The 72,089-nt window shown below is 35.2% G+C and overlaps 2 protein-coding genes, 1 long non-coding RNA gene and 1 pseudogene across 5 annotated transcripts in view; 1 reads left to right on the top strand and 3 right to left on the bottom strand.

Moving 5' to 3' along the window:
* The window catches only part of LOC120067025 (transmembrane protein, putative (DUF1218)), a 23,657-nt gene extending 16,796 nt beyond the window's left edge, over positions 1-6,861 (top strand). Inside the window, exons 2-3 of the mRNA XM_039018396.2 lie at positions 973-1,175; positions 6,239-6,861. Coding sequence (XP_038874324.1) covers positions 973-1,175; positions 6,239-6,575 — 540 coding nt within the window. The 3' untranslated portion in view covers positions 6,576-6,861. The remainder of the gene's footprint in view (positions 1-972; positions 1,176-6,238) is intronic.
* A 3,306-nt stretch (positions 6,862-10,167) lies between these two features.
* LOC120067026 (cell division cycle 20.2, cofactor of APC complex-like) lies at positions 10,168-21,204 on the bottom strand (annotated as a pseudogene). The gene is made up of 6 exons (XR_016525309.1): positions 21,109-21,204; positions 20,917-20,924; positions 20,651-20,813; positions 20,420-20,535; positions 11,136-11,277; positions 10,168-11,049 (listed from the first exon to the last, which is right to left on the bottom strand). The product of XR_016525309.1 is annotated as a cell division cycle 20.2, cofactor of APC complex-like (transcript).
* Positions 21,205-23,936: 2,732 nt separating this feature from the next.
* Positions 23,937-28,102, bottom strand: LOC120067933 (glycosyl hydrolase 5 family protein-like). 2 transcript variants are annotated; one of them, XM_090307925.1, is made up of 4 exons: positions 27,409-28,102; positions 27,077-27,123; positions 25,503-26,103; positions 23,937-24,429 (listed from the first exon to the last, which is right to left on the bottom strand). In XM_090307925.1, the coding sequence occupies exons 1-4, from the start codon at positions 27,983-27,985 to the stop codon at positions 23,990-23,992; spliced, it is 1,665 nt and encodes a 554-aa protein (XP_090164051.1). In that variant the 5' UTR covers positions 27,986-28,102; the 3' UTR covers positions 23,937-23,989. The 2 variants fall into 2 exon arrangements, with proteins under 2 accessions (XP_090164051.1, XP_038875504.1); XM_039019576.2 differs by lacking the exon at positions 27,077-27,123 and having other exon boundaries at positions 27,413-28,082.
* Positions 28,103-32,531: 4,429 nt separating this feature from the next.
* LOC120068272 (uncharacterized) lies at positions 32,532-33,042 on the bottom strand. The gene is made up of 2 exons (XR_005479140.2): positions 32,911-33,042; positions 32,532-32,813 (listed from the first exon to the last, which is right to left on the bottom strand). It is a non-coding gene; the product is annotated as an uncharacterized LOC120068272 (long non-coding RNA).
* Between the last annotated feature and the right edge of the window lie 39,047 nt (positions 33,043-72,089).

The following is a 72,089-nucleotide window of genomic DNA, read 5'->3' as shown; positions in this document are numbered from 1 at the left end:
AGTAACTCTATCCAAGGCCAATCTCTAATTCCTTGAATCCAATAAATTTAATAAATCCAAACAAATGAATTGTCTCCTCAAATTAAACCAATTTGGCCTCAAAATCCAAAAATTAAAAGGGAACTGATGGACTAGAATTAGCATTTTGGTTTTACTGGTCAATTCAAAGAATTTCTTTTCTTTTTTTGGATGGAAATTGACATTTAGCATCTAAGAGATTGAATGAATTGTTCAAGCATTGACCTTAGCTTGATCACTTTGAAGTTTGAAGTTGTCGAAGTTAAAGCTTCTTCTTTTTGGAATTCTCTTTCCAATCAATTTGCAGAATATTCTAAGACTTATGCTCAACCGGGAATATATTTATTTCTCCAATTTAATTAGCTTTTATTGTCCTATGTATTGCTCTAAGTGTACTTGGCAAGTTCTTGTTTTGATTCATATTCTTGTATTTTGAGTATTAGCCTCTTTTCATTTATTCAATGGAAAGTCTCGTTCCTTCAAGAAAAAAATAACCAAATTAAAACCAATAATTAATTTCAAGCAACAATGCCATTTTAATCCACCTTAATCCAAATTACTTAACTAAGATGAAATTCAAAGGAGGGCTTTAGTTGACGGAAATTAACACATCTGAAAAGCATGACATTATGTATAATTAAAAGAACACTGGGATTATTTTAACCATAGCGATCATTTCTTCAATTCATGATTTTTTTCCTTTTTAGTTCTTAGGATACCAGGTTGATTGGATCAGGAACCTGTTATTATTATGATTTTTGCAGTTTCCTTATCCTAAAAGATTATTATACAATTTCAGTTAACCGTTGTATAAACTGCAGTCTAATCTTTGAATTGATTATTTAGATGGTGCAATTATGTATTGTTTTGGTATTATTTGTTCTTAGTTTGTAAATTTGTTTCCTGAATCTATGAAGAGGAGTAACAAAACTTTGATTCCAATTTTTCTAACAGGGTTCTCAGGTTCAGTTTATCTCTACATCTGAGTGTGCATATCCTCGAAGTCCAGCAATGGGTCTTGGTTTAACTGCTGCAATTTCTCTATTGATTGCACAACTAATTGTAAATGTTTCTAGTGGTTGCATTTGTTGCAAAAGAAGTCCTAATCCTTCCAATCCTAATTGGAAAATAGCACTCCTGAGCTTCGTTATTTCATGGTAGGTGGTCTCTGGACCATTCTAATTGAATTCTCCTTCCATCTTATTTTTACATTTACATATCTTTCTAACTGGAGAAACGATCATTATTTTTGTCAAATGCCATTCCTTGAGTTGTGAATTTGAGCTAATACTAGGCCTCACTTTTGAAATAGTTGGAAATGTTGGTGCTTTTTATCTGTGATTCATATTCTTATTTCTCTCTCTTTCTTTTCTTTGGTGGGAGACTAAGAAGCATGGACATGTTAGTTTGACTACATTTTCATATCCAACACAATCGGGTTTGAACACTCTAACACTTGTTGGACATGCATTAGGCACTTGTTAGACATGTTAGAAACTAGTTGTATAAAGTCAATATAAGTCCAACATTTGCTAGACCATGTATCAAAAACTTGTTAAGTACACTAAATAGATAAGGATAATAAATGTTGGGATTATGTTGGCTTTCTACAAAAACAAAAAATTTTGAGAGTCAAATACATCAAACTCTTTATCAAGCAATAAGCTAGGCTCATGGAAAAAGGAAGTGGGGGAGAGCATGAAAACAACGTGTAGGATACTTTGAGAGATCCTATCTCTTGTAGTTCTTAACTAAAAGCAACATAATCAAGATGGCCAAACCAACTTTCCCCATCAATCTAAATGCTCTCCATTGGTATTCATCTAACTTAGTTCTTACGATATCTTGTTTCTCCATCCACCCTAAACATGTAAGAGGAGCTTTTACTTTCTACTAAGTTAAAGACATGTACTAATTGAAGGGATTGAATCCCGTGCAAAAGCGTTTAATCGTCTTTTGTCCAATTTTGTTACAGGAATATTTTACAGAACAAAGGTTCAAAATAGTGTTAAACATGCTTTTATAGGATTATTAAGGGAGAAGACTAACAAACCATTGAAAACCTCTTCTTCAAATCTTCTCCCGATTTTGAGTGCAGACAACACAATAAAAAGAAACACGTTCTTGATACTCCGAGCAAAACACGACCACTGGTCTTCTTTGCTATTCTCTTTGGAACAAGGGGGCTTATGAGAGCTTTCTAGGTTTTTAAGGAAAGGAAATAAATCATAGAGAACTTTTCTTTGTTCTAATTTTTTGAGAGAATTTCACTAGTCAGCTAAGTGGTCTAGTTTTCTTCCTATGATCCCTTTTCTATATCCATAGGAGAGGATCACAGATGGGGTTTATGTGAGAGGAGAGAACTCCCTCTTCACTCCCACTACTCCACTCCCCTGTAACTGTAGGGAGTTAATTAATTAAATTAGTTAAAATTAATTAAATTAATTGTTAATTAAATCTAAGTTTAATTAATATATTTATTAAATATCTTATATTTAATTTAATATATATTTGAATCATATTCTAATATATATATCTCTCATAATCTATGGTATTAATATGAATCTCATTCATATTAATTTTAACCTAGAATCCAATTTATATTAATTAATATTTGAATCTAATTCAAGTTAACTTTATATTGTAGTGTATCTATATACATTAAATTAAATGTATCATGTACAATAAATTTTCTTAAACCATAATTTGAACATTTCAAATTTTTAACACTTAAATCCTTGTTTAAACCCGTTTGTGAGCTAGCAGATGGGCCTAATGGATCTACAGGTATAAGCTCCAATGATACATGATCAATTAATTAAACTTTTTGATTAAATTAGTCACCATTCATTAACTATGAGACACTCCACTAAAGATCCATAACTACACTCTTATGAACTGTAGTATATTTATGTATCAATTGATTTAACCATTTTATGTAAGTATTCATAGGTTGTTTGTAATTACAACTTGGTCGAATTACCATTTTATTCCTATAATTACATCTTGCATCTTAAGTACCACTGATCTTCTAATAAACAATTTTGTTTTATGGTCCAATCATAAACAAAGTTCCTCTCAAGCCAGTAAGAGGGTGAGACCTTATTGTTCATGTCCTGGAGTCGGCACTTAAGGGAACAACTTATTTACTTTCCATAAATTGAGGAGTGAATTCGGTCTTGTGAAGCTATGTTCTCAGCTCCTCACTTAGTATCGTCCCTAAAATGGTAGACATATTGAGTTGGTAGCTAAGACCACTCTCACCCATACAAATCAAAGAATGACCCTCATGAGTAGGAGTTCATAACTCTCTCAGGATTAAGATTGAGTTATATGGTTGTCGATTGAAATATTAATCTCTTTAGGCAACGGTGTTACAAAGAAAGATTATATATTTTGTGGTCCGGCCTTATACAGACTCACTGTATAGGATACTCTCATTTACATGTCACCACATGAACGATTTGGATCAAATCATTTGTAAAGCTTACAACATTTGCAACATTTACAAAATGGGCCATAACCATAGTGTTGTTAGGATAAGCTACCCAATCTGATCCATATACTATAGACTTTTTAAGTTATTCCTTGAACACGATCCACTTGTATGTCAGCCACATACCGTTTAAGTTATATTAAATAACCTCGAATCTTAGTTTATTGTATTTGAGTTATGAAAATAATAAACAAACTTTATTTATTTCAAATAAATAATACATTATTCATTCAATAATTTGATTACACATTTACACACTAATATAATACATTATTCATTCAGCAAAAATAATAATTTGTCTACGAGGTTTAGGACATAAATCCCAACACTAATATACTTGCCATAACAGTAACATAAGATTGCCCAACTTAGTTCATGATATATATGAACCTATAGCTTTTTTTTTTCTTTAACAATGAAGCCTTCCTCAAGCCTCCAGTTATTTAGGCCTTCTTGTGGCATAACATTGTTATTTGTGCTCACCATCCTACAATATTTAGTCTTAAAAATGATCAGGATTCACAAGAATTGCTTTATCATTCATTCACGATGATTAATAACTTTAATTTTATTATTTTGTTTCATTAAAATTGACTATGTTCATTATATTTTCTATTATAGTCATCCAGTTACTATAATATAATTTGTAATTTATTTTTTTACTTTAAACTTGTGAGTTTGACTAAAGTTTCATGGAAGTTGATGATAATTTTATGAGTTTACGCTTTTACATTTCTATTTCTTTTTCATGCTTCTTATTTTATGTGACTTGTCTTTTAAACTTTAAAGGGATCAAAGACCATTTGTGTTTTTCTTTATTCTGATGGCTATAGATTTTAAAATTTGAAACTATTCATAGATCATCATCATTAATTTTTTTAGGAGGGTGGTTGAATTTCAAAATACCTTTCCACTTGATAGTCAAACAGGAATCGGGGTGTGTCTGATCAAATTTGATAAGTATTTTTCCTGTTCTGTGCCAGATGCTCTAATGCTCCCCCCCATCTCGAGTAATCTCTGAAGTTCATTATGCACTTCACCGGTAGGGCATACTCATCTCCCTATTGGATTTACTTGTTGGAAGTTGCTGATTTTTTTTTACTAGCGGTAGTTTAACTAATTAGTTATCTGGGCTGTGCTGTATATTGTATGGTATGAGTTTGACAGTTAGCTAACAGGTGAGTGGTTTGTAGACTTGTGTTTGAGGAAGGGAATTAGATTTGGGATACTGTGAAGACAGCTCGTTTATGGAGAGATCAGACCCCTTTAAGAGCCTGAAATTGTATTCAATATCACAGAAATAATAATGGATTTTTAATCATTAGTCACCAATTTTCTTCTCCTAATAAATTTGTTCTCTCCTCAGCTTTCCTTGTTTTATGGTCAACTCTAATTTGAAAATGCGAGGTATTGATATACTGATCAAGTTGGAATACAAATGTACGAAAGTTAGAGCCTTAGAGAGATGATCTCAACTTCACTCTGAAAGTCATTTCCCATTGACTAATCTCCACCCCTCCCCCCTCTAGTATCAAATTCTCATCTTTTTTTCTCAAATTTTCTGTCAAAATCTGGCCTCACAGTTGCTCCTAATATTTTGAAAGAACTTCACTGGTTTTATCCCTCTAAGGTTACTCTTCAGTTGTTGTTGGGCCAGATTATTGTTCAAGTGGTTCATTCCCATAACTCCAAGCTCTTGATGGGTAATGCTGTTGGAGTTCATGTTTTCATTTATATGGAAGGATCTAAATCTGCGGTATGATGGCTTCTTTATTTTGGAGTACTGAGTAATATTTTCAGTAATTTTGGCCCTGGTCTGTCCACCCCTTTTCCAAACAAAATCCATGCTGTTTGATGCCACTTTGGCTCGCTATCCATTATATAAAGAAGCTAAAATTCTTTGACGTTAACTACTGAAAGCATTTATTTGGTAATTATACTTGGAAAAGAATTTCAGTAGGATAAGAAGAAAAGCTTTTAAGTCCTTGTGTTTAAGAAGGGTTAGAAAGAATCATTGTAGGAGCAAAACCAAATCTTTGAAGACCTTAGGTAAGCGTATTTTTTTGTTATTGCTTCTTAGAGTAAATGCTATAAAGCCTTTGTATAGTTACAGTCATAGCTATATTTCCATTTATTAGTAAGTCTTTTCTTTTATGTTCTCTAGCCCAACTCTTCTCCATGTTTCATTTTATGAAATAGTTTCTTATTAAGAAAACAAATGCACTAAGATTGCTGTAATCTTTCTTAAGACTTAGAATAGAATAAAACTGGAACCAAGTTATAACCACAAGGGTTTTCAATTTTTAACTTTTCCATATGGGGTTTGGACCTTGAACCTAGGAGGGTATGTCCGAACTTCCTGTACTTGGTTCACGACCGCGGGAGGCCGCACTTCCCTTGGAATGGGTATATTGTTCAGTGGTCATCCTATTATTTTGAAGGGGAGGTAATGTTGCACCTCAGTTTGTTGAGGGATGCCATTGATGAAGTCCGGCATAGCCATTGCCAGAAATAAACATATTTTACTTTAGCTATTTTGCTCTTTTTCTCCTCTCTATCCTCGCCCAAGTCAGAACATGCTGCGAATGATGTTTCTGTATGCTATAGAATATCTTTAAATTTATTACACGGTCCTACACATTTTGAGTAATTTAAGTTCATAATTTTGTATGTTGTACTCCATTACTTCATGTCTTAGTGTCATAATCCGTGCTGCATTCTCAGGTTCAGTTTCGTTATCGCCTTCTTGTTATTGCTGACTGGTGCTGCCCTTAACGATCAGCATGGTGGAGGGACCATGTACTTCGGTAACTATTACTATTACTGTTACGTCGTGAAACCTGGAGTCTTTGCTGGAGGCGCCGTTCTGTCACTTGCAAGTGTTTTATTAGCAATAGTCTATTACCTCACTTTAAATTTGGCAAAAAACAATAGCCCTTTGTGGGGGAATCCTGTTCCAGCTCAAGGGATTGCTTTGGGGCAGCCTCAGTTTCCACCACAAAATACTCAGCAACCCGTTTTTGTTCATGAAGACACGTATGCTCGACGACAGTATGCTTGATGCATAACCGATATTGAAGCAAACTTTCGTGAGATGGTGAACTTGTGAAGACCATAACGTACTTAGAAACTGGACTTTAGAAGGATATGGAAATTTGTTGTTCCTCAGCATTTGGCTGTGTTTGTTGTAGTTTTGTTTCTGTGTTCAAGTAGGTGAGGTGAGAGAGGTTGTATAGGAAGATTATCAAACAAAACATGTAGTATTAATATTTATGTGAAAAGGAATGTATTTTGAACTGAATGTTACGACGAGAAAAATATTTATTAAAAAAGTTTTTATATTTAAACTATTTTTATAAAAGTTGTTTAAAATACATTTTGAAAGTATTTCAAAAACTATTTTGAGTGAACACTTCATTTTTTTTATGATGACTTATTTTCAAATTTAAATGTTTGAAAAGTTTAACCAAATACATCCTTACTGTAGGTCTCAAGAGTTAACAATTTCCTCAACTATAATTTCTCACTCATTATTACACTCCTTATATCAAATACTCCCTTAGTTTCTCCTGCATGCAGTCTCCAATGTTGTACACCTGTTAGTTTCTAAAATGCAAAATCATAATAGGAAAGTTTAGTGTAAATTTTTTTTAGTACTTGCATGTTGATTTAAAATTTTAGGATAATTGTAGGGGTAACGCTTTTAGTATCTCACTAATAGACTATAATGTTGATAGATCAACTCTTATTAGTGATATGGTTTATCATTGGTCTATCATTGATATACTTTTATCAATGATATGATTTATCATAGATAGACTCATAACGTTGGATCTAAGTTTTACTATATATGCAATTTTTTTTGCATTGTGTTATATCTACTAATACTTTAGGTCAAATTGCTATATTTGCAAGGTTAAATTATATAAAACGCCCTAAATTTTGCACTTTGGTTAAGAAATACACCTAAACTATAAAAAATTTCAAAAATATCTTTATCCCTCTTCTTCAAGCCAGTGGTGATCTCACTTTCGAAAGAGAAACTTTCAAAAAGAGTTAATGTCCTTACCGTTAGATTTAGATGGAAACGTTAAAATTTTGTTTAAAAAATATCCCTAAATTTTCAAAAGTTTCAAAATTTCTTTAATTTCAAAAAAATTAAAAAATACCTTCATAATTAATATATATAAAAAAAAACGGTTAATATCTAGTCGAAAAAATAACTTTAAAATAAAAATTTTAAACCAAGTTATACATATATCCTCATTTTTTTTTCATATAGACACTTTCATTTTTCTCTTAATTTTTCAATTATTAACTTGCATCAATTTTTCCAGCAACCAAAATTTTATGTCAAAACATAAAATCCTATAAATTCTCACAAAACTCTAAAATCAAAATCTCCCCTTAAAACATACCAAAACGATAAATAGTCAAATAAAAAAATGTATCTAACTATTAACACACATTCAACTACTGCCTTACAACTTTCTTAAAACATTAAGTCCTAGAAACCCTTGATGCTTCATCTATTCTCTTTCTTCTTATTATTGTCCATATACCTTAATTGAAGTGTACAGTTTTATTTATTTACTTATTTTAAATAAACAAATATCAAAACGATTAACAAGAAGGAGAATAATGGGAGAAAAAAAAAGATGAAAACTAGAAAAATAAGAAGGTATTAACGATTTGTTCATATAACAGTAAGTGTGTGCGTTTTTTAAAATTTTTTTTTAAAATTTAAGAGTATTTTTTAAACATTTAAAAGTTCAATGATATTTTTGACATAAAACACTAACGAATTCCATCTAAAACAAATGGTAAGGATAATTTTGAACTCATCTTGGAAGTATAAGGGTATTTTTGAACAACCTGAAAAATGATTTGTCTACCAACCAAGTTGTCTTGTTGTACATTAAGTTCTAGATTTGATATGGATGACTTAGAGCCCGTTTGGATTGACTTGAGAAAAAAATGTATTTAAAAAAACTCATTTTTATTCAAACACTTTTGACAAAAATTGTTGAAAGTACTTTTCAAAAGTTATTTAAGTGGTTGCTAAACATTCTATTTTTTCTAAAATGACTTATTTTTTTAAATTAAACACTTGAAAATATATTTCAAACACACTCTTAGCATTTCTTCATTCATTCTCATCCAATCAAAGAATATATATATATATATATATATATATATTATTGGATGAGTTACTTTCTTGATCTGGATTGATTGTGAGATAAAAAAAAATCTTTCTTATTGATTTTTTCAATTGGATGAAAATTATTAACCCTGGTTTTAGTTATAATTTAAATATCTTCTCTTCTAGCCCTTTTTAGAGAAACTCATATTCACTTCTTTTTTAAGAAAAATATTTGGGTACATCTTGAGTTGCACAAATTTTTATGTAGTCCATCCAAGTGTCCAATCTCAAGTTAGCAAGTGATAGTTTTTTTAAAAAATATATTTTTAATATTTTACCTTTGTTATTGAAATGCATGAACATGGATGCAGGAGCTACGCTCACAGTGTTACTCCTTTTTAATACTTCTAATTTCAACCTTTTTTTTTTCTTATATTTAAACGATCACTTACATAGTTCTTCTCATGAAGATAATAAAGTACAACAAGATGGTTGTATCAACCTAAATTCAAATCTTCCTACTTCTTTCAGAAAAGAAAAAGAAAAGAAAAGAAAAGAGAATAAAGAAATTCAGGTCTTCCCTACCTGTATTTAATGTATACTTATCGAATGCGATTAATGTGCAAAGGGCTCTTCACTGTAAGATTTTGGGCAGGCTTAGCCTTAGCCACTTTAGGAGTCCCAAAAGCTATAAAGCACAAAGACGGATACAACTATACGATATGGATAGGATTGGATATGACGATTCATCAATTTCTAAAAAACTAAGATATGAATTCTAAAAAACTAAAATATGAATACGTTGAAGGATACGTTATTTTTTATATATTATTTTAATATATATTTCTAAAAAATGAAGATACTGAGACATTAAAGGTACATTTTCTCTTGTTTAAAAAAATAGATTGTCGAGTTTTAGATTGAAAAAGATTAAGTGAGTTGTTTATATTTTTTTCTTTAAAAAAAAATAAGCGTAAAAATAAATATATCAAATTGATCGTCAGATACGTATATGAAAAGTATTTGGAAATATCGGTATCTGATACGTGTCTGATACGGATTCTTTGTCTCACCTGAAGTATCTGTGCTTCATAGCCCAAAAACATGCCATAATCTCAATGTTCCATCTGTCGTTGCTGATGCCACAGTGTACCTCTAGACTTTGTTAGAAACATCACCAACATAAACCTGTCAAAAACCATCCATTGACAAATGTAATTTGCCAATTTATACTAGGTACTAAATCAAAGGACAACCTCAGTTATACTATACATATCTATTATAGCACACTCCCCTTCCGACTTGTGAACTTAAAATTTAGCATAAAACAAATAACTATCCATATTTCTTTGCGTTAAAAGCTAAGGGAAACCGTCAAAAAATTTTTAGGTTAATTTTAACTACTACTAAATCAAAAAACAAGCTTAGTTATGATACACATATTCCTCCTAACTTGTGAGCTTGAAAATATCGGTACTTCTTAGTGTTAAAAGCTATTAGAAACAGTCCATCAGCAAACTTATAGGTTAATTTTAACTACTACCAAATTCAAAAGGAAGCTCAGTTATGTATGATGTACATTATTCATGAAATGACACACTCCTTCCAACTAGTGAGCTTGGAAATATAAAATAAGTAACTATTGGTACTTATTACAAGGGTTAAAAAAGCCAATCAAAGGCAGTCCAAGAAACTTATAAGTCAATTTTAACTACTACTACCAAATCCACATATTCATCAAAATGACACACTCCTTCCAACTTGTGAGCTTTTGAGCTTGGAATTAGTATAAAACTATATCAACATTTATTTTATATAATATAATATATATATATATATATATATATATCCAACTTCACCATTGAAGAGTATTTCCAAAGAGTGAACTGGTTTTGGGCATATCCATGGGAGCTGAGCAGCTCTCTCTCATTTTTATTCCATAGAAGAGCACAAACTTGAGAACCAGTATCAACAGAATCCAAACATGCAGCACCAGTGTGGGTGTTCCAAAACTTTATGGAGCGATCGCCATTGCCTCCACCGGTTGCAAGTAAGTTGCCTTGGAATGGAGACCATGCAAGGGCCTTGACTGCAGAAGTATGATCCCCGAGCCTGTGAAGCCATTGGGTTGCTGAGTTCGAAGATGCCATTGATTTGTCCCAGATGTGGATGACATTGTCGTTCCCGCCGCTTGCTAATTGTCGTCCAGATAATGACCATTTAAAAGCCCACAGACTTCTTGATCATGACCTCTGTAAGGTTCCACTATGTGATCTCTAATTCTCACATCATTGTTAATGATCTTCCCATCCATTCCTCCAGTGGTGAGAATGTGATTGTTCCACGCCAGTGAACTCACTCGCATCCTATGCCCACCTCTCAAAGTTCTTAGCTGCATTACATCACTCAAAACAGTTCTGATCATCCCCTTTTACATGTATATTAACTTAGTTTAGACAGAAGACTAAGAAACCAAACCTGTCGATTCGCAAACGAATCCCACAACTGTACTTCAGAATTATTCAACCGAACAGCAATGATCTGTCCATCAGATGCTCAATCTACACTTGTTACTGGACCAACTTCATCATCAACCGTTACAAGTTCAGAAGTAAGCCATCATTTGCATTCCACAAATACATAGTGTTGATACCAAAAATTGCACTAATGATAAATTTGTATTTGAAAGAGAATAATTGGATCTCCTGTAAATAAAAAAGGTGAGTAAAACTAACACCGATGTGGTGTTGAGCCAAATCCACTCCGATACTCAAGTTAGAATTGGGTTTGAATTTGAGTTAACTGGTAAAAATTAGTATGAGTTGAAAGACATACCTCTCTTTGATGACTCCTGAATTATATAGTCGTCCAATCAATAACTAAACTTAGCTTGCTCCTTCGGCTTCCAAGCTATCACCAATCATTAATTATTTCGTTTTTCATCTGAATCATCATTGCTTGGGCCGCTACATATCTCAACCTTTAAGGAGCTTGACTCTTGGGTAGAACCATGAACACTTGATTCTCCAATTATCAAATGCAATGTCATTATATCTCTTTAATCAATTGCTTCAATAAATAATTAGGTTATATAAAATAGAAAATGGGTAAATGACTAGTCTTTAAATTAACCATCCTAAAAGAGATTTCCATATATTTTCTTTTGAAAGACTAATGCATGACTAAAATTCCATGCAAAATTCCTTACTTTAAATGGGGTGGCCGTTAAAAATATATGGACTATGAGGTGGACTGTCCATATAAAAATATATTTATTATTATTATTTTGAGTTGGCCTCATTTAGAGGCCAGCTGGGCCTAAAGCCCAACTGCCAGCCCACTTGGGCTGGTCGTTAAATGAAATGGAGGAGGAAACGGTCAGGCCTCCCCCTACTTCCTTGCCAGCCGGGCTGTAACCAGCCCCCTGGGGGCTGGCCCTACCGCTTGAGGGGGTGGGCAACCTGGCTACCTCCCCCTCCCTCATTTTTTTTTTAATTTCTTATATATATATATTTCTCATTTATGCATATACCATTCTATATGCACAAGATACAATATTGCCTTAACCAAAAGCTATTTGAAAGTCTATTAACTTAGTTTCCACATTTGGGTTGCCTGTTGAGCTTGACTGACTTTCCTTAGCTCACCTTCTTAACTCAACTGCCTTTGCCCAAACCTTGGATTTAATATGTTATCTGGATTCAATTTCACCCTCCATAGTTGCCCCTCTCTCGAGCTGGGCGACTCAAATCCTCTAGTTGGAGCCTAGCTCAAGACTTATTTCTCAAACTTTCCTGGCGTCCATGCCTTAGCTTGGCTTGGGTGAGAAGTCTCGTTTTTCGTTCCAGAATCCTTTATAAAAAGGGTTAACTTGGCCACCAAACTCACCACACTACAATCTTCATCTTCAATCCCTCATTCTTCAAGGTAACTTACTGCTTGACCTATATTTCCTTTTTCTATCCATGGAAAATGCCCTAGTCTTAGTTCCTAGAATTGATGTGTCAACCAATTCTGATGATTTCGACTTTGTTCCTAATTAAAGGGTTCCAAATCGTACTTGGAGGGAGCGTGGGTTCCAAAGTGAGGACTTAACTTTTCACGCTCTTTCTTCGGGTCCATTAACCGTAGACGCCTTAAATTCCCCTAGGATCAGATTTCGAATTCCCGATTCGGTTCGCATGAGAGTTCCTTCCCTAGGTGAAGATCCATCTAATCCACCCCTAGGGAAGTGGCTTTCTAACAACTATGTTTACTTTTGGAGTCAGACATCCCCTTCACCCTTTTATTTAACCATTCTTAACCTATGTAAACGTAGCACCCTTCCAATTATTTCCAAATTCTTACTTCGTGCTATTAGGGTGTTATTTCCTCAGGCTCCAACTAGGTAACTCCAACCTATTACAATGGAGGAATTTATGTCCATTCATACTCTTAAGAAAATAAAGTCCTTGAATTTTTATTATGTCACTATCCGTAAGGAGAACTATATTGTCTCTTGTCCAACCACCATGAAGGGTGGGAACAAACAATGGTTTTTCGTCAGCGATGACTGGCTCACCTCAAATTGCAGAGAGCCTTCTTTACCAGTCCCAACCGAGTTTCGGACTTTTAGTAAGTTTTCGACACGTTCGCTCGATCGGGACCTATTTTTATAATTTATTCTAAAAACTTTTTTTTTGTGCAGTTGACTACAAGCCTACCTTGACTTGTGTGGTTATTACGTTTCGAGATTCAACTCTTTCGACTGATAGCTTGCTTCGCTACGATCCCAACCTGGTTCAGCAAGAGTTCTTAGATAGCTTTGAACTCGACCCATCTACCCACATAGGTTTGACTAATGTTTTTTTTTTTTAAAAAAAAAATAATTGTAGAGAATTAATTTGAAACTTATTCTTCTTTTCTTCCTTTTTAGGAATGGCCCATCGCAAGAGCTTGCGTCAAAGGATAAGTGATGGATCGGGGGCCAACGCGCATGCCACTTGATTTCACCTTACAAACCCCCTTTCCATGCCTTGCATGGGTGAGCTGAAAGGGTCTGATCTTGCGTAGAATCTCCCTGATGAGCCACCTTCCCAATGTCCATGCATTCGTACCTCACCATGCCATAACCTTTCTACCCCTACTGTGATAGTCCCAACTCCTTCAATTACTGAAGGTTTACCTCATCCCCTTCACACCCTTTTGACTTCAACAGGCCATACGAGTCCGACGGTGATGAGATTTCCTTCCTAACCTGGGCTATGGCCTAATGGACTAGAGGGAGCGAGAAAGTACCGACCCAATGGCATGTTGATCCTAGGTTGGGTATTACACAGGCCCAACAACATCTTCGTTTGGTAAGTAATTTTGTTGGATCATATCTTTGTCTCTTCCATGCGCCTGTCTATCTGCTCTCATCTTTCTCATTTTTACACGCATCCTATGAAATGATGATGCCTTGCCAAAAATTAAGCAACGAAGTAGAGTTTCATAGGCTAAATCATGCGAAGTTGCGTGAAGAGGTGGAAACCCTCAAAAGGAATTCTATTTCCCGTAGGGAGTTTTACCGAGTTTCTGCTTTGTATGTCGAGGCATCCACTCGGCTTGCCTGTTCTCAAGCATCCTTAGCCACACTTCAAGCTTAGCATGACGCTTCAGTCAACGAGCTGAAGGAGACGCTATCCGAAGTTAAAGCTGAGTTGTAAGAGGCCTAGACCAAGATTTCAAATGCTAAATACTTGGTCAAGAGTTTTCAAAAAACGGAGGGATACAGCCAGATGGAGGATAACTGTCTTCAATGTGAGGTTATGCTGGCTATGGGCATCGTTAAGGCAAAATATCCTATCGTTGATGATGATCTCATTCAATTTGAAATTGAGGCCTAGCGTAATGATGAGACCCGAGGGATCAATAGTGTGGGTATCTTCGCCAGCCAAGCCTTACCAACTACCCCTCAGCCTGCCTTCGATGCTCTTCTCTAAGACGTTTTTGATTTTCTTGATTCGAGGAGTCTCGCGGAGCTTGGTGATATCGGTCACATAGATGAATAGATTTTCTAACACCATTTTCGCTAGCTTTCGGGGGTAGAAGTCGTGGTGCCGGTTGAAATTGGAAACCCTTCCCCTATGGTCGAGAAATTCGAGTTAGCTGAGAATGATGAGGCGCTTTGTCTAAATCTAAACCTATTGGAAGAACATCAAAAGAGGGCAAATCTAAGGGTGGCGGAATATAAGAACCGGGTGGCACGATACTATAATTCCTGTGTGCGCAAACGAAGCTTTAGAGTGGGAGACCTAATCCTTAGGTGAGTCATGCCTAACACTAAAGATCCTGGCAATAGAGCTTTGGGACCAAATTGAGAGGGTCCTTACCAAGTAGGCAAAGTTGTTCGACCTGGAACAAACAGCTTGACTGACCTAAGTAGGAAAAGCTTACCCCACCCATGGAATGCCGAATACCTGAAAATTTATTTTTAATAGTTTTTTTTCTTTATGTTTTCATGATAAACGAATTTGTACTTCCCACATTCGCTTCAAAATTCCAGCAAAAGATTTATAATTTCTTTAAGACTCGTCACTTTTGAGATTGACGATGAGCATTTTGAATCTTAGAATTTACTCAAGCAACAACATCCTTTCTTTTATGGTGGGCACTTTGGAGGGCAGTGCACCGCAGCCAAAGTTTTGCAAAGTGGATTCTTTTGGCCTACATATTTCAAGGATGCGGCTGACTACGTAATGAAATGTGATCGGTGCCAACGCACAGGTAACATTTCATGGAAGAACGCAATGCCAATGAACACTATCTTGGAGTTGGAATTATTCGATGTATGGGGGATTAATGTTATGGGACCATTCCTTCATTCGCATGGCAAGCATTACATTTTATTGGTCGTCGATTATGTCTCCAAGTGGGTAGAGGCAATAGCATGCGCCATAAGTGATGCGGCAGTAGTCTCCTAGTTCCTGAAGAAAAATATTTTCACTCGTTATGGCACTCCTCGTGCCATCATAAGTGATGAAGGATTCCACTTTGTCAATCATAATATCAAAGAGTTGATGCGTAAGTACAACATCCTCCACAAAGTGGCCACCACATACCATCCACAAACGAATGGTTAGGCTGAAGTGTCCAATCATAAAATTAAGTTGATACTTGAGAAGGTAGTAAAGCCTTCACAAAAAGATTGGGCAACGAAGCTTGACAATGCATTGTGGGCATACTGGACCGCATTTAAAACACCAATAGGTATGTTCCCCTATGCGTTGGTATTTGACAAGGCGTGTCATTTGCCTTTGGAGCTGGAGTGTAAGGTACTGTGGGCGGTCAAGAAGTTGAATTTTGATTTGAAGAAAGCAGGAGACGCACGGAAAATACAACTGGTCGAGTTAGAAGAATGAAGGATCAACGCATATGAGAATGCGAAGATTTATATGGAGTGCACCAAGCGCTGACATGACAAACGTATAAGCGCTAGAAACCTCCAAGTTGGGCAAAAGGTCTTACTATTCAATTCATGACTGCGACTCTTCCCGGGAAAATTAAAATCATGCTGGTCCGGTCCCTTTATCATTAAAGGAATATTTCCACATGGTGCGGTGGAGCTGATCACTAAGGATGGCAGCCGGACATTTAAGGTTAATGGACAACGAGTTAAAGCATATTGCGAAGGTGATTTCCAGCCAGAAAAAGTCTCCGTGAAGCTGAAAAACTTGGACTACCCCCCTATATGGTTCTTGAACTCTTATTCCTTTGTCACTTTTACTAGTATTTAGCTATCTGAATCTTACTTACTTTTACTTTTTTTTTAAAAAAAAAAAACTTGTTGTTTTGTTTTAAATCATTTGACCCTCTCTTTATCTGTTTACAACGATTAAGGCACAGGATTGCGGAGATGTTTCGAGAAGAAGCAAATGATCTCACTCCATCACTGCAATCCATAGAACATAGATCACCGCAAGGATGGATGCGTCAATACATAATGCGGGCGACAGTGCAAACTTTGGGGGTGTACACTTCCTTATCTTTATTTCAAATTTTACACTATCACATCGCATGTTAGTTTTAAAAGTCTTATTACCGCATCCTCTTTAATTACCGCAATCATTTGACATTATTAAATTTAGTAGTTTACCGCATTCTGTTTTTTGCCAAGTATGATTTCAATGATGACAAATATGCTTCTATTTCCTTCGTATATACTAGAGTCAACTTAGTCTTAAGATAGTCACCTCATGAAATATTTCTAGAAGTTAGGGGTTTGCTAGCTTTCTTTCAAACTCTCTTTACAACGCATTCTAGAACATCGCAGGACTTATTTTAATCTTTTGGCAATGAGGACATTGCCGCATTTTAAATTTGGGGGTGAGGTATTTATTTTCGACTTTTCTATTTTTTTTATAAAAAAAAAAAATAAATATTGAGAATAACGACTCCACTGTCAACACAATGGGAAATCCATGTTGATAAGAGTTAAGTTGTGAAAGGCACTTACCCGTAGTTGGATGTCCGCATGACACACGTGGAGGCAAGCCAAAATGAAAGTAAGTCACTAGGATCAACGCATAAATAAATGACCGCAACTCCACTGCCAAATAGGTATGACTTTAGTCTGAGAAAGAGTGCATTGCTCGTAGTTGGATGTCCGCATGACACACGTAGGGGCAAGCCAAAACGAAGGCAAGACACTTGGATTAGCGCAAGATTAGAAAAAAATATATCAATGAAGAAAATTTTTGTGCAAGGATAAAATCATTTAACACCCTGATAGAAATTTTTCTTTTTGAAATAAATCATGCGATGTTCCAAAATTTAGTAAAGTCCTTTTGAAAGTTAAGCTTGCAGTTCCTAGGTCTTAGAAATATTTTAAGAAGAGACTTGAATAAGACTTAAGGAAATTCAGGTATATAGGATTTGAATGATGTATTCTTGAGAAGTCTAGGAAAAGAACTATGCGGTCGACTTGCTAAAGGAATCTTTAGCTGATGCTTGAGGACAAACATTGTTTAAATTTGGGGGTGTGATAACGGGCAGAAATGCACGTTATCATAGTGCTAAGTTCTTAAACAATGTTAGATTGCATTGATGAAATATGTTAACTTGTGTCCATTAAGCATCGTTTTCATGATATTGCGGTTGCATGCGTTCAACGCATCAGAACAGTTGATTTTTGTATTTTTGTGCAGAATATGTGTTAACGCAATGCAAAGATTGCGATCATAGAAATTCATTGGTCGAGTGCAACTTCACCGCAAGGCTTTGCATTGATCGTGCTTGCAAATATTCGCCCAAGAAGGATCGCCGCAACTTGGTCAGCGCAACATGGTGGGCGCATCTGGGTAAAAGGCCAATTAAGAGCGATGAGACAGAAAGATGATGACAGTCGAATCCAAATTAAGTTAACAGCCAATAACGGTCACAAAGTACATTCAGCTTTATCGATGATAATTATTCGGCACATCAGTCAGGAATTAAAGCTGTCCCATATGTACAACCAGGAGAGAGAAGTCGCCTTTCACCATGGATGCTCTATAAATACCAAGGGCATTCATCAGAGAAGGGGTTAACAAGTTGATTAGTTCACGATTTTAGCAGTTAAAAATTTCATAATTCAGTTTGCACATCTTTAGTTTTCTTTCATTTTTAAGGCGAATGCAAGGGAAGAAGTTGTACCGGCCCTGCGGAAGCGGGAACATCTTTAGATTAGAATAGAGATTTCAGTGTAAAAAGCCTCGGTCAGCAAGGAATTGCTACCAAACTCTTTACCTTTACTTTCCATTGTCATTTTATACTCAACTCATCTATAAAAATGGAATTCCCTTCTCTATATTTGTTCACTCTCTGTTATTCACGCATGAGTAGCTAAATCAGTTGAATGGGTTGAGAAGCAGCTAGTACAACTAGGGAATCTTCATTCTTTGCGATTATCTTGTTTATGTATGCTTCATTCATCCATTAGAGATACTTGGGAGGGTAGTTTAAGGATAGGATCTAGACTTGGGAAGGTTAGGTTAGAATCTAGACTCGGAAGAGCCAGATTAGAACGCATAAACAAGAGATAGGCGCTTAGGAATGAACCCTATTTGTTATCAACGCATCGCATGCATCCTAGAGGTAGGATATGATTGTATGCGGTCACCTTGTTTTTATGCATTTTGCATCATCGCATAGGACAAGAGTAGAGACTTAGGGATGAGCTATATGGACATTTTGCATTCAACATATGCGTCTGAGATTTAGGCGCATCGCATTTACATTGGAAAATAACTTGTTGTGCATGGTTGTAACATGATCGCATAGTCTGACACATTCCCAAGTAACGCTAACTAAAGATCTTCTCAACCCGTTCACCGCATACTCATTACATCTATCAACGCAACTGTCTTTTCTCAACTCCTCTGCAATTGTTTATTCTTTTTCATCAACGTAAACAACAAACCCAACACCTTATTTATTTATCCGGTTACCGCAAAGTCTTTATAAAAATTACCAACGCAATCTATTTTCACAAGTCCCTGTGTTCGACCTTGGACTTACCAGGAAACTCAGAGGAATTTACACTTGGATTCCACTGGGGAAACTTGAGTGCACAACGCAATTCCATCAACGCATATCATCCATATTTCCATTTCATAAAACCAAGCATCAGGTGACGACATCAACTGTTGATTGGAAGATTCTCTCTATTCACATTGTTGCTGATGGTTCGAACACAGAATATGGTGGTAAGGCTAAAGGATCTTGTCATTCTCCCCACAGACGACATCAACTGTTGATACCGAAAATTGCACCAATAATAAATTTTTATTTGGAGAAGAATAATTGGATATCCTGCAAAAAAAGGTGAGTAAAGCTAACACTAGTGTGGTGTTGAACCAAAATCCACTCCGACGCTCAAGTTAGAATCGGGTTTGAATTTGAGTCGTAAAAATTAGTATGAGTTAAAAGGAATACCTCTCTTTGATGACCCCCTGAATTATATAGCTCATTCAATCAATAACTGAACTTAACTTGTCCTTCCAAGCTATCACCAATCATTAATTAGTCCGTTTTTCATCTAAATCATCATTGCTTGGGCCGCTACATATCTCAACCTTTAAGGAGCTAGACTCTTGGGTAGAACCATGACGCTTGATTCTCCAATTATAAAATTCATTGCCATTATATCTCTTTAATCAATTACTTCAATAAATAATTTGATTATATAAAACGGAAAATAGCTAATGACTAGTCTTTAAATTAACTATGAGATTTCCATGCATTTTCTCTTGAAAGACTAATGATGCATGGCTAAAATTCCATGCAAAATTCCTTATTTCAATTGGGCTAGCCCAATTGAGGGTAAAAATGGGCTATGACGTGGTTGCCCATATAAAAATATATTTATTATATTATTATTATTTTTTGAGCTGGCCTCATGGGCCTAAGGCCCAACTGCCAGCCCACTTGGGCTGGACGTTAAATGGAATGAGGGAGGAAATTGGCAGGCCTCCCCCATTTACTTGCTAGCCGGACTTTTATAGCTGCCAGCCCTCTAGGGCTGGCCTTGCCGCTTGAGGGAGGTGGGCAGCCCGACTGCCTCCCCCTCCCTCATTTCATTTTTTTATTTCATTTTTTTTTATTTCTTTATATATATATATATATATATTATATCTCTTATTTATGCCTATATCATTTGAAAGTCTATTAGCTTGACTTTCATATTTGGATTGCCCGTCAAGCTTGGTTGGCTATCCTAGTTCACCTTATTAACTCAATTGGCTATCTGGGTTCAATTTCACCTTCCACACACAGTAATACCGAGAGCAATAGCAAGCACATTACCACTGCCCCAATCCAACAAGTTCAAGTAGTAATCATCAACAAGATCAGGAGCATCCAAAGTCCTTTTAGAGGTCTGCATTATAAAATAACTCATGCATCAGAAAATAAACCCAATTGATGATTTCTTCAGACAAATTTAACCATATTCTCATTGAGGCAATTTATCAAACACTTAGCACGCAACCAACCTGAGGGATATGGCGAAGGGGCTTGACAGGTTTATCACGAGAAACGGAAGCGTAGGACTCCTTAGGTATCAACTTAACTGGTGCAGGAGGTTTGTTCTTGAACACAAGGATTCTTGTTCGATTCAAGTTTAATGATTCAGCCAATCGCTTTCGATAAGCCTCCCTAGACGGAGAACTAAGAGAAGGATTTTCTTATCTTTCCTCCCCCATCAGTCACTGTGTAATGCGCCTAATCGAAATCCATAGCCGATCGATTCGGAATAAACCTATCCAACTGTAATCAAAACAAAGAATTAACAGTACAGTACAGAAAACGGTTAAGAAAGAAACCTAAATTCAAATTTAATATCGAAAAACAAAGATAACTCATCAATTCAGAAAAGTCGATTCAGCAAAATGATATAAAAAGAACAGGATATCTTCATGTAATGAATGTCTTAGAACAAAGGAATACTTACATTTTCCTTGGACTGTTTTCTCTGGAGATGCTGTTCTTGTAGGGGAAAGCGCGAGGGATTAGCTTTGGAGGAAGAGCTCAAAGATCCTGTATACATAACGTTAAATTTTCAAGAGAAAAAAATGACAATAATACAGAAACCGAACAGATCGATATAGTGCTGCAAGAAATCCCAAAGGCTTGAATAAAAGAAGAAATTCGTAAAATTGAATATCATCAAACCAAAAATATCAAAAGATCCAAACCAAACTCAGAGTGCAGTGACGAAATTCGAGAGCGAGAGTGACTTGAATTGCTAGAAAAACAGACACTGCAGTTTTCAATTTTGGAAAAAAATAGAATCATATAGAATTTGACCGTTGAAATAATCCTATTGACCAAAATACCCTTCCATCTCACTACTCCCTAGTGTAAATTGAAAGGGGTATAAATGAAAATATGGTCGCGGAATTTGCCTTCTAAGAGAGAGCCGTTGTAATAGGCGTATTATCAAAGGAAATTATGCCTCATATCCATTTTAGATTTGGGTTTATAAAAGGAAAATTGTAATGGGTAGAAAAAAATATAAGTATATTTGTAAATGTAGCAATAACTTTTTAAATTTATAAATATTACAAAAAAATTTAAACTTAGTTCTCGATTTTTTTTATTACTACGATCTTATTTTTATTTGTGTGTCAGTAAGTATAACTGATATATTTTATATTTCGATACAACAGTCAGATAATATACTTTATATTTAGTATATCAATCAATTTATATATTTTATTTAAAGAATATCATTTTTACAACTAATATATCATGAATTTAATTGTGTTATGGTCGATGTTATTTTTTGATTATGGTAAATATTTTTTTTTTATTTTTGTCTCGTTTTGATATAGAGTTATTTTCATTCGATTAGTTAAAATCTAAAATTGATGGTATATGTTAATTGTATTAATTTGTCAAATGATATACCAAATATAAATTATATTAATTAATCTATTTTATCTTCAAATGTTTGATATGATTTAATCGGTATCTAAGTTATATTTAATTTGGCACATCAATGTATAACAAATATTTTGTATTTTACATATTAATTGATTAATATACTTGATTTAGAGAGAAATAAACATATCCATGATATTGTTGATATACCAAATACGAAGTATATAATTTAGAATGATACTCCAAGTATAACATATTGACATTTCACAATTGTATAGTAGTGCTAAAACAAAATGAATTGCAAGTAAATTATTAGTATATCATTAGTCTATCATAATGAGCTCAAAATGCAATAGATATTAAGTGTTTGGTGCATTCGTAGTTTATCAACAATCATTCAAATTTTATTTAAACTGTAACATAGATCTATCAATAGTATACCAATATTTATTAAAAATTCATTTTATATACATTTTTAGTATATCAATGGTATCATTCATGATTTAAATCAATTTTAAGTATTGTAATGGAATCAATAGTATAACAATACTCAAGTCAAACTTCAATTTCAAATATATATATATTATTTGTGCATTAGTAGTCATAGTTAGACACTTATTCAAAATTCACTTAAAGTATAAATTAGTTTGCCAATATTGTATCAATGCTCATAAAACACTAATTTGATGTATATCATTAATGTATTAATAAAGTATATCAACATTTCTTCAAATAAAAATTTTAAATATAACATCGTCGTATTAGTATTATATCAACATTAAATCGAAATTCATTTAAAATATAAAATTTTGTGTATCATTAGTATATAAATATTTCTTAAAAATACATTTGTCCAATTATATCCATAATATATCAACATATGTTTAAAATTCAATTTCTATGTGTAACATTGGTGTACCAATAATTCATCAATATTCATTCAAAATGTTTACTAAAATAAAAAATTGAACCATAATAAACTGATTATAATGTACTTGAAAAATAATATTCTATAATAGATGAATAAAGATTGAAATTAAGTCCACAAATAATAGTAAATGATAAGCACATCTGGACTAATAAATATGGTTTTTTTTAATACATTGATGAATAAGGTTTAGGTTAAAAATCACATTTAGTTCCTATATTTTCATATAAGTAACAATTTAGTCCCTAGATTTTGGTTTGTAATGATTTGGTCCCTATACTTTCAATTCTATAACAACTAGTCCCTAAATTTTACTATTTAACAATCTAGTTCTTGAATTTTAAAATTTGTAACGATTTAGTCTCTATTGTAGAAATTAATTGTAAGGTTTAATGAGATCTCATGCATAAATTAATTGTTACACTAATTAGAGAATTAATATTTTTATAAAATACAATATTTATATCATAAAATACTAAAAATTGACATCTAATTTTGATTATTTTTTTTAATGTTCGGGAATAAATTGTTACAATTTAGAAAATACAATGACTAAATTGTTACATACTAAAGTTCGGATACTAAATTGTTACGAAATTGAAAATACAAGAACTAAATCTTTACAGGAACTAAATTGTTATGAAATTGAAAATACAGAACTAAATCGTTACAAACCAAAGTTTAAGGACTAAATTATTACTTTCATAAAAGTCTAGGGACCAAAAGTATTTTTTGACCCATAAAGTTTATGGATGATAAATTTAGCATATCCATTGTATAACTTAAATATAACGCATCCCTCTAAATCTTAGGATAAAAATGTAAATCCTTTTAAATCTTAGGATAAAAACATAAAGAATATAAAAGTGTATCCAACTTAGATCTAGGTCAGGAGAGATTAGTATACTTGGAAGAGAGAAGAAAAAAAGCCCCAATTTTGACACAAAGTAGAACTCATTGAACAATAATTGAGTCTAAATGATTTCTTTCTTATTTCATCATTTTCTCTCCATGTAAAAAATTACCAAGTATTTGTAACAACAAGTTCAAACCATTGAGCTTGAGTATCTTGCAAACAATTAGAATCATTACCAACACAAACACAACTCCCCATCACAATCCTAGTTGAATTTGAGCTCTCTTTCTCTAAACACAAACCATTATTCCCTTGTTTTGTTAGTGTTGCCAAATGAAGCTTAGAGTCTGAAATGGCTGTCCAAACACTTTGCTCACCAAAACAATCACTTGAAAGTGATGGTGGAAGCCCATTTCCATTGGCTTTTAGACAAAAATTAGTGGCTTCCAACATTATTGGAGTCCCATCTCCTTCATGACTCCAATGGCTTGCATTGGAACAGTTGTTGAGATAAATTTGCTTATCCATCATGTCTTTTACTTGGACACATTGCCCACTTTGTGGATGGTACATTACATAAGTGTTTGAGGAATTGGAATTTGGATCTGCCATGTGCATAAAGTTTAAGTTACCAATAAAGGGAAAAAATGAAGAAAAAGGGGGAAAAAAAGGACTATTATACATATAGTTTTCAATTTTCATACTAATAATTTTTAAAATTATAGATGTAATTTGTCATAAAAGGGTCTATACAAAATGTATCCTTGTGGAATTGGAATAATACTTTAACCTAATTTCTATTTCAACCACCTTCAAACCATAAAATTGAGCTTAATGTTGTTAATTTCTAATATAAATTTGATTCAGGGAAGAAATAACTTTTATCTCAATTCAAACAAAAAAAAATTTTTTTGTTTGGATATCATGTTAAATCACACGACTAAATCTACACGTATGCATTAATTTGTAAACCATCAAAGATTGACTTAATGCTCAATAAAAGTCATGGGTGATTTAATTTAATTAGAAAAAAAAAAATTAGAGAGAATGAGTTTGATCTACGATGGCCAATCAACCTATGATTTAATATCGTATGAATGTTTTATAGGATAGAGTGAGTTGTTTCAGAGATAATCAAAATATACATAAGTAGGTCAAATACTCATAAATATCTAAAAGAAAAAAGTATCAACTTGTAGAGAAGAGGCTGTCATAAATGGTAGGTTTTTTTTAATACAAATGGCACATATTTTAATTTAAGATTGTCCCGTGTCCATATTTATGTAGCGAAGTTTCTATCATCAAGTTTCATTGTCAAGAAATGGAATTGATTTGAGATTGAAGAAACTTTTAAAATAATTATTAGTAACTGAAATTTTAAACAAATTATATGTAAAATTAAGTAAATAAGTGTTCGGTAAATTTCAAATCTAAATAACAAAAAATATTGTAGAATACAGATAAATAGGAATTTTAATAGTTAGCTATAAGAGGTATGAAGCTTCTTTAGGAAGTTTATCCTAAAAGCTACTCTAGGCAGATTTTAGAAATCAATGAAATTGAAAAAGCAATTGGGAATTTTTAAAAATAGAAAAATAAAGAAAATTATTTACACAAAATAATAAAATTTTAATCTTTGTTTTAAAGGTGAACCGTCAAACAGTACTCGAAGTCATACCTTGTAACATGGTTTGCAAGAGCTGAAACATTTGAGAAAAATGAGGGTTTCTAACATCCGTCCAATTATAGTTCAAAACTCCAAACACTTCTTCTGGTTCGATCTTGCCCTGTCTATAATAATAACTCCCTTGCCAAGCCCATAATGCCCAATCCAAATCTTTCTTAGCAAGATGAGCCCTAAAGCAACTCAAAAACCTATCATCAGCCTCATTAACTCCCCTTTGATCAAACCCAAACTCACTCACAAACAAAGGAACTGCCTCAGCTCCTTCCATCACAAACTCAGCTCTCTCCACAAACCCATTGATGATCTTTGAGCATATTTTGTTGAGAGGATTATTAATGAACTTTGATTGGGATTCTCCACTGAAGGAATATAAGTGTACTTCAAAAACTAGCTTGTTATGTAGGTTGTTTAGTGGCAAGGGGTTTTGTCTTTGGCATCTTAGGTCGTTGTCGAAGTTTAGACCTGAAATGATTATGAGGATGTTCGGATTTATGGTGTGGATTGTTGTTGCTCCTTGTGTCATGTATTTGTTCCAATCTTTTGATTTTGACTTTGTGCCTCGGAGTTCGTTTCGTAGGCTCATAGCTACCACCTGTTTGATACAAGGGTAAAGTAAATAATTTTCTTAAAGTGGGTGGACAAAATTTTACGTGTTGACATTTTATTTATTAATTATTTTCATTATAGATATTAGGACTCCATTTGATAATTATTTTATTTTTGAAAATTATGTTGGCTTCTTTACAATTTTGAAGTGAATCTTTTACATTCTTTAAAATATATTTTAATTCTGAGCTTAGTTTCAAAAATAAAACCTCAAGATTTTAGTTAGATATAATGAAAATCCTACTTTGATGAGTCTTTTTTATTAGCTTAAAAAGCAAATGAAATTATTGGTTGACATTCCAAAATTGAAATAATCTCGACTTTGGTATACTTTTCAAATATTATAGTTTTATAGGAGAAAATCAATGTTGACTATAAACGGTTAGACCATAAACTTTCAATATCATCAAATTAGACCAAAAAACTTATAAGTGTTGCAATTTTACCACGGGTTCAATTTTCATTAATTCACCCACTAAATTTTTGTGAAAATGTTCTAAAATATTCGGCCTAAACTCATCAATTTCAATAAAATAATATTTTGCACAAAAATAAGTTTGACCAATGTACAAATTGACTATGAACCAACTTTACCAAAATTTTATAAATTTCAATGACAAATTTATCATTTAAAAAAAAAAAAACTATTAATTTTATACCATACATATATTTTTATCAATTTCCTAGAACACAAACAAATTTTTTTTAATAATGATTTTTGGAGCATAAGGGTTAAAATTAGAATTTTCTTTTTAAAGCTTAAGGTTAAGACTGCAACAATCGTTTAAGTTTGGGGTGTAATTTGATGAAAGTAAAAGTATAGGATAAAAATTGATATAACTTTGAGAAGTTTAATGTCAAACTTGATATTTTCCCCCGTTTTAAGATATACCACATTTATGTGTATTTTTTTTCCAATATGACTTGTCGAACTCTTTCCTTAAAATAAATGGTTGTACCGAGGATGGTAACCAACTTGCCATGTCTTTCAAGGTAAATGACACTTCTGAAAAAATTAGAGACAAAATTGAAATTAATATTTTAAAGTATTAAGGGATTTAAAATGTAATTTAACCATTATAATAATAGCCTAATATTACTAAAATAATAACCACTAAAAAAAAGTTACTATAATTTGCTTGATTACTTTGGTTATTTTAATAAATATATGGATTTGATCTTTTATTTAATAAATGGACTATAATTGTAATTACTTATATAAAATGTGCATCTCTACGTTATACTCTCACATTTCGAAAAAAATCATTTCAAAATTAAGTACAACACTTACGTACATTTGATTTGTTGTAGAATCGTCGGGCAACCAAACGAAGACCTTCCAACCATTCTTCTGGGTCGAAATAGCGATCTCCAAAAAAACCATTTCCGTCGTCAAGAGAGCAACACCATTTTGGTTGACTAATATGATTGTCAGCTATAACCATCAAACCACTTGTCCCAAGTATATCGACCGCAGCTTCATAAGCATTGAAAACAGTCATGTTCAATATGAACGGATTATGCAAAGCTAACCCCATCTTGGACGCCTTCAAATCAAGAAGGTCAAAATTCTCTTGAACTGTCCTATTAGCATATCGAGTAAACATGTGAGTTGCATATGTAAGTCTCACACAATTAAACCTCAGTCGCACCACCTCATCAGCAAGATCTTTCAACGGCCTACGATCAAGGCCTTCAATTAGCATGCTCTGAGTGTGAGAAGGCCAATTCACGCACATAAGCTTCATTCGACGTCCTGCGGAATCGACAATCCATCTCCCATTGGTTGAGAGAGGAAAAGAATAAGAAAGAGAGAAAAAGGAGATGAAAGCTAAAAACACAAAGTTGATTTGAGTAGTGTTTCCCATTGGTTTTTATTTCTACAAAGGAGAAATGGGGCTATTCCAAGCCATTTTTTATAGTGCTTGAAGCCTTTTTTTTGGGTGTCATAATGCAAGAAGAGAAATTAATGTAGGAGGTTGGCCAACTTTGTGTTGGGAAATTTAAAAACTCAACAGGCTCTTTCTGCATTGAGGATCATCATAAATAATCTTTAGCTTCATTTGCCTTTTTAAATGAACATACATTTCACAACTGTTGTGTTTAAAAAGGGAAAAAAATGTATTGAGGCATATTCATGAGAAAGTATGCAGTAATTCTCACCAATTAATGATCCACCAAACTGAGTTTTGAATTTGATGTTTTTTTTACCCTTAATAGATGCTCTGTTTTCACAAATCATATTGGAGCTGCTGTTTTCTGATGGGAAAGGCCCTAAAACTCATAACAAAATCTCATCCTTCAACTTTATATTATATACTTTTGTTTACTCGTAATTATTAGTTAATTAATTAACACAAATCACAAAGTATTATTGTAATATGTTTGTTCAATTCCTATATTTCTGCTAAGCAGATGATAGTCTAACTGAGTATAGTTTAATTGGTTAAAGCAAATTATCAACAATCAGAGAGGTTTAGAAATCTCTAATACATATGTTCTACTAAAAAAAATAGGTTTAAATCTTATTTTGGTCCCTGAACTTTGAATGATGTTCTAGTTTGATCCCTAAACTTTTAAAAATGTATGTTTTAGTCACTAAACTTTGAATATTGTTTTATTTTGGTCCTAAGCTTTTAAAATGTTTGCTTTGGTCCTTGAACTTTTAAAAAGTGCTTATTTTTATCCATAATATATTAGAGTTTAACAAAATTGCTAGGTGACTTATATTTTTGGATGATTAAGCTATCAAATAAATTAGCTACGGTAACAAATCTAGAGTTTCGATTTTGAATAAGGTGGCAAAACAGGAGTATTTAAAAGACATTTTTAGTTCAAAATTTTGTTCATTCAATATTTGGTATGTTGGTTGTTGGCATTTTACTTCACTTTCATTTTGCTCGATATATCTAAAACTTAGTTATCCAAAATTACAAGCTTCTTCACTTTTCTATAGGGACTAAATAGACATTTTTTAAAAATGTTTAGGAATTAAAACGAACAATTTTTTAAAATTTAAGAATCAAAATAGAATAAGATTCAAAGTCAGAGACTAAAGTAGGATTTAAACAAAAAAGATACTAACATATAGCATGCCCATGATAAGTTGTATTTCATTAATGACCACAAGAGGGTAGCTTAAATAGAAATATTATTTAAAATTGAGGCATGCAATTTTTTTTTTTTTTTTTTTTTTTGAGAACAACCATTATAGGGTGGAAGATTGAACCTCCAACTTTTTTGATCAAAATATATGTTAATATTATTGAGCTAAGTTCTAAATTGAGGCATGGAATTAAGACAAACAAAGAGACTAAATACATTTTAAATCTTTAAATTCACGCATCCATACCTCTAGTGATAATTAAATTGAAAAACATTATATTAATTAGGCTCCACTTGACAATGATTTTGTGTTTTTGTATTACTTGTTCCTCCAAATTTCTTTACTATGATTTTCAATTTTCTTAAAAAATATATTTGAATTCTTAATAAAATTTTAAAACTAAAAAAAAAAAAACTCAAAACTATTTTTTTAGTACAACAATTACGTGGTGAGGAATTGGACTTCTAATCTCTTGGATTGGAGTGCATGCTAATACTATTGAGCTAAGCTCACTTTGACACTTTTTTTTATTTATTTATTCAAGGAAAACAAAACGAAAGAAGTCAACGGGTGGAAGTATAGTATTTCTGACCTAAATTAGTTATTTATTTTTATTATTTTGAAATAATACAAAACTCAAACAGCAACCTGAAGGCTTACAAGCTGACCAAAAGATCATGTTAAAAAAGATTGATATATAGTTTTAGTTCATGAACATGTAAAAGGATCAATAGGAGTTCACTCTTAAAATTGAGAAAAGAGTGATCTGTCACTATTTGGTTTTCATACACAAGTGAGAGTCGTTACAATAAAATACCTAAGAAGAAATTTTCGAAAGTGGAGTAGGAAGTTTTTAACTATGATAATATTCATAAAGACAAAAGTATAAAATCTCTAAATGAAAGAGAATGAAACTAGACTACTATAAGCATGACTGAATTAGTTAACGAATATGTAATAGTTGAACGGGTTAAAAATATAAATTTTTTTATTACATATGTTTGTTGAACTCAGAAAGAAAGAAGAAGAAAACAACAAATGGACCCATGGTTCTCATTCATTGTAGGTGCAGCAAAATGATTGGAAATAAAATTTCCTTCACAGTGGCCTAATTGTTGGTAAATGATGCTTGCTAAGGAAGGAAGTTTTAATGAGAATTGGTGTTGGGGATGTGTCATGGTTTTTATGACATAATAAATAGGGGAAATTATTAATCCTTCAAATTTCACACTTTAGCCATCTAAAATTGTCCTATTGAAATCTTAGCCTTTGACAAATTGTTATCTCATAGGCATTCTCCATCTTTAGCCCAAGAATGTGTCAAATGGCCCAATATTTTTTTTTTCAAAAGAAAAAATAGAGGATTGAATTAATGATACAATATAATTATTTTTTATAAGTTTGATAGCATATTTGATATTAATAATACGAATGATACGATTCGTCCTACACATTGTGTTATTTCCAAAACTTTTTTTTTTTTTTGTTAGTTTTGATGCTTAATTGGGTGTTTTCATGCATATATTTATTTATTTTATAGAAATTAAGAAAATGGTAAAATAATTATTGAAGACAATCGAATCGATTAAAAGAACACTTAAGGGTACAGTGATGAGATGTTGTCCAACAACATTGAAATGTGGTTGAAATTTTTTTAAAAAATGAGACAAAAAACAACAATACGATGATATGAAGCTTTTCTCCTAGCATGAAGCACACGTAAAATATGCTACACATGTTTATGTTTGAAGTGCCACAATAGTGCATTTTTGGATAGCATCTAGATGTCAATCTATCATCTTAATGTTACCTCAACTCCTATCACAAATAACAACATTCTAGCATCTTTTTTTAGGAGGAAAAGCTTGGGACTCGAAAGAAAACAAAAATTTGAGAATAATATTAAGGGTTTGGAGATGACATTTAAACTTAAAAAGAAAATTTTTAAGGCTTGAGATTGTGGAGATTGCACGAAGAAAAAAGATCCATATGTCCAACCATTTGTTCTTTCCCTGATTTTTTGCACTTTTGTGCTGAATTTTAGCATGAGGCATTGTAGCTATTTTATGACCATCGTTCCCGGCTAATTCTCTTCCTTTTAGAGATTATTATACTATTTAATTTTGGATAATTATTTTAAATAGTAATATTGTTGAAAATATTTCTAAGTATAGCAAAATGTTATTGATAAGATAGACCGTGATAGATCATAATAAATATCTATCACTAATATTGATAGATGTCTATCACGATCTATCACGGAAAAATAATAAAATTTTTCTATATTTATAAATAAGTTGGCTCATTTTCCTTTATTTGAAGATAATTCTTTAATTTTTATAGTTTGATTAATTGAATGTATGGTAGTGCTTTTATTTTCATACATACATTTAATTTCTTAATTAATGCTTTTGATCTTTTGCGCTAAGTTGTTGTTTTTGAATCTTAGTGCTCAAGAGGCAATTTAGATTAGAACTTAAAAGCATGAAGAAAGGTGGTTCTAAGATTGATTGATTTAAGACAGTCATTAAAGAAATTGTATTTAAAGACATTGCATGTTTAATGAAACTAGATAAGAATAAGTTGATTTATGTAAATTAAAAATCTAACTGGTGAAATCAACTCTGTATGACACGTTTTTCAAATTTTCAAGTATTTAATTTTAAAAATAAATTATTTTTAAAAAATTAAAATGTTTAATAATTACTCAAAACAACTTTTGAAGTGTATTTTTAATAATTTTTGTTATAAGTGTTTAAATAAAAATAAATCTTTTAAAAAATACTTTTTTATCAAATAAATCCAAACGAACCCTTAATTAATTCTATAATCACAAATTTTTCTCGACATAAAATCAAATAGGATGCCATTTGTAATTTACTTCCACCATATGAAAACTTGACTCGTGCACTTAATATAAAATAAATGTTAGTATTTGTAGTCCTTAGATGAACTATAAACCAATCGAAATAACTAGTGGTAGATCCAGAAATTTTGTTGACGAGAGGCTTTATATAATTTAAAATAAAAATAAATGTAATGAGTGAGTTGGGCTTGACCTTAAGTCTAAAGAGGCTTAGAAAACAAATTTACCACTAAACTAACTAATGGTTTGATATTATGTTAGGTTTATATATATATATTATAAAGAGTATAAAGTTGAGGGGGACTCGACCCATACTAAATGTGCTCTGAAGATAACAATCTTGGTAATTAACACCATATTTAATTGCTTATACACTTGGGGTTAGACATTTTTTTTTTTTAATATTTAGTTCAACTAGAAGAAGAAAAAGAAAAACAACATATTCTTCTCAAATAAGAGCTAATCAACCATCCTAATATTTATACCTTTTTTTTAATTTCAAATCATTGATACTTTAAAAAGCGAAAGTTCAAACACAACCGATATAGAACATCAATAACCACGTTACACTACTTTTAAGTTTTCACAAAAGAAATTCACTAACAAAACTAGTTCATAATATTATCTCACTGGATTCCCGGGCCATAATTTCCTCCATGTGCTAAATCTCGTCGTACAATTCGTCCTGCTACAATAACCTTGGTCTCTAGGGCATTCTTATTTCCTGAAACAACTTGAACTTATAAACTTCTCATCAATCTTGGTTAGCAAAAAAAATAAAATAAAATAAAATAAAATAATAATCTTGGGAAATAATGTACCATTTGGAATCAAAATCCTTGCTACCCCAAAGGTTGAAAGGAAAAGCATAAGATACAAGACAATTGCTAAAATTGTTAAGTACTTCTTATTGGAAGCCATTTTGTTCTTCTATTGAAATCTTTAGTTTGTGTTTATATGTGAATAATGCTTGAAGGTTTTGTGTATCTTTCAAATAAATATAATAATGCTCAATTTTCAAATTTATAATAAATGTTTAATGGTCCATTGCTTGGAATTTGGTTGGCTAATTAGAAAAACGTTTCAATTAAATTTAAAATATCACCCCACTACTACAATAATAATTTTGGGAATATTCATGTGATGGTACATTTTTTGAGTTATTTCTATGGCTTATTTATTGCTAGTTTTGATGATTAGTTGACTATTTTCTTGTACACACATTCATTTATCTTTAAAATCTTAAATAAATAGATCAAAACGAATCACTAATTGGATATAAATAATTGAAATCAAGAAATTGATTTCTTGATTTCAATTATTAGGAAGATGCAATTCAACTTCAACTACTCAACCGACAACACTGTCACGTCGTTCATTTCGTAGTGTTGCAAAGCTGAAAACACCGGGAAATCTGGTAAAAAAAAAAAAAAAAGTTGCAGGTAGCGTCATAAAAGTTAAAAGAAATAAACAAACGAAAGAAAATTCAATATCATTGATATATATCATTTTTAAACCGTTTAAATTGTAGGAACTTTGAATCTGGTTATATTTGGTCTATAAATTAAAAAAAAAAAGGGATTATTTTAGTTTCTAAATTATTTAAAAAGTGCTTATTTTGGTTTATATATTTAAGATTTTGTTAACTTTTTGATGAAATTGCATCTAGCATGAATGAAAGTGAAGTAAAATGTCAACAATCAACATGTCAAAATGTTAAGTTGTATGTCCTAAAACTCGTAATTTGTAAATTTAAACATATTCTATTTTGAATAAAGATGTTATTGAGGTTTATTTAATAATACCGTTATTGAATATGTAAATTACACTTGTAAAGACTAAATCCAATAAACTAATATCCATGGCTATTTCATGAGTACTTGGACTTTATGTGGAGATATAAGAATGAACCAAGTTCGAGCAAATAATCAGAACAGTCTATAATATACGAATAAGGTTGGGTACATTATTCTGGTAACACTATGAGATACGACCCACTTTGTATTTAGTACAAACGATGTGATCCTGAATAGCTCATGTGAAGACATGCGAGTTGGGGATGTCCTATGCAATGAGTTTATGTGGAATCGGACCAAGAAACATGTTACTCTTACTTTATAACGTTGTTTACTGTTTAAGACTTACTATTTCAAAGCGATGACCTAGGTAACTTGACCTTAATCCTGAGTTAACTATGAACACCTGTTTATTCGAGATTATCCTTAGATTTGCATGGGTGAAGATTGACTCAATAGCGCCGGCTTAATAAGTCTCCCATTTTAGGGGTAAGGCTGGGTAGATAGTTGGGGACATAGGATGCAAGATGAAATTCACTCCTACCCACTTTTAAGGATAGTAGATAGGTTCTTCTCTTAAATACTGATTCTAGGTCTTAAACAAGGGGCCACATCCTCTCATTTAGGACTCGGTTCAGTGATGGATCACAAACCATTTGTTCATTAGAGGATCAGTAGAACTTAATGAACAAGATATAATCTCGGAGGTAAAACAACTTTTGACCCAATCATTATTATGAACAACCTGTGAAAGGTCGACTTACTGATTATGATTATATCAAGTGGATAGAAATATATCTACAGTGAGGGGAGTGCAACTACTGGGCTTTAGTGGAAAAACATGGTAGTGAACGAATGTTGATTAATTAGGTTAAAGAGATTAGTTGATTAATCTTGGATCGTTAGAGCCCATGATCTGTAGGTCCATTAGGTCCTCCTGCTAGCTCACAAATGGATTAAACCTTAAAATAGTGTGATGAGAGAATTTGAAACGTTCAAATTCAAATTGAGGAAAATAGGAATTATATACGATATCATTACACGTTTAATTATTGAATTAAAAAAATTGAAGAATCGGATAATATTCAAATATGATTTAAATATTAAAATTACATGAATGGGGATTCATATTTGTGGAATTAGTAGTGTAAATAATTTAATATTGGATATTAAATTATTTTTAATTATTTATTAATTAAATTGTTTAATTAATTATTTAAATTAATTTTATTTAAAATTATAAATTTGAATTTTTGAAAATTCAATTATAGTTTTAATTAATTTTTATGAGAATTTAAGAAAATTGAATTTAAAAATGAAAAATTTGAAAAAACCCAATTTAGTGGGTTCTATATCTTTTAACACTCATAATTCCACCTTAATTTCCATTTAAATCTTTGTGAATTTGGTGTCATCTTTCTATGCAATTTGATGCCACTACATGGGGTGAATAAAAGTTAGATGGTTCAGTTGAGATGAGGGCCATGCAAAACGTTTTTTTGCTGAGAATTTTTTGAAGAAGGGTTCTTCAACTTTAGTTGAAAAGAGTATCTTCTCCTGCAAAATTCCTTAAATTCAGTTCATTTTGAGTCCCACAATTCAATATAAGGTTAAAGAGAATAGTTAAGAAGATCTTTCGGTGGTCTACACCTTGTACCTGAGGAGATTAGAGCTGAATTTGAAGTTCAAAGTCATCAAAGGTGAGTCTTTTCTGAAACCCTCTTTTTATTTGATGAACATACTTAATTTGATGCTAAAATTGATGAATTAAAGTGCTTAATGATCCTGAATTTTTCTGCTAATTGCATGTTAACTCCATCACAAAATATTGAGCAGCCAAAATCTTGAACACAAAATTACTTTTGAGTTTTTCTATAGAAAATCACTTTACTATCTAATTCAAAATTAAAATCTAGATTTTTTTTATTTTTTATTTTTTATTTTTATTTTTTATTTTTTTTTTTGCGTGACTAACTTATTTGACATCCTATTAATCTAAAAGTGCATGTCATCTCATTATTTTATTTAAGAGTTATCAGAATTTTAATAGAAGAGACAAAAGTGAGTATTTTTAAAAAGTTTAAAGACTAGAATAGATGTTTTTAAAAGTTTAGGGACCAAAATATAACAAATTTCAAAGTTCCTGGACCAACATAGAATTTGAACATCTTTGAACCTATTGATTTGATGTATTGACTATACAATTAATAATAAATAAACATGTTTATGGTAAAGGAACAAGTAAATAATTATTGATAAATAAAAATTTTCAATATAATTAATATACCTTTTTCTTTTATACCGATTTATATGATATATTAATAATAGATCTAATAGCCAATGAGTATGAAAAATTAAGATAAGTGCAGTTGTTAGTACTTTTAGGACTAATAATTAATTGTATAGCAGTATTTTTAAAGAATTGTGAATATAACAAAATCTATGGATAATAGATTTTATCACTGATAGACTTCTATCAGTGATTGACTCTATTGTTGATAGTCTTATATCAGTGATATTGTTTATACACTAATAAACTCCAAATAGTTGGATTTGAATTTTTTTATATCTACTAATACTTTTGGTCTAATTATTGTATTTGCAACTAGCCCACAAAAATTACCAGTAAAAGACAAACTTCAATACCATATATTTGTCTTTTATAATTTATTGATATGATAAATTAATATTAGACTTCATAACACATGACCATGCAAACTATCATGGACATAAAGCAACTTCAAGTCTTACCAACATACTTTTTCAAATTCTTTTGATACATTAGATTAGTGATAGACTTCATAGCGATTGAACATGCAAATAATTAAAAAAAATAGAACAAATTAAATATCAGTAATTTAATGTTTCTATTTTATCGATAATGTGTATCCATAATAAACATAAAAGAAAATGAACTAATAGTAAATGAAATAAAAAAAAAAATAGTATTCTTATCTACCATATTTATATAATATACTAATAACAAACATGTAAACAATAAATGATATGGACACCTATTTACTAATAGACCTTAATCAGTGATATAAGTCTATCATTAATAGATCTTATTTTTTGATAAGTCAATCAAATAAATTCATAAAGGATAGATTTTATTTAAAAAAAAATCAATGATAGACCTGTATTAGTAATGAGTATTAATAAAAATTCAAATTGCATCATATTTACTAATAATTTGGGATTGTGCTAGATTTGCTATTGTTTTATATTACATTGTCATATATGCAATCTACCCAAAAACTAAGAATTCAAAAAATTAGGAATATAAAAAATTAAATTAAACTGCATAATATGGATACTTTTATCATGTAAAAGTAACAAAAGTACCAAAAATTTAAAATAAATCAAATAAAAACAGAAAAATCATTAAGTTCTAATGAAATTTAACTAAGAAAATCTAAGAAAATATATTTTCTAAAATAATTAAATACAAAATAGTGAATGTGCTACTTCAATGAGTTAGTCTCAGCCTAATCCAAATTCAGCTAAAACTTTGATCAAATGATCCAAGTTCAAGTGTACGTCTATAAACTTGGATATTGAAGGTTGGTTCGATCCAATGCAATCCAAATAGTGCCTTAGACCCTTAAGTTTGAGCTTGGGTCAAGCTTGGACTACAACTTTTTATTGTTAGGCCACTAGGCTAAAGTTCGTCCAATGATGAAAATGAAGTTTGATGGAGCCCTAACTCATCATGAAGACAATATTAAGGGGGCAACTGACTCATGAGTTTGGATTAGGAGCCCATGATTGGACACGTAAAGATCCGATTTTTTTTTTTTTTTTAATTAAAAATATAAAGGGTTGAACACCCAACCATTAAGTAATCATCCATGGTCTTGCCATCAAACTCTGCCTCCCACCTAAGTTGCCTTATTCTTACTTAAAAACATATGAAGAAAATGGTGAATATAAATATACTCATTAAGAGACTCATTGTTGTGGTTGGGTCACATTCATGTCGTTCAACATTCAAATATGGTGATGTCTAAACTTTCTTTTCTCTAATCTCCATCTCTCTTCTAACTTGAAATGTAACGATCCGATTCTTTAGGACTCAAGTTAGACCGTTACTAAACACATGCATGCATGGAACTTAAAACGACATCCTTTTATAGTGAAATAAATGCTAAATAAATAAGTTGAACTCAAAAGACCTTCATTAAATTTAGATATTAAAAACAGACGATAAGATATCCATAAATCATAAATGATAATAAATAGGTTTGAAAACAAATTTTAATAGTAAGTTTCAAATATCAAATTGAAAGTTGAAAAACGTGGAAAGAAATCTAAATATCATAAGTGGAAGCATAAAACTAATCCCCAATGACTCGTTCAAGGATCCCTCTTATCATTCGCCAATGCGTCATTGCTCTTACCTGAAACATAAACATGAGAAAGGGTGAGTATAAAATACTCAGTAAGTAACCCCACTACTAGGGTCGGGCTAGACATCTATGTCCTCTAGATGCCCACCTCTGGTGGAACAAAAAAATTGCTCTAGTCCTCATGAGACACATACATACATGCAAAACTAGTTTCTATCTTACTGTAGTTAAGTATGCCCACTACCTCTGGTGAATCTCGAAGAAAACACAATATCTGGTGAATCCCGAAAGAAACACAATCTAATGAATCTCGAAGGAAACACAATCTCTAGTGAATCCCGAAGGAAACACAATATCTGGTGAATCCCGAAGGAAACACAATCTGGTGAATCCCGAAAGAAACACAATACCTAGTAGACATCTAACTAATCAGTAAAGACACTATCATAGTCTCAACATCACAATTATTATAATAAACATACATATATACCTCGACATCATGGCTATACAACATGCATGTATGCCTCTATATCCTCATATCAAATACACCCTCATTGAATCAAGTATCACCTCTTACTAGTATGCAAGTCTCTACGTGCACAAATAAATCTTTCAGATTCTCATACAAGAACATATATCGATCATACTATACTATCCATCAATCATTTATCGTTCTGTCATAATATTCATCTATCATACTGGCATATATCTAGTGTTTGGCTCATGGGCAGTTCCAGTAGTAAGATTACTTACTTTGATATTAGGTTGAACCAAAAAGCAATTGAATCTTTATGCAATTCTTGAATCCTTAATCGAGCCAAATATTTGAGCAATTAACCCCTTCTAATCTCCACAATCTTTGAATTAAGTCCTAGTACATAAACCAAAATAAAATTTAACCTTTAGGTTCACACCTAAGCGTTTAATCACGCCAAAATCAGCAACAAAACTTAATAACTTAATTCGTATAAATTACATTCGAACTGAACAAGTCACAAAGCCCCAAATCTTACCAAAAATCTTGCCGAAATCACCTTAACTCTGCTTGACAGCACACTAACGACCTTTTAAACTCCTTCAAATTTTCAAATTCAACCTCCAAAATCACGATTGAAATGATAATTAAACATATTATTTATTGGGTATTCAAGATCCTCAACAAAACCATGAAAATCATTTAGATCTTAGCCCAAAACTACGAATCTCATGATAGCATTCGACAGAGGACAACGACTAGAAGAGAGGAAGACCAACAGCGAGTAGATCCGACAACATGAAGGTCGGAGCAGCGCGGTTGTAACTTGACGGAGGAAAGGATGTGGACGTCGACGGTGCGGTAGCCGAAGTTCATCTAAACTAGAGAGAAAGTGAGAAAGTGAGAAATTGGGGGTTTGAAAATTCCATATTTTTTTTCTTTTTAATTCTCCATCACACAAATACATAAACAATATATATATTATATATATAATATTATTTCATTTCCTTTTCTTAAATTCCAAAACCTATATATATATATATATATATATATATATATATATATATCCTTTCCTTAATAAATATGTCATATCAAACTCAAATCTTTCACCTCTTCTCCAATTAATTAAATAAACCTAAAAATAAATTCACCAACTTTAAATCACTTCTTTCCAAATATTCTAAATCCCAAAATTAAATTATAACTTTCCAAATTAACTTGAATCCAAATTTACAAATCTTTTTAAGTACTTGATTTAATTACTTCCAAATAAACCAATTATCTTTTCCTAATTCTTTATTTAAATTTTGGATCCAAGTTCCAAAATTAAAGAGGGTAAAATCTTAAAACCACAATTTCCTCTTTTCCCTTTTAAATTTCACAAAAACTAAAAATTTCTTATACAAATAATTCAATTACCCCTTCCAATTAATTTAAAACTCATACTTAAAGAATCCACATTAAACAATAAAACTTCTTCAATTGTAACTATTTGTTTCCAAATTCCAAAGATTAAGAAACTAAAACTCAGCAATTTGAGATAATTAACTTAAATTTTCCTAAAAAAATGGGGATGTTACATTCTTCCCACCTTTAGAACTTTCGTCCTCGAAAGTTCAAATCTCGAAGAGCTTTTGATACTTGATCCTCACCTCATCCTCTCGCTTTCAAGTTGTTTCATCGATCCAGGTGAATAATATTTCAAACTTCAATTGTTCATAAAGTTCTATACCTCCTTTCATATAACATCTCCAAATTTTTGAAGGAAAACCAATTGAAGTCAATCTCAAATGCTCGCAACCAAAGAACTCTTAACTTATGAAGCCAAACCAACTTTGGCTTTGACCTCAAAATATTAATTTCTTTTATCCTATCAAAATAATAAAACCTTCATTAAATGATTTTATTTTCCTCTTACTTATCTTCGTTAAGATCAATAAGTTAAAGGTTCCCTTTTTCAATTTCCAAGTGAAACATACTCTCTATACCGAAATATGTGATCACTTCCAACCCTTTTATAACCTACAATTCAACTTCAATCTTCATACTTTTATTAGGGTACTTTCCACAAGTTAACATTGCCTTTAAACTCCAAATTCTCATCTTCATCTTAGTATAGTTAATTAAACTTAAGCCTCTTCATCGCAATAAGACATAGGTAAAGTCAAAGTACCTTGAGATCAACAATTCGTTCTAACAACTTATTTTCTCCCATTTTATACCAATTATAATTTCAACCACCTCACCTTCCTTGACCAATTTATTTCATTTAAGTCTCGTAAGGAATTCCTTATACTATTGCTTTATGTTCCAACTAGTAATTCTTCTTCCTTTTAGATGCATTACATGAAGAACCAAAACACCATACCTACTCAATCCATCAACTCTGACGCCATTAAATTGATTATGACCTATCAATTCTTTCAAAATTTCTCTTGAAACGTTTTGACCTCAATATCTAGTAACTCTAAATAAATCACCGTCTCTTCCTCGCCTCTTGCATATCTTATAAAGAAACTTAAATCTCGTACCTAGGAATGTGTGCTTTGTTACAAAATTTCTTGTAGCATCACCAATTTTTATTCCCTCAATGCAACACATAATACTATTCCTCAGCGAATTCCCAACTCGCCTACCTTATTCGATGATTTAGACAAATATATCCTTTACTTTCTTTCTCATTATAAGTTCATAACACTTCATAGTTCTACAGAGTTTCAATATCTATGAACACAAAAATATGTCTGTTTCTATTAGTTCTTCCATGAATTAACTAACGCCAAATGGCCTTATTGTGATCCTTCATTCCTTCAATAATACAAAAAGTAATAGTTATCTCATATTAACTCCTTTCAGGTCATTAAACTAGCAATAACAATCATTCATTACATAAAGCTTAGACATGAAGGCTTTCAAACACATTTTCCATAAAACATGTAATGAAGGAGCGTACCTGGCGATGACGAGGAATCCGTTCATGAGCCATAAGGACAATCTGGACTTACATAGTAAGTTAGTCTACAGAACCTAAAACATGGGCTCTGATACCAACTGTAATGACCCGACTCCCTAGGACTCAAGTTAGGCCGTTATTAAACACATGCATGCATGGAACTTAAAACGACATCCTTTTATAGTGAAATAAATGCTAAATAAATAAGTTGAACTCAAAAGACCTTATTAAATTTAGATATTAAAAACAGACGATAGGGTACCCATAAATCATAAATGATAATAAATAGGTCTGAAAACAAATCTTAATGTAAGTTTCAAACATCAAATTGAAAGTTGAAAAACGTGGAAAGAAATCTAAATATCATGAACGGAAGCATAAAACTGGTCCCCAGTGGCTCGTTCAAGGATTCCTCTTGTCATTCGCTAGTGCATCCTTGCCCTTACTTGAAACATAAACATGAGAAAGGGTGAGTATAAAATACTCAGTAAGTAACCCCACTACTGGGGTCGGGTTAGGCATCTATGTCCTCTAGATGCCCGCCTCTGATGGAACATAAAAATTGCTCTAGTTCTCATGGGACACATACATACATGCAAAACTAGTTTCTATCCTACTGTAGTTAAGTATGCCTACTACCTCTGGTACATCCCGAAGGAAACACAATATCTAGTGAATCCCAAAGGAAACACAATCTCTGGTGAATCTCGAAGGAAACACAATCTCTGGTGAATCCTGAAGGAAACACAATATCTTATGAATCCCGAAGGAAACAAAATCTGGTAAATCTCGAAGGAAACACAATCTGGTGAATCCCGAAGGAAACACAATACCTAGTGGGCATCTAATTAATCAGTAAAGATGCTATCATAGTCTGAACATCACAATTATTACAAAATCATACTCTAATACCAGAAAGAACCTAATGTCTCCAGAGAGCTAGGTTAGAATCTGACTTGAAAGAGCAAGATTAACCCTGCATAAACAAGAAATAGGGACTTAGAGATAAGCTCTGTTTGTCAACTTGCATTGCATGCATTCTAGGAATAGGAATGATATTATGCGGTCGCATATTTGTGTGAATGTCATGTTGTCATTGCATAAATAGGAATAGAGGTTTATGTGTAAACCCTGTAGACTTATCGCATATTTATCTTATGCATTCTAGCCTTAGAAGCCGTGGCATTCACACCGAGAGGTGGTTTACTATTGTATGTATGTTGTATGATCGCAAGGCATGAACGCAACCTAGAGAGTTTTAGCCGAAACCCTTTTCAACCAGTTCACTGCATATTCATCGTATTTCCCGTTGCCAACTCTTTTCGAACTCTGCCGTATTTATTGTTATTTTCATTAACGCAACAACAAACCAACCACCTTATTTATTTCATCGGTTACCGCAAAGTTTTCATAAGAAAATTATCAACGCAAACTATTTTCACAAGTCCTTGTAATCGACCCTGGACTTACCAGGAAACTCAGAGGAATTTACACTTGGATTCCACTGGGGAAACTTGAGTGCACAACGTAATTCCATCAACGCATATCATCCATTTTCCACAATTAATAAAATAACGTAATTGAGTTCTTAAATCATGCTCTGATACCAATTGATAGAGTGAAGATACAAAATGCGAAAGCAAACAGAATCATTAAATACTCTAACTATACTTAATTTGAGTTCAAAAGCATACATAAAACAGTTTTTCAAGTAAAACGGTTTCAAGTATGTATTCCTTTGTATCTCCTTCTTGATCATTGCTCTCTCCACGAAATTGGATCTCCAAATCCTTAGTAGACCACCAAGGTGAGGTTCTCTATCATTCTCAACTTTGGATTGAGTGGTGGAAACTTAGATTTTTTGAGAGGTTAAGAGGGTTTGAGAGACTTTGAAAAAAATGCTTTAAAATCTCGGAAAATTGGATTGCATGGCTTCAAAATTTTGAATAATGAAGTATTTTACAAGTTCTAGAATGCAAGCACTCATGCATTTAGCGAATTGTCACCTCATTTAGCACTAAGTGAGTGGGCAAGGTGTCAAAATATGGAAAAATCCACTAAAAAACTCAATGTAGGATTTTTCCACTTAACACAATTTCAATGTTTTTAATTTTATTCCATTTTCCAACTTAATTAAATTAAATTAAAATTTAATTTTTGAAATTAAATTTCCTAAATTGAAATAGATTTAATTTAAATAATTAATTAAATAGATTTAATTAATTAATTAATTAATAATTTAATATCAAATATTAAATTAATAAAACACCTAATTTAAATATGAATCCCTATTCATGTAATTGAAAGAACTCTTAAATAAGAGAACCATTTGAGCGGAAGCAAGATCATTCCAAACCCATGGTAAAAGAATAAAACATTTATAAACATACAACCACAGTTATTCATCATCGAGTAAATTACAGCATGCTTTCAATTAATAACAAAGGGAATCGAGTGACATACCTTTGTAGGACTCTTCTTCAAGTATTCCCTCGATCAACACCAGTTACTCGTCCACTCAAACTCGATCCAATGTACTAACAAAACGAACAAAACAAACAAACAATCAATTCCAGAATTGTCTAATCCTTGAACCCAATCGAGTAAGAATTGATCCTCGAATTGAAACACTCGACAATACCACTCAATTACCTTGGTATTATCGGTGTGAGAATCCAAGAGGTGTGGGCTCTGTGTGGATTTGGTAGAGGGAAGAAGGATGTATACGATGGTGTATATGGAATATTGAGAACCTCTATCTCATATTTGAATACTCGATCGTCTAACAAACGAGGAGCTATCGTCTAGTAACGAGAAGTTTGGTGGTTTACTCTCTCAAAGGCTATCATATAGCTTTTCTTTTCACCCGATCAAATTTCTTGTTATGCTGAAAAAAATGAAACATTTTCACTTTTACTAATCAGTTATTAAAACTAATAGTAACTTCCCACACATTCGGTTAAAAGAGAAAATAAAATAACTACCAACAATTATCTATAATTGTTGTATTATAAATAAATATAATAACTAATTTATCATATTATATTTATAACATATAGTTTTAATATCACATCATATGTAATATTTAAACCATAGTTCTTTTCTCCTTTATGTCATTTAATATAAATCATATTTATATTAATTCCCCCAATTAATGTATCTAATACATCAAATCAATTAGATCACATATAATTGAAATAATTTAATTATATCATATATAATCAAATACCCTCTTGTTAATTTGAACACTTAAAACTAACCCAAAAACCGATTCTCAATTTGAATCCATTGAGCTACCAAGGGGACCTTATGGATCTGTAGCTTGAAGCTTCAACGGTACGTGAATAACTGACTAAACTCTTTAATCACGATATCCACCATCTGTTAACTGTCCGACATTCAACTAAAGACCGATAGCTACACTCTTCGCACTATAGATATATTTTTGTATCCATTGGATATAACCAATCAATAGTACGATGACCTTTCACAAATTGCTCATAAGTACAGCTGAACCAATTTACTGTTTTGCCCCTGTAGTTACATCTAACTCTTTAAGTACCAGTGAACCCTTTAATGAACAATACATCGTATTCCTACTATGAGTGAACACTTCTCGGGCCATGAGAAGGTGTGGCACTACATTGTTCAAGCCCCAAAATGAGCACTTAAGGGAACAATCTATTTACTTATCCCAACTTTAGAGAAGGAGTGAATTTCGTCTTGTGTAGGGGAAGGAGTGAATTTCGTCTTGTGTAGGGGTAGGAGTGAATTTCGTAAGGGAAGGAGTGAATTTTGTCTTGTGTAGCTGAGTTCCCAGCTCCCCAATCAGCCATATTCCCAAAGTGATAGGTTTGAGTCAGTGATCAGGCCACTCGCACCTATGCATATCAAAGGACCGCCCTTATAGGCAGCAGTTCCGAACTCACTTAGGATTAAGGTCATATTACCTATGGTCATCCTAGTGAAATGAAAGTCTTTGCCATGAACGACCTTATATAACGAGACTAAACATTTCGTGGTCCGGTCTTATACAAACTACTTTGTATAGGATACCCCCGCTCGCATGTCTCTACATGAATGATCAAGATCAGACCATTTGTAGCACTTTACAACACTTTTAACATCTACAAAGCAGGTTGTATCCGTATTGTCACTAGGATAAGGTTTCCCTCATTTATCCGTATACTACAGACTATTTAGGTTATCACTTAAGGCATGATCCACTTATATGTCTCCACATACATGCTTACGTTACAACAATAATCGAGGATCTTAGTTTATTGGTTTGTGGTTAATGAAACTAAAATATCTCAAGTTTCATAGACAATAGTGAAGAAAATATCTCATATTATTACATCACAAACATTTTTTTATACATGTTTTTACAAACTATAGAACCATATGAGATTTAGAGCATCAACCCCAACAATCTCCCACTTGTCCTAAAGCTAGTGGGGTGTACAAGATAAATACAAGTACAAAACAATAAAGTAGGGCACTAAGGCCAAGTATAAAACCTCCGACTTGCCTTAGTCCAACCACGGACGGTCCCGTAGATTGATCCTCTATAGGTGTTCCTCAAACACCATAGCTGTGAGAGCCTTCGTAAACGGATCAGCAAAGTTGTGCTCCAAAGCTATCTGTGTGACTATCACGTCCCCTTGATACACAATTTTGCGGATGAGATGGTATTTTCGCTCTATATGCTTATCGCGCTTGTGACTCCTAGGCTCCCTGGAATCTGCCACAACACCACTATTATCACAATAAAGGGTGATGGGCCTAGACATGTCTGGAACAACTTCTAGATCAATCAGGAACTTCTTAAGGCAAATGGCCTCCTCAGCAGCTTCAGAAGCCGCTACATATTTGACCTCCATGGTGGAGTCAACGATGCACCTCTACTTAGTGCTTTTCCATGCTACAACTCCTCTGTTAAGAGTGAACACTGATCCTAAAGTGGATTTTCGAAAATCCTTATCAATCTGAAAATCAGAGTCTGTGTATCCAGTAAGGATCAAATCCTTAGATCCATACTAAACATGTAGTCCCTTGTTCTCCGAAGATACTTGAGAATGTTCTTGACGGTAGTCTAGTGACCCTGTCCTAGATTAGACTGATATCTACTGACCGTCCCTACAACATAGCAGATGTTAGATCTAGTACATAACATCGCGTACATCAAAATGCCAACAACAGATGCATAGGGGACCCGTCTCATTTCCTCAACCTCTTGATGTGTCTTAGGACACTGTTCCTTAGATAGTGTAACTCCATGCCGAAAAGGTAGTAGGCCCCTTTTGGAGTTCTGCATTGAGTAGAACTTTTCTACACCATCGTCTATCCAAATCTAAACGATCGTTTAGCTTGGGCTACATGATCTAATCAACTCTTGGTCTTCTTCTTCCTCGAAGTAAACTACATCTCCATGCCTTGAAGCTTCATCACGAATGACTCAAACAAACTCAAACACTTTGAATATAGACTCGATAGCAAGTTTATAATGCCAAAAAACACAGGGTCTTTACAAATAAACTTCGAAATGTAAAAGAAAACAATAAATAGAGGCAATCATCCTAGAAACATACATTAACTCACATCCACAAATACATCTAACACTTAAACATAATGTAGACATGCTTATAACCCACCAATAATGTAAATGCAATTCAATACATCAATAGAATTTGGAATTTCATAACAACTTGGCTCAGACACCAATTGAAGGAACTCTTAAATAAGAGAACCATTAAGTGGAAGCAAGATCGTTCCAAACCCATTGTGAAAGAATAAAGCATTTACAAACATACAACTACATTTATGCATCATGGAGTAAATTATAGTATTCTTTCAATTAAAAACAAAGGGAATCGAATGACATACCTTTGACGAAATCTTCTTCAAGTATTCCCTCGATCAACACCAGTTACTCGTCCACGTAAACTCGATCCAATGCACGAATGCAACAAACAACTAGTGAATTCCACGAACTGTCTGATTCTCGACCCTAATCGAGTAAGACTTGATCCTCGAATAGAAACGCTCGACACTACCACTCGGTTGCCTTGGTATTTTCGGTGTGAGAATCTAGGAGGTGTAGGCTCTATGTAGATTTGGTAGAGGGAAGGAGGATGTATACAATCGAGTAAGTAGGAGATTGAGAACATCTATCATATAGAGTTGGATACTCGATTGTCTAGCAAACGAGAAGCTATCGTCTAGTAGCGAGAAGCTTGGTTGTTTACTCTCTCAAAGGCTATCCTGTAGCTTTTCTTTTGACCCGATCATATTTCTTGTGATGTTGAAAAAATGAAACCTTTTCACTTTTATTCATTAGTTATTAGAACTAATAGTAACTTCCCACTCATGCCGTTAAAGGAGAAAATAAAATAACTACCAACAATTATCTAATAATTGTTTTACTATAAATAAATATAATAACTAATTTATCATATTATATTTATAACCTATAGTTTTAATATCACATCATATGTAATATTTAAACTATAGTTTTTTCTCCTTTATGACATTTAATATAAACAATATTTATATTAATTCCTCAAATTAATTTATATAATACATCAAATCAATTATATCACATATAATTGAACTAATTTCATTATATCATATATAATCAAATTCACTCTTGTTAATTTTAACACTTAATGATTGCATTTCATCATTTATAGACATGCGTTTCATCATTGAAATCATAATTGGCAAAGAAAAATAATGCGGTAACTTACTAAATTAATCAATGTTTAATGATTGCGTTGACTAAAGAGGATGCGATGATAAAATTATCAAAGTTAAAATGAGATGCGAGAGTGCACAATTTGGAATAAACAAAGTCAATGAAAGATACAACCCCCAAATTTGCTCTGTCGCCCGCATTATTTGTGATCGCATTCTTCTTTGCGACAAGTCGATTTCTTCGATTGCGGTGGCTGTCCGAGCCTATCGCGTCTTTTCGTTATCGTGTAGGTCCCCCGCAATCGTTCACCATGATTGTTGCAAAAAAACATCAAGAGGGTCAAATAAAAGATAGAGTTAATTTTTTTTTTTAGAGATGCAAAGGAGTAAAAGGATATAGAAATGATAATGGATATAAAGAGGTAGAATTAAGTTCATGAATTGAAGGTTTCAAAGGATACTTCACAAAAATTGCGTCCCTAATGAATTTGAATCGCATGATTGTGCAGGGACTACCCACTTTTTTTTCAGTCAGAATTCCTCAGGTACAAGGAGGTGTTCTCGCGATGCAAGTCTTCTCCGTGATATATTTTGACTCTTTGCCCGTTGACTTTGAATGCGTTGGTCCCGTCTTCATTGGATAACTCAACCGCTCCATGCGGGAATACCTCTCTGATTATGAAAGGACCAGACCATCGTGATTTTAACTTGCCAGGAAAGAGTCATAGCCGAGAATTGTACAATATGACCTTTTGTCGACTTGGAGATTCTTCTCGCATAGTTGTTTTTCATTCCAACACTTTGCGCGCTCCTTGTAGATTTTGGCATTCTCATATGCGTGAGTTCTCCATTCATCAAGCTCGACCAACTGAAGTTTCCTTGCTTCCCCTGCAGCCTTTAAGTCAAAATTAAGCTTTTTCACTACCCACATTGCTTTATGCTCCAACTCAAATGGTAAATGACATGCCTTTCCGAACACCAGCGCATACAGGGACATGCCTATAGGTGTCTTATAGGCGGTCCTGTATGCCCACAAGGCATCGTCCAGCTTCATTGCCCAATCTTTGCGTGAAGGTTTTACCACCTTCTCTAATATCAGCTTGATTTCCCTGTTGGACACTTCAACTTGACGATTTGTTTGTGGATGGTATGCGGTGGCCACCTTATGAAGGATATTATACTTGAGCAGTAGTTTGTTGATGATGTGATTAACAAAGTGAGAGCCTTCATCACTTATTATGGCATGTGGAGTGCCAAAACGTGTGAAAATATTCTTCCTCAAGAACTTGGAGACTACTGCCGCATCACTTGCGACGCATGATACCGCTTCTACTCATTTGGAAACGTAGTCGACGACTAATAGAATGTATTTGTGACCATTTGATGGTGGAAATGGTCCCATGAAGTCTATGCCCCAGACATCGAATAGTTCCAATTCTAAGATGATGTTCATGGGCATCACATGCTTCCATGAAATGTTTCCCATGTGTTGGCACTGGTCGCATTTCATTGCATAGTCTCTTGAGTCAGTGAATAAAGTTGGCCAAATATATCCACTTTGTAACACCTTTGCTGCTGTGCATTGGCCTCCAAAGTGTCCTCCACATGGTGAGTCATGGCATTGTGATAGTATACGCTGATGAGCAACATCTGGTATGCATAGGCGCAAAATCTGGTCTGATCCCCTCTTATAAAGATTTGGCTCATCCCAATAATACGACGTCCACATACCATGGTAACTCTTCAATTTTAAACAGCTGTTCATATGGGAAGGTTTTGTTCACCTCTGACTGGTTGCGATCGACTTCTGGATTTTCTAATCTTGGTAAATGGTTCGCCACCTAGTTCCCCGTCCCTTTGCAATCAATGATTTCCAGTTGAATTCTTGGAGGAGGAGAATCCATTGATTCAATCTCGGCAAGCTTTGCATCTTTCTTTGTCATTAAATACTTAATTGTCGAGTGGTTAGTGGGAACGATTACTTTGGATCCCAGCAAGTAAGCTCTGAATTTCTCTAGCGCAAAGATCACCGCAAGCATCTCTTTTTCTGTGGTAGTGTAATTTGTTTGAGCAAGGTTCAAGGTTCTACTCACATATGCGATGGGGTGTAGCGTTTTTTTCTTCTTTACGCCAGCACCGCCCCCATCACATAACCGCTTGCATCGCACATTAGTTCAAAGAGTTGTGTCCAATCCGGTGTGATCAACACAAGTGCGGTTATTAATGCGTTCTTTAGTATCTTGAATGCATTGAGGCATTGGTCATCAATGCATTGAGGCATTGGTCATCAAAGTCAAACGTTTTTTCTACCTCCAACAATGCACTCAATGGTTGCATAATCTTTGAAAAGTCTTTCACAAAGCGTCGATAAAAGCCTGCATGGCTTAAGAAGCTCTTGACAACTTTCACGTTTGTTGGAGGTGGAAGCTTTTCAGTTGCCTTAATCTTTGCCTTATCCACCTCCAACTCGTCCTTGGAGACTTTTTGTCCGAGCATAATACCTTTCTTCACCATGAAGTGGAATTTTTCTCAGTTCAGCACCAGGTTCATCTCTTCACACCTCCTTAGTATCTTCTCTAGATGATTAAGACAGACTTCGTAAGTTTGCCCATACACCGAGAAGTCGTCTATTAAAATTTCTACAGAATCTTCAAGATACTCAGAAAAGATGGGCATCATACACCTCTGGAATGTGCTCGGTGCATTGCATAGGCCGAACGACATGCGTCGAAATGCAAATGTTCCGTAGAGGTAGGTGAATGTGGTTTTCTCTTGATCTTCAGGTGCAATCATGATTTAGTTGTAGCCGGAATATCCATGCAAGAAGCAGTAGTAATCATTTCTTGCGAGACGGTCTAGCATTTGGTCGATAAAAGGAAAAGGGAAATGTTCCTTCTTTGTTGCCGCATTCAGTTTGCGATAGTCCATGTAGATCCGCCAGCTAGTGACGGTCCTCATTGGTATTAGTTCATTATTTGCATTTGGGACTACCGTCATCCCTCCTTTCTTTTGCACACATTGCACGGGGCTGACCCATGTGCTATCGGCGATTGGATAGATAATCCCTACATCCAACAATTTGATTATTTCCTTCTTCACAACCTCCTTCATCGCAGGGTTGAGTCTGTATTGATGTTCGATCGATTCTTTCTTATTATCCTCGAGATATATCCTGTGCATGCAATATGTGAGGCTGATTCCTCTAATGTCTGCTAGCATCCAACCAATTGCTTTTATGTACTTTTTCAGGATGCTCAGCAGCACATTTTCTTGATCTTCTTGAGTGTAGAGGAAATTATTACTGGTAGCGTTTCATTCTACCCCAAAAAAGTATACTTCAGGTGATTTGGCAAGGTTTTCAGCTCTACTGTCCGTGGTTGTTCAAAGGATGGTTTCAGTGTTTTTCTTTCTTCATTCATCATCAGCTTCTCTTCTTTGGTTGTTGTTTCTTTGATCGCATTACAGGTTACTATGGATGCGGTCAGACCCTCTTTTTCATCTTCATCTTCAGATTTTTCTTCTTCATATAAACTGGGTTCATCATCGAATTCAGTGAGGTCTTCTTCTTCCTGATATTTCATGGCTCTGATAATATCAAACCTGATCTTCTGTCCATTCACGTTCAGTGTGATCTCTCCCTTGTACACATCAATCTGAGCGTGACCAGTGGATAAAAAGGGTCGTTCCAGAATGATGGGTACATCCTTGTCTACTTCATAATCAAGGATGATGAAGTCTGTCGGTAAGATAAATTTGTCAATCGTGACCAGAACATCCTTCACCTTCCCTTCTGGATGCACAAGGGACTTGTCAGCTAGCTGAAGAGTCATAGTCGTGGGCACCAGCTGCCCCACATTTAGCTGCTTAAAAATTGAAAGGGGCATTAAGTTGATGCTGGCCCCGAGATCGTAAAGCGCCTGACCAATGTATAACCCGCCGATTGAGCAGGGTATTGTGAAACTTTTAGGGTCATGCATTTTCGGTGGAATAATAGTTTTTGCTCTTTGTATTAACGCCACCGTTGTGAACTTACCATTGCTTCTTTTCTTCGTCACCATGTCCTTCAGAAACTTCGCATACTTTGGCATTTTTTCAATCGCTTCAGTGAAAGGAATGTTGATATGCAACTGTTTCATCATATACATGAAGCATTGATACTGCACTTCATCATTTTTCTTCTTTTTAAGTCTCTGGGGGAATGGTGGCAGCTTTATTTTCACGGTTTTTGGCTCTATCGGCTTCGAGGTGGACGCAATTTCTGGTTCCATCGTCTCCTGTTCTTCTGGTTCTTCTTGAGTCAATGGGATCTGTGGTTCCATCGCAATTGAAACAGTCCTACTCAGCTTCTTATTCTTCTCCGCCACTGTCTTTCCACTTCGCAAAGTCACAACTTGACATTGCTCCTTTTCGGTACTCCCTGTGTTGTGTGGGAGTTCAGTAGAACTCGACAATGCCCCTTGTGGTCTACTTTTGAGTTCGCCCGCAATTTTCCTATCTAAATTTCAAGATTGCGGATAGATGTTGCTTGATTCTGGAGCACTGTTTCATTCTTTTCAATATACTGCTTTAGTAAGCTCTCCAGAGATGATGATTACGGTGCCTATGAACTAGTTGCTTGATTTTGCATTTGACCGATTGTTCGGGGGAAAAATCCTTGTGGCCCTTCTTTTTGCGGCATTGGCTGAAAATTTTTTTGTTGATTTTTCCACGCGAAGTTAGGGTGGTTTCTCCATCAAGGGTTGTAAGTATTGGAAAAAGGATTATTCTTCATGAAATAAACAGACTGTGGGTTCCTCGGACACTCTTCCATTGGATGGCCTTCACCGAAAGTGGCACAACTTGCGCTCGTTTGATCGATTACGTTGACCTACCCCCTATGTGTTTCTGGGTTGCTCATTGTGATTCCTTGTATTAAATTGATCATCGTAGTCATTTGGTTTTGTAAAGATGCGATGGCCCCATTATTTGCATCACTATCTTTAATTCTCAGTCGTTGATTGCTTTCTCTTCAGTCTTCATGGTTCTTTGAAATGCGATCAAGTATATTCTTAGCCTTGTCGTATGTCTTGTCAAGCAGACCTCCAACTGCTGCCGCATTGGCCATCTGCGATGCAAGGTTCAAATCGTGGTAGAAAATTTCCATCTGTAGACAATCTGATAAGCCATTGTGCGGGCAATCTCGCACCAGTCGCTTAAACCTCGCCCAGGCGTCATTGAGCGATTTGTCGATATCTTGTTCAAAATTGGTAATCAACTTCCGCCTTCTGGCGTTTTCTGTTGGGAGGAAGTACTTCTTCATGAACTTTTCCATTACCTTTTCCCATGATGTAATCTCCCCTGGTTCGAGAGAATAAGCCTATTTTCGTGCTTGGTCACACAACGAAAATGGGAACAGCGTTAGTCGAACCTCCTTAGCAGAGATGTTTGGGAACACAAAAGTATTGTAGATTTCAATAAAACTCCAGAGGTGGGCGTGTGGGTCCTTGCCACGCCTACTGCCAAACTGTCTGACAGTTTGAATCATTGTAGCATCATCGATTTACCTCGATCCGTCCAGAGCTGGCCTCATGATTCCTGGTGAGAAATCATAGAGGTCGGGTGACGCATAGTCCCGAATGGGCCTATTGCGGTCGTTCGCCAAGAGGATGGGGTTTGTCATGATATTATTTGCATTTGGTGCTCTGTCTTCTGGTTGCTCCACCATGTTGGGATCTTTCTCTTATTGTCCTTCGCTCATACGATGCCTGCTTCTTCCCTTACTAAAAGAAAGGCAGTGCACAAAGATGGAAAGCTGTAAAGAAAATAAAAAAGTTACCGTTAGCATAATTTGTACTGCTGTAGTCCTCGAAAACGGTGCCAAAAACTTGGTGTGTTTTGAATATGATGAAATAAAGGTGTATATTGTGATGGTGGTGTATGCGTTGTGCTTGCAAGTTTTCCTAGCAAAATTCAAGTATAAATCCTACTAGTTGCCTGGTAAACCCACGGTCGAACACAGGGACTATGGAGACAGTATGCTACGGTGATTTTAGATTACTTTGCGTTAACAAATAAAACAATGAGTTGGTTGGTATGTTTGTTTTAGGTATAGATTCTATGCGGTAGAATTGAGGAAAGAGTTAATAACAACGAAAGTTACAATGAGTATGCGGGGGAATGGGTTGAGAAGGGAATTAGCTAACACTTTTTAAGATTGCGTTCACGTTATGCGATCATGCTACATACATACAACAACAAGTCACCTCTCAATGTAAATGCTATCGCTCCTAGTTTTAGGACCCATGCGATGTATATGATGATGTCTATAGGACTTATGTCTAAGCTTCTACTCTTGTCTATGCGATGATGAATGACACACACATACACAAAGCGACCGCATACTACCATAACCTATTTCTAGGGTGCAGGCGATGCATGTTAGCAAACATAACTTATCTCTAAGTCTCTATCTCTTGCTTATACGGTTCTAATCTCGCTTTCTCAAGTCTAGATTCTAACCTAGCTCTCTCAAGTCTAGGTTCTTTCTTTAGACTCTCTCTCTCGTAGCTCTAAAGGGGTGATGGACGCATACATAAGACAAAATGATCGCATAAAATGAAGATCTTAGGTCATGATAGCTAAATACTTCTCAACCCATTCGGAAGTTTAGTTAGTCATGCGTAAAGTAAAAAGAGTGAACAGAAGTAGAGATGCAAGTTCCATTCTACAAATGAAATCATAATATAGAACGACAATGGAAAATAAAGATAGGGAGCCTGGTAGCAATTTCTTGCTTCCTTAGGCGTTTACACTGCGTTTTTCTCTACTCTGCCCACAAGAATTTCTTTCTTTCGCAAGAGTCGGCCCTCTCTCCGTTCTCAACGCTTCCCGGCACTCTCTCAAGCTTACTATAATGATAAAATTTGATGATGTGTTGTGCTTATGAGCTGTGATTTATGATATTACGATACTACGTTCTAAATGTATGCGATGATAATGATATGCGTTCATAGTATGTGTTCATGTAGTGCGCGTGTCACAAGTTTTCTTACGCTGGAACCAAGTATAATTCCAACGCAAGTTTCTTAGAGTGATATGAGGTCGAACACGTGGATTTTTGTGATTAATGCGATACTAATGCGGTATATGTGACCGGTTACACATAAAGAATAATGAATTTGGTTTGCAGAAATGTAAAATGTGGTAAAGAGTAAATTGCGGTAAAGAATAAAATACGATAGTAAATAAATGAATAAACTATTAATATACAGGTTGAGGACTGGCTGTGAAGATGTGCAAAAGTGTCTGGTGAATGTGGTGGCAAGTATTGTGAAATGAATCAGAAAGAGAATGGGTTGAGGCAAAGGACATTGCAAGTTCGTCAATCTCGTTGAGGACGCAACTAAGGTTCCACTTTCCCTTGGCTTACACCTTTCAGTGATCGGCCGCGTTCCCATATGTCTATGGTGAAACAGGGATGAACATGATGAAAGCAAGGTTGTTTCCATCTCTGGGAATACTTCTCGCTTTAGTTAATGCATTCTTCCAACCTTCTTTCGATAGGTAGAATAACATCTTCACTTCTACTCTCATAGGTGAAGATGCCGTCGAGCATGCTTTAGCTAAACTTAGCCGATTTCCTTAACAAGGATTAACTCACTCGCTTAATCCTTTCCCTTACCCTGGGGATTAGTTACACATGATGGAGAAAATGGATGATGAATGTATGGAAAAGAATAGAGAAATGACGATGAATACGATAATGCTATTCAAATCTAAGGATAAGCATTTGTTACAGATAGTGAATGAAGGATTAAAGATGAACACAGTAGATGAATGGAAAATAAGAATAAATATGGAAAGAGTGTCAATGTCTTGACACAGATCTCGATTGGAGACGATGTGCTTGCCGTGTATGGTAGAAATGGAGTGGAAAGCTTCCCTTTTAGGCTTGAATTCCAGGTAGAAGTGACCTTTCGCACATAAATTCTTCTTCGGGAATGGAAATAATTGCTTGCTCAGAGACTTACCTTTTGGTCTTGTCTCGTCTGTCTCCCGAATTTTCTCTAAATTGTCTCTTCAGACCAGCCTTCTTTTCATTGAATTTGAGGAAGCCATTTATAGACCTTGGCTCCTTCTGTATTAGTGGTCCTGCTTTGAAAATCTGATAATTCCTGCCATGGCTTAGTGGAAACGTCCGCTCTGCTCCACGATTGATTTGTTAGAATTGTACAACAGAAAAGTTGTACACTGTCAGAAGTCCTTGCGAATGCGTTGCTCTTTACATCTTCGATCGATCGCTGTTTGCGGTGTAATTGTTTGATCTCTTATCGATTGCTGCATGCGGTGGAAATGCATTAGTCATTTGAGTCCATGATCGATCGTCGCATGCGTTGCAATTACGTTGTTCTTTTTCATTCTTGATTGATTGTCGCATGCAATATGGATGCGTTGTTCATTTTTTTCCTCGAGCGATTGTCGCATTCGGTGACCTGTTTTCCGCAAAACAAAGACTTGGACATTTCATTTTGCCTTTGCAATGGGGTTAGCGGGTGTGTTTACGACACTTTACAATTTTCGCGATTCTAAACCAATTTCTATACTGTCGACACAACTTTTCCTTCTTTTTGCCATATAATCTAAATAAAATGGTATAAATAACTTGTATTTCTATAAGTTATCACACTCCCAAATTTAGATATATGCTTGTCCTCAAGCATATCTTCGACTAAGGCAATTCAGCTCAAATCCTATCCTAACTTTGCGTCGATCGGCTACTCCGAATGCTCCATCTCTAAATAATTTCTCAACCTACAAGTTCCTTCTATCCTTTGACATGTCTTCGACATACTCTACTTTATTCTTATCTAAGATAAACCTCTACCCAAAGTTCCCTTCTAGTTTTGAGAAGAATGTTTTACCTCTTCTTGCAAAAACAATGAAGTGCGTCTTTTATGCGGTGGCCTAGTTTGTGTCATCATATAGAGAATGTTGATCATGGTTACACCCTTCATTTTGGCTTGCTCCCACGGGTGTCATGCGAGCATCCAACTTCGGTCGTGTACCAAACTCAACTTCAACTCTTGATCCTTAGCCAAGTTTTACTTTTGCTGGTCAGAGGAGTTGTCTCTTTTATCCTTATTTTCTCTCTGTTTTTTTTTTTCTATTGCGTCGATCCTGGTAACCTACCTTCGTTTTGGCTTGCTTCCACGGGTGTCATGCGAACATCCAACTACGAGTAGGTTTCTTTCTTGACTTAACTCTTATCAGGTTGGGATTTTCTCTTGCGCTGACAATGGAGTTTTCTTTCTTTATTTTTTTTTTTGACAATGTTGAATGCATTTTCCTGATATTACCGCATCCGCTTGATCGCATCTGCTCAGACCTTTCCCACCCCCAAATTTAGAGATGCGCAAGGTCCTCATTGCGTTGTTTTGGACAAAAAAGACAAAACAGTTAGTCAAAATTTTGAAAAGAAGGTTTGAGTAGAGTCTTGTAATAGAGAAGGTAAAGTAGAGCTATTGCGATGAATTGCCTAAGTGTTAAGTAGAAAATGCAATGTATAAAGAAATTACTAAGGGTATGCATACTACTCAGCATGGTAGTGCAAATAAACAACGCAAAAGAAAAGACAAGAAGTACTGCAATAAATTGACAAAGGATGATAAAAATAAAGAGGCCAACGCATATGGAAAGAATGATTACTCAGTTGTATATAATTTGTCTAAGTACACAACGAATTATAAATATCGCAACACAAAATTGTAGCATGTACAAAAGAATATAGGGTATAGTTTTCTAAAAAAAAAAAAAATTTGAATGGCCGCAAAGAAAAAATGCAAAATTGTGGAGAATGTGGTACACCCCCAAATTTAGAGTTGCGGTGGGGGCTCTTGATGAGGAAGATGTTGTGGAGGAGCTCTTTGTGGCGCTTTTTGAAATTGCAGAGGTTGCTGTAGATGTGGAGGCACCATGGGACCATGTAGATATGTCGTTAAGAAATTGAAGTACTCATGGTTGCGCTCAGCCATCTGTCTTTGATTCAGGCGAATGGTAAAGATGTTATGTTGAATATTGACCATCACCTATCGCAACATTGTATTGCTGTCTCGCAACTCTGCGTTGCTCTCATATAACTCTGTTAATGCATGGTGGAAGAAGGTAAGCTGTTGAGACAAGAAGAACCGCATATCGGCTAAGGCAGCAGCAAGAGAGGCGGTGGTGGGTTGTGCCGTCGATGTTTCACCAGTATCGGTTTGAGGTTAAGTGGAAGAGCCTTCTCCCAAACCGTGTGGGTCATCAACATGCGATGATGGGGGTGAAAAGTAAGGTGCAGATGGATGGCGGGGGGACGCTACTGAAGATGCGGGGTTGGAGTCGGGGGCAAGGAGGAGGTTTGTGAATTGTTTGGAAAGAGAGGAAAAGGGGCTCATTTTGTGTGCTTGGTGGGCGAATGATTAAAGGTAAAGGGTCCAAGGGTAAATTGGTTTGCTTCTGCGCTGAATTTCCTTGGATGATTTATTTTCCTTTATCATTACAGCGTTGCTTCTTTAGTCTTGGCAGTTGCGGTACATTTAGATCAATGAGGGGCCTTTTTGTCGGAAGCTCGGGGCAATGTGGTGAATCCTTGAGAAGCATTCTCAGGATCTTCATGTGGATGACACCGTGAACTTCAGGCATGGGCTCTTCGTCAATGCCTTCGCCCACAGAGAGGCACAGGCTCGAAATTTTCCATGGGAAGAAGTATTGACCTCTCACACGGCCAACAAAACCTCGAATCTACTTCACAATGAGCTGGCCCACATCGATCGGAATACCGCGCACTATGCAGTATGCGACCATAACTCGATCCCTTGAAATTGTTTAATCATGCGTTGTTGGGATGAGTCGCCGTTTCACCAAATATACCCAAAGTCTCGCTTCTGGCAGTAACCTGTTGGAGGCGAGGGTTCTTATGCTTGTTAATGACACTGATCACTTTGTGCCCGGTTGCGTTAATACCTTCAGCGCATCCTCCATATACTCTTCTTCAGGATCATCAATCAACTTGTTACCTGGTGCTTCCAGGAAAGTCTTCAACTGATAGAGCTCATTGATGTCCTTTGCACTGAATATCACTACCCTCCCTTCGATGATCACCGCATCTTCGGTGTCAAGGAGCTGGCCGTGATAGAAAGTCCTCACTACCGCAGGAATAATGATGGATTAACATTGTCATAAATTTTCCCACCCATGCTTCACCACAACACTGGTGATAATATCCGGTAGTGGCACCGATGCAAGGAAGAAGCACATTTCCATCCACAGATCATCATTTTCTTTCTTGGTTGCTAGGTGCCTCTTAGTCGACGCAAGCTCACTGCTTTCCATTTTAGCTTTGCCCTTTTCTTGAGCAGACGCAAGGCAAGATTTTTGTTTTTGTTTGCGTTCCCTCGCCTTGCGTTGCTCTTCTTTTTCCCTTTCCCATTCTTCCATTTCTTTTCTCTTTCTCTCTCTGATGTGCTGCACATTTGCTTTGCGGCGTCTTTTCTTCTCCTCCTTCTCCTTCTTTTCTGCTTCTTCTTCTTTTCTCATTTCTCTTTCAAATTGCTCTAAGGCGAGCACAATGCGCTGCTTTTCCTTGAGCCTTCTTTTTTCTTCTTTTTCCACCCTTGCGTTGTCACGGCGAACCGCTTCATCGTGAAGTTTTCTGGCCAAATCGCTTGCTGCGATGATTTGGTGTGCGCGTGACATCTTTTCTTTCTTCTCCTCTAATTCTTTTTTTCTTTTCTCCTCCTCCTTTTCTATGTGTTGAATGAAATTTGGGTCGCTTGTGGACCCTTGCAGTGCATTGTCCTTACGATGCTGCATGAGAGGGGTGATATCAGGGTCTTCTCTGTCTTCAGACGCAACTAATTTGGTATGCAGTGATGAAACTTTTAGTTGCGCTGATGCTTTAGCTTACGCTGACACCCTCTCTTCCACCCTTGCGGTGATTGATTCTCCGTCAAAATCTAAACTTTCCGCCCTCTTCCTTTTCTCCTCTTTCTTCTGGCGCTTCTCTTCTTGCCTGCATTGTTTTCTTTCACTTCTCTTCTTTTCTTTCTTCTTCTTTTTCAGTCGGGCGACTTCATCGTCTTCCGTCCATCTTTCTTTATTTTTTCTCTTCTCCATCTCTTCGGCCATCCCTGGCTGCTTCTTTGCCTCTACAACCTCCAAAATAGCCCTGATGGGTCCCTCATTGGAGTCTGCTGGGATAGTCTTCTTAGAATCCAAAACGACCAGGACCATTCTCCGCGAAGCCACTCCCAACTCCTCCTCTGATGGCAGGGGCTGGTTTGCTGCTCTTGCCTCCGGTAACACCCCCTCTCTTTCTAAATTGCTCAAAATACTCCCAAATACCTCCTTGTTGTCCCTTCACTTCAGTTCGCTTTCAGTCGAAGGTACTGGGAGTGCCACCTCAGGTCTAGTGGCAGAGGCACTCTCTGTGCTCGACCCCTCTCAGTTGGTGGGTTTTCCGTTGATTCTTAGGAAAGGCTTAGGCTAGGCGGTGAGGCGGCAACTAGCAACGAGGAAAGCCACCTCTTGTGCGGTGATGGGGGCTTGGGAAGGGGACCATGGTTGGGAAGAAAAGTGTGATGACTGTCCGACCATTTTTTCAGTGAAGTGAAAGAAGTTGGAAATTTCTTGGTCTTAGGAAGAAAATCGGAAGGGGATGGGTATGCAGAAAGAATTGCTGCTTAGGGTTTTTCTTTCGCGAAGAGATGCAAATGAGCTCCTCGGTTGAAGGAGGTGCGATTTATAGGTTGGGACTTGATGGGCCCAACGCAATCGCTGAGTGGCAGGCTTCGGTATTCCAAAAAGCCTGCCGCTGCGCCCCTCCCATTATGATTTAGCAAAAAGTACGTCCTTTCATCTACTAAGTCATAATTTCCTCAGAAGCTGAAGCTATTCAACTATCCTCTCCGCAAATATTTTATTTAATCGAACGAGCGCAATGTTAAGTGTTTAATGCAATGCATTCGTTGCCGCAAATTCATATTTGCGGAGGATGGGCACAACGTATGTATTAGCGCAACACACCCCTCAGCGCAACATATTTCTGGAGGATGGGCGCATGGTATTTCTACCAGCGCAACACAACCATCGACATGGTGCGTATTTGTGGAGGACGGGCACAGTGTACATACACGTGCAACTCATCCATCAACGCAATGCATTTTTGGAAGACGGGCACAAATTGTATCTATTAGCGCAAGATACACCCGCCGTTGCAATGCATACCGGATGTTATTTATGGTATCACCAACATCGCAACACTTATCCCAAAATCAAGTTGATAAGACGTTGCGGTGTTCATTTATAACATTCATTCACAAAATTTAAGATCAACGCAACTAAGGCTGGAATGAAAATAACTCAACTAAGCATGAAACTAAATTAATGTAAGCAATAAACTAATTTTAATAATGCAATAGAAAAGCAATAAACTAATTTTTGAAAGTAGTAAAGAAAGCAGTAAAGAAAGCGGTAAAGAAAGTGGTAAAGAAAGTGGTAAAGATAGGTGTAGAGATGTTGTTTTAAAGAGTTTTCATGGTTACCACAACCGCATCCATGCAGGCGGTTAGACTTGCCTGCACAATGTCGCTCCTTCCTATTAGATCCGGGGGCTTCTGAATTGCTGGGCAGCGTTCCCGGTGTTCTATTTCTAAGCTCAGATACCAGTTGCCCTACCTGGACCTCCAAATTCCTTATGGAAGATACTTGCGAATTCATGACCGCATCATTTTCTCTATATACTGCTTCAGCAGATCTTCCAAGGACAATGTATTCGTTGAGGTGTTGGATGAGGAAGGTTGGTTGTGCAATTGCATACTTTGGTGGTGACTCTGATTTAGCCTTGATGAAAAGTTGGAGGGTTTCCTCGATTCTCAAAATTATTCTGCAGATTCCTCTGGTCTCCCTGGTCATTGTTCCCTCCCTAACTAATGTTGGGATGGTTCCGCCAACCTGGGTTGTATGTGTTGTGATGTGTTGTTTTATGATGTGGAAATGTGGATGAAATGTGATGGTGAAATTGCGTTGAGCACTCAAGTTTCCTCAGCAGAATCTAAGTGTAAACTCCACTGAGTTTCCTGGTAAGTCCAGGGTCGAACTCAGGGATTTGTGAAAACAGGTTGCGTTGGTAATTTTTTTGGAAAACATTGTGGTAATCGGTAACTCAGTTAATGTTGATTGTTGTTGATTGCGGTAATGAAAAATAAACAAATACGATGGATTTGAGAAAAGTCGGATTGCATGATAGATGCTCTGAGTATGCAGATGAATGGGTTGAGAAGGTCTTTAGCTAGCATTACTTGGGAATGCGTCAAACTATGCGATCATGCTACAACCATGCACAGCAAGTCATTTTCCAATGCAAATGCGATGCTCCTAAGTCTAGGATGCATGTGTTGAATGAAAAAGTGTTATTAGAGCTTATTCCTAAGTCTCTACTCTTGTCATATGCGATGATACAAGATGCATAAAGGCAAGGTGACTGCACACAATCATATCCTATCTCTAGGATGCATGTGATGCGTTAATAGCGAACAATGCTTATTCTTAAGCTTCTATCTCTTGATTATGCATTCTAATCTGACATCCCGAGCCTAGATTCTAACCTGACTTTCCCAAGCCTAGATTCTCTTCTTAGACTACCTTCCTGAGTATCTCTAATGGACGAATGAAGCATATATAATACAAGATAATCACATAGAATGAAGATTCCCAGTTGTGCTAGCTAAATGCTTCTCAACCCATTCAACAGATTTAGCTACTCAAGCGTAAATAACAGAGAGTGAATAGATATAGAGAAGGAAATTTCATTTTTATAAATGAGTTTGAGTAAAAAATAACAATGGAAGATAAAGGTAGAGAGCCTGGTAGCAATTCCTTGCTGACCGAGGCTTTTACACTGTCAATCTCTATTCGGTTCCAAAGATATTCCTGCTTCCACAGGAGTCGGCCTTCTCTCTATCCTTGAAACTTCCGGCACTTTGCCAAGCATACCGAAATGATTTGTCAGCACAACCTTCTTGTCTCGCGTTCGCCTCAAAGTAAAAAAATCTAAGAACAAGGCTAAACTATCAACAGAACTGTGAACTCGTAAAACAACTGAACCCCTTTTCTGAAGGATGCCTTTGGTATTTATAGAACTTCCAGGTGAAAGGCGGAATCTCTCTCATGATTTCACAGATGGGACAACTTTAATTCATGACTGATGCGCCGAATATTTATCACCGAAAAGCTGAATGTACTTGTTATCGTTAGTGACTATCAACTTAATTCGGATTTAACTGTCATCAGTTTTCTGTCCCATCGTGATTAATTATGCCTTTCACCAAGATGCACCCACCATGTTGCTCCGACCAAGTTGTGACAATTCTTCTTGAGTAAATGTTTGAGAACACAATCACCACAAAGCCTTGCGGTAATGCTGCGCCTCGACCAATGATTTCCTATGATCACAATTTTCGCCTTGTGTCAACGCATTTTCTACATAAAAATACAAAAATCAACTGTTCTTATGCGATGAACGCATCTGACCGCAATATTATGAATTTGATGCTTTTTGGATGCAATTTAATATGTTTTATCAACGCAAGCCAGCATTGTTTAAGAACTTAGCATTATGATAACGTGCATTTCTGCCCATTATCACACCCCCAAATTTAAACAAGCATAAGCTAAAGATTTCCTTTAGCAAGTCGACCGCAATGTTCTTTTCCTAGATTTCTCAAGGATACTTCGTTCAAATCCTATATACCGAAATTTCCTTAAGTCTTGTTCAAGTCTCCTCTTAAAATATTTCTAAGACCTAGGGACAGCAAGCTTAATCTTCAAACATACTTTACTAATTTCCGGGACATCGCATGATTTATTTCAAAAAGAAAAATTTTCCATCGGGGTGTCAAATGATTTTATCCTTGCATATTTCTTGACTTTGTTATTTTTTTTTTTTATTTTTTTTTCTGACCTTACGCTGATCCAAGTGCCTTGCCTTCATTTTGGCCTACCCCCACGCATGTCATGCGAACATCCAACTACGAGCAATGCACTCTTCCTCAGACTAAACTCATACCTACTTGGTAGCGGAGTTGCGGTCATTTATTTATGCGTTGATCATGGTGACTTACTTTCATTTTGGCTTGCCCACGTGTGTCATGCGGACATCCAATTGCGGGTAAGTCCCCTTCACAACTCAACTCTTATCAACATGGGTTTCCCATTGCGTTGACAGTGGAGTTGTTATTCTCAATTTTTTTTTCAAATAGCAAGGTCGAAAATAAATACCTCACCCCCAAATTTAAAATGTGGGAATGTCCTCATTGCCAAAAGATTGAAATAAGTCATGCGTTGTTCTTAGAAAGCTTCGTAAAGAGAGTTTGAAAGAAAGCTAGCAAACCCTAACTTCTAGAAATATTTCATGAGGTGACTATCTTAAAGTTAAGTTGACCCTAGTATATACGAAAGAAATAGAAACATGTTTTTCATCATTGAAATCATAATTGGCAAAGAGACAACATGCGGTAATTTACTAAATTTATCCATGTCAAATGATTGCGGTAATCAAAGAGGATGCAGTGATAAAACTTTTAAAACTAAAATGCGATGAGATAATATAAAATTTGAAATAAAGTGAAGGAAGAATACAACCCCCAAATTTGCGCTATCGCCCGTATTGTGTATTGATGCATCCTTCTTTGCGGTGATCTATCTTCTTTGGATTATGGTGATGGAGTAAGATAAGTTGGTTCTTCGTGTAAAACCTCCGCAATCCTATGCCTCGATTGTTGCACCAAAAACAGTGAGAGGATCAAATAATTTTAAACAAGACAACATTCTTTAACCACAATTATTTTATTATTATTATTTTTTAATGAAGTAGTAATAAGCAAAGTGCAAATAGATAAATGATGATTAAAGTGTCGAAGAATGAGAGTTTAAAACCAAACAAAAGATATTCCGGGTTTTTTAGATCCACAGAGGTTTTTTCTGGCTGAAAATCACCCCCGAAATATGCCTTAACTCGCTGTCCATTAACCTTAAATGTATGGCTTCCATCCTCAGTGATTAGCTCCACCACACCATGTTGGAATATCTTTTTAATGATGAAGGGTCTGGACCAGCACAATTTTTCCAGGGAAAAGCCATAATCATGAGTTGAATAATAAGACCCTCTGCCCGACTTGGAGGTTTTTACCGCATATGTGTTTGTCGTGCCAGCACTTTGTATGCTCCTTGTAAATTTTTGCGTTCTCATATGCGTTAATCCTCTATTCTTCTAACTCGACCAGTTGAAGTTTTCTCGCTTCTCCTGCTTTCTTCAGATCAAAATTTAATTTATTCACTGCCCACAATGCCTTGTATTCCAGCTCTAGAGGCAAATGACACACCTTACCAAAGACCAACACATATGGTGACATACCTATAGGTGTTTTAAATGCAGTTGGTATGCCCACAACGCATCGTCGAGCTTCGCTGCCTAATCATTTTGTGAAGGCCTTACCACCTTCTCAAGTATCAGCTTAATCTCTCAATTGGACACCTCGACTTGACCATTCGTTTGCAGATGGTATGTGGTGGCCACTTTGTGGAGAATGTTATATTTGTGCAGCAGCTCCTTGACAATATGATTGACAAAGTGAGACCTCTCATCACTTATTATGGCACGTGGGGTGCCAAAATGAGTGAAAATATTTTTCTTCAGAAATTGAGAGACCACCGTCGCATCACTTGCGGCGCACGCCACTGCCTCTACCCATTTGGATACATAGTCGACGGCTAATAAAATATAATGTTTACCATTCGAGGGAGGGAATGGTCTCATGAAATCAATACCCCAAACGTCGAACAACTCAAGCTTCAAAAGGATGTTCATCGGCAATGCATGTTTCCATGAAATGTTACCTATGCATTGGCACCAATCTCACTTCCTGGCGTAGTCAGCTGCATCCTTAAACAATGTAGGCCAAAAGAATCCACTTTGTACAACCTTGGCTGCTGTGTGCTATCCTTCAAACTGCCCACCATATGCTGAGTCGTGACATTGCGATAAAATGCGTTGTTGAGCAGCATTTGGTATGAATAGTCGCAAGATTTGGTCTACCCCCCTTTTGTAAAGATTCGGCTCATCCCAATAGTAATATCGGCATTCATGTTTGTGCTTCCTCTGTTGGTGGTAGGTATAATATTTCTAAAATTGTCCACAAACCAAATAGTTGACTATGTCAGCATACCACGACAATTCTTCAATATGGAACAATTGCTCATCTGAGAACACCGCACTCACCTCTGTCTCATTGCGGTCAACCTCAGGATTTTCCAATCTGGACAAGTGATCTACAACTTGGTTCTCCGTCCCCTTTCGATCAATTATTTATATATCAAATTCTTGAAGGAGGAGAACCCATCTTATTAACCTCGACTTTGTGTCCTTCTTTGTCATTAAGTACTTTATTGCCGAGTGATCAGTATGGATGAGTACCTTTTTCCCCAGCAGATATGCTCGAAATTTTTCCAACGCAAAAATTACATCCAGAAGCTCTTTCTCTGTGGTGGTTGATGCTTGATTTTATGAAGTAAATTATGGATGATATGCGATGGTGAAATTATGTTATGCACTCAAGTTTCCTCAGCATCATGCAAGTGTAAATTCCACTGAGTTTCTTGGTAAGTCTAGGGTCGAACTCAGGGACTTGTGAAAATAGATTGCGATGGTAATTTTTATGAAAACCTTGCGGTAACCGGTAACTCAATTAATTGTTGATTTGTTATTGTTTGCATTAATGAAAATAAACAAATGTGGCAGATTTGAGAAAATTCAGTTGTGTGATAGATACACCGAGTATGCGGATGAACGGGTTGAGAAGATCTTTAGTTAGTGTTACTGGAGAATGTGTCAGACTATGCGATCATGCTACAACCATGCACAGCAAGTCATTTTCCAATGCAAATGCGATGCTCCTAAGTCTAGGATGCATGTGTTGAATGCAAAAGTGTCCATAGAGCTTATCCCTAAGTCTCTACTCTTTTCCTATGCGATTATGCAAAATGCATAAAGGAAAGATGACCACATACAATCATATCCTATCTCTAGGATGCATGCGATGCGTTGATAACAAATAGTGCTTATTCCTAAGCTTCTATCTCTTGATTATGAGTTCTAATCTGACTCTCTCGAGCCTAGATTCTAATCTGACCTTCCCAAGCCTAGATCCTGTCCTTAGACTATCCTCCCGAGTATCTCTAATTAACGAATGAAGCATACATAATACAAGATAATCACATAGAATGAAAATTCCCTAGTTGTGCTAGCTAAATTCTTCTCAACCCATTCAACAGATTTAGTTACTCATGTGTAAATAATAGAGAGTGAACAGATGTAGAGAAGGAAATTCCATTTTTATAAATGAGTTGAGTACAAAATAACAATGGAAGATAAAGGTAGAGAGCCTGGTAATAATTCCTTGTTGACCGAGGCTTTTACACTATCAATCTCTATTCGGTTCCAAAGATATTCCTGCTTCCACAGGCATCGGCCCTCCCTCTGTTCTGGCAGCTTCCAGCGCTTTCCCAAGCTTATTGGAACGATCTGTTAGCACCACCTTCCTCTCTCGCGTTTGCCTTAAGACGAAAGGAAAACTTTGAACAAAGACGTGCGAACTGGAGTATGAAATTTCGAACTGTTGAACCCCTTTTCTGAAGGTTGCCTCTGGTATTTATAGAACATCCAAGGTGAACGGTGACTTCTCTCTCATGATTGCACCGATGGGATGGCTTTAATTCCCCTGACGGATGCACCGAATATTTGTCACCAAAAAGTTAAATGTACTTGTTATTGTTAATCGGGTGTCAACTTAATTCGGATTTGACTGTCATCAGCTTTTTGTCCCATCGCGATTAATTAGCCTTTCACCCAGATGTGGCCACCATATTGTGCTGACCAAGTTGCGGCGATCCTTTTCGAGCGAATATTTGCGAACATGATCACCGAAAAACCTTGCGGTAATGCTGTGGTCAACCAATGATTTACTATGATCGCAATTTCCGCCTTGCGTCATTGCATATTCTGCACAAAAATACAAAAATCAACTGTTCTAATGCAATGAACGCATGCGACCACAATATTATGAAATTGATGCTTAATGTACACAATTTAACATGTTTTATCAATGCAAGCCAACATTGTTTAAGAACTTAGCACTATGATAACGTGCATTTCTACCCGTTATCACACCCCCAAATTTAAACAATGCTTGTCCTCAAGCATAAGCTAAAGATTTCCTTTAGCAAGTCAACCACAGTGTTCTTTTCCTAGATTTCTCAATGATACTTCATTCAAATCCTATGTACTAAAGTTTCCTTAAGTCTTATTCAAGTCTCTTCTTAAAATATTTCTAAGACCTAGGGACTGCAAGCTTAACCTTGAAAAGAACTTTACTAATTTCCAGAACATCGCATGATTTATTTCAAAAAGAAAAATTTCCACCGGGTTGTCAAATGATTTTATCCTTGCATATTTCTTGACATTATTATTTTTTTTTTGACCTTGCATTGTTCCAAGTGCCTTGCCTTCGTTTTGGTTTGCCCCCACGTGTGTCATGCGAACATCCAACTACGAGCAATGCACTCTTCCTCAGACTAAACTCATACCTACTTGGCAGCGGAGTTGCGGTCATTTATTTATGCGTTGATCCTAGTGACTTACTTTCGTTTTGGCTTGCCCCCACGTGTGTCATGCGGACATCTAACCATGGGTAAGTATCTTTCACAACTTAACTCTTATCAACATAGGTTTCCCATTGCATTAATAGTGGAGTTGTTATTCTCAAAATTTTTCCACTTTTTTTTCTTTCTTTAAAATAGTAAGGTCGAAAATAAATACCTCACCCCCAAATTTAAAATGCGGCAATGTCCTCATTGCCAAAAGATTGAAATAATTCATGCGATGTTCTTAGAAAGTTTTGTAAAGAGAGTTTGAAAGAACGCTAGCAAACCCCTAACTTCTAGAAATATTTCATGAGGTGACTATCTTAAAGTTAAGATGACTCTAGTATATACGAAAGAAATAGAAGCATGTTGTTCATCATTGAAATCATACTTGGCAAAGAAACAGCATGTGGCGACTTACTAAATTTATCTATGTCAAATGATTGTAGTAATCAAAGAGGATACGGTGATAAAACTTTTAAAACTAACATGCGATGCGATAGCACAAAATTTGAAATAAAGATAAAGAAGAATACACCCCCAAATTTGCGTTGTCGCCCGCATTGTGTATTGACGCATCCATCTTTGCAGTGATCTATCTTCTTTGGATTGCGGTGACGAAGTGAGATAATTTGCTGCTTCATGTAACATCTCTGCAATCTTGTGCCTTAATCGTTGAAAATAAACAAAGAGAGGGTCAAATTATTTTAAACAAAACAAAATTCTTTATCGCAATCTCCCCCGTCGCCCCCCCCCCCCCCCCCCCCCCCCATTTTTTTTTAGAAGTAAGAACAATGCTAGTAACAAAAAGGTAAATACGATAATAAATAACGAGATGATAAAAGTCATGAAGTATTTGATGCCGGAAAAGGATATTCAAAAGGATTGCGTCCCTGATGAGGTTGAATTATATAATAACTCAGGGGCTTCTTATTCCAGGCTGGGTTGTTCATGTTCATGGTGGCTTTTCTCTCTTTTCTTTGTCCTCTAGGATCTTTACTGCCTTAATCCAGAGTTTTTCCCTATGAATGTTCATTACAATTTCCCCCTTGTGCACATCAATTTGAGCACGACCGGTCGAAAGGAATGGTCGTCCCAATATGATGGGCGCATCTTCGTCTGCCTTATAGTCCAAAATGAAGAAGTCTGCCAGTAAGATGAATTTATCAATTGAGATTGCGAAATTTTTTCAACTCTCCTTCAAGATGTATTCGAGATCTGTTCGCGAGTAGGAGAGTTTCCTTTGTGGGTTGAGTGTGCCAGCATTCAATTGTTTGAAGATTGATAGCGGCATTATGTTTATACTTGCCCCAAGATCGCATAGTGCTTGGCCACTGTAGATCCCTCCGATGGAGCATGGTATCGTAAAGATTCCTGGGTCGTCCATTTTCGGCGAGATCATAACATTTTGCGTTGCGGCCACTATTGTGATCTTTTCTTCATCATTTTCTTCCTCTTTCAATCTTTGCGGAGCAACTATTGGTTGGGCTTCTTTTGTCTCAAGATCTAGAGGCTTCAGGATGGACACAACTTCAGGGTCTATTTTCTCGGGCTTTTCTAAACTATAGGTCAACGGATCTTCGGTTGTCAACGCATTCAATTTGGTCGCAATGGGCTTCTCCCGTACTTCCGCAGTCAAGTTATCGCTTAGCAAGGAGACTGCTAAGCATTGTTCCTTCTCGGTACCCCCAACATTGCGAGGGAGCTCAATTGAGCTTGGCAACGCTCCTTGTGGTCTATTTTTCAACTCGCCTGCAATTTGTCCTATTTAAATTTCAAGATTTCTAATGGATGTAGCTTGATTCTAAAGTACTGATTCATTTTTCTCAATGTATTGTTTCAACAAGCTTTCTAAGGACGAAGTTTGCGGTGCTTGTGAGCTGTTAGCTTGGCTATGCGTTGGACGGTTTGTTTGTGTGAAAGTCCGGGTGGCCCTCCTTTTTGTACCACAGGTTGAAATCTTTGTTGTTGATTTTTCCATGCAAAATTTGGGTGGTTTCACCACCCGGGGTTATATGTATCAGAATAGGGATTATTTCTCATGAAGCAAACCGACTGCGGGTTTGTTGGTGTTATCCTTCGAGATTCATTAGAGATGGTGTTATTCTTCGAGATTCACCAGAGGTTGTGTTTCCTTCGGGATTCACCGGAGGTTGTGTTTCCTTCGTGATTCATTAGAGGTGGTGGTTTCCTTCATGATCCACCAGAGGTTGTGTTTCCTTCAGGATTCACTAGAGGTTGTGGGTCCTACGAGACTTACTAGAGGTAGTGGGCATACTTAACTATAGTAGGATAAAGATAAGTTTTTCATGTATGTATGTGTCCCATGATGACTAGAGAAGTTTATATATACCCCTAGAGGTAGGCATTTAGAGGACATAGATGCTTAGCCTGACCCCGTAGTGGGGTTACTTACTGAGTATTTTATACTCATCCTTTCTCATGTCGTTGTTTCAGATAAGGGTAGAGATGCACCGACGATTGACAAGTGGAATCCGTGATCGAGTCACTGGGACCAATTCTATGCTTCCGCTCATGATATTTAGATTTCTTTTCATGTTTTTCAACTTTTAGTTTTTATGTTTGAAACTTACTATTAAGATTTGTTTTCAGTCCTATTTATATCATTTATGATTTATGGGTACCCTATCGTCTGTTTTTAATATTTGAATGTAATGAAGATCTTTTCAATTTACCTTATTTTTTTAATATTTATTTCACTATAAAAGGGTGTCGTTTTAAGTTCCAGGCATGCATGTATTTAGTAACGGCCCAACTTGAGTCCTAGGGGGTCGGATCGTTATAGAGACATACCACTTATACTCTCCTCATTGTAGATATATTTCTGTCCACTTGATTTAACCATAATCAGTAAGTCAATCCTTCACAGGTCGTTCGTATTCACAGCTAGGTCAAAATTACCATTTTTCCTTAATAAATACAACTTTCTCCTTAAGCTCCCACTGATCCTATATTGAATAATTGATTTATAGTCTAACTTATAAACCATGTCCCTCTC

The sequence above is a fragment of the Benincasa hispida genome, chromosome 12 (assembly GCF_027475165.1).
Source record: "Benincasa hispida cultivar pf3 chromosome 12, pf3_genome.v1.1, whole genome shotgun sequence".
Lineage (NCBI taxonomy): Eukaryota > Viridiplantae > Streptophyta > Magnoliopsida > Cucurbitales > Cucurbitaceae > Benincasa > Benincasa hispida.
The sequence above is the reverse complement of the archived record's forward strand: the minus strand, read 5'-3'. Positions and strand labels throughout refer to the sequence as shown.

What these genes read in the sequence shown, in the direction of transcription:
- LOC120067933 (XM_090307925.1), bottom strand. Translation starts at nt 27,985, where the DNA reads ATGGGAAACACTACTCAAATCAACTTTGTGTTTTTAGCTTTCATCTCC. An exon ending in CTACAACAAATCAAATGTAC is followed by an intron (nt 27,124 to 27,408) that starts GTAAGTGTTGTA and finishes TAATTTTTTCAG; the next exon opens with AAGTGTCATTTACCTTGAAA. An exon ending in CAAGTTGGTTACCATCCTCG is followed by an intron (nt 26,104 to 27,076) that starts GTACAACCATTT and finishes TGTATCAAACAG; the next exon opens with GTGGTAGCTATGAGCCTACG.